The following is a 72089-nucleotide window of genomic DNA, read 5'->3' on the forward strand; positions in this document are numbered from 1 at the left end:
TTCCATCACAATTAATGTACCCGTTAGCGCTGCGCACCTCATCAACCATGTTGACTCGAGATTTTTCCAGCATGTCTGATCACCGATTTCAGTCTGAAATTCGTTGCATTGTTGATCGGGCATGCTTTTGGCAGCACCGATTTTATAATAATTACCAAATCTGATAGTCAATCAGCTGCCAAATCTACAGATGTGTGGCCATCATTAGTGAGTTTGTAAAGGATTAGTTAATAACCCCCCCCACCATGGGAAATGTACTGTATTGCGTTGTGTGCTCAGTGTGGTCTGGCAAATGTCACAGCTCCGCATTCCACAGTAATAAAACAAATAGTGCTGTTATCTTGGGCCAATAGTGACTCAGTGCGCATGTGTGGTGATTTCCTGTTGTTCTCACTCACTCAGTGTTGTCCCCTCATCATCAAGGTAATCCCCCCGGCAGCCAGTCAGTCAGAGAGTATCCTCTGAGAAGAAGGTTGAGTGAGCAGCTTTCCTCCCGCCAGTATGAGGTATGCAGTATTCTGGGCTGGAATAAATGACCTGTATATACAGCCTGTTTGTTGGTGCACCGCTGGCTCGCCAATCGCCATAGAGAAATAGGAGATGGGGGAGAGGTGCAGTGAGGGGAGCGAAGCTGTGCGATAATGGCGGGGTATGGGGGAGTTTCCCGCCCAAAGGGTGTGAAGGAGTGCTGGGCTCCATTTCTCCTGTATGTCGGCTCTCTGCTAGGGAGAGAGATGGTCCTGATTTACAGCGTTCCTTCTCATTTAACTATACTGTACCAAAAGTATAAACTTTGTCAAACTTGTACATCGATGGACCTTACCCAGCCCTGTGTGTGCCATAGAAGTATTTCTAGGTCATCTACACGTGTTCTTAAAGCTACATGCAAATGAATCTGTTGACTGAAATATCATTCTGGCTGCCAATTTTGGGAAAATCACAGTGTGGAGACATGCTTGGGTCTAATCTGAGCTATAGAGGGGGGATGGGGACAGAAAAAGTTCATGTGCAAAAGCTTCAATAGGTGTTCCCACAAGAACAATAGAGAACAGTTATTGGTGATGCCACACAAAAGGTCACAGCACAGCCTTCTCCTCAACAATGCCAGAGGACACGTTCAGGCTAGGAGCACACTAGGCAGAATTTAGCAATGTGGAAACCGCATGCGTTTCTGGACATAATGAATGTTTTGCAACGTGCTTTTTTTTAAAAATGCACAACTTGCTGCATATTTTTAGAAAACGCATGCAAAATGCATGTATTTGAATAAAGACGCCAGGGGCGGAGCAATAGCTATAGCAGCTGCTATGGGGCCCTGGAGCACAGGGGTCTCTGGTGGTACTTCATGTATTCACCATTAACTTTCTTGTGTTTCTTCACCCTCTGACTTTGTCTCAGTGCCCATGAACCTTGAACAGTTTTGATTGAATAAGAATGTAAATTGCCTATTCATTGGGCAATGCCTACATCTGAGGGCCCCATGTAAGTTTTGCTATGGGGCCCAATGACCATACCTCCCAACTTTTTGAGATGAGAAAAAGGGGCACTTAAAGGGAAGGTTCAAGCAAAATAAAAAAATGAGTTTCACTTACCTGGTGCTTCTACCAGCCCCATGCAGCCATCCTGTGCCCTCGTAGTCACTCACTGCTGCTCCAGTCCACCGCTGGCAGCTTGCCGACCTCGGAGGTCGGCAGGCCGCATTGCGTACATTTTTACGCATTCCCGCTAGTGCAGGAAAATTAACACATACATTTTTACGCGTTACTGGTTCAATGCGTAAATTTTTACGCATTGAACCAGTAATGCGTAAAATGTATTTGTTAATGTTCCTGCACTAGCGGAAATGCGTAAAAATGTACGCAATGCGGCCCGCCGACCTCCGAGGTCGGCAAGCTGCCAGCGGGGGACTGGAGCAGCAGTGAGTGACTACGAGGGCACAGGATGGCTGCATGGGGCTGGTAGAAGCACCAGGTAAGTGAAACTCATTTTTTTATTTTGCTTGGACATTCCCTTTAAGCCATGCCCCTGCCACACCTCTGGTCATGCCTTCACCACGCCTCTAGTCCCGCATACCATAAAAATTTCATAAGGAAAATGTTGTTTTATAATTCAAACCACACTGGTCCTTTCTATCCTGGTTAATTTTCCTTCATAGTAACATTTTAAAATCAGTAATATATCAATTTAAAGGATGGAAAGAAAGTTTAGAGTCAATCAAACACATTTTTAGTATAGAAATATATATATATATATATATAAAGACCTGAAGGAGGGACAAATGAGGGTGAAAGAGGGACAGGGCTCCCAAAGAGGGACTGTCCCTCCGAAAAAGGGACAGTTGGGAGCTATGCAATGACCTCTAGCTACGCCACTGGGAGATGTAGAGGACTGTGTTTTTACATGTATTTTTGATCCATGTTTTATTAATGAAATGTGATCCTGCATTTTACTACTTTTTACTGAAAAAGAGAAACTTTTGAAAAAAATTCAAAACACAAATGTATACAAAATGCACCTATAAATGTAAAAACACAAAATGCAGAATACGCATGGTTTTCTGCCCTGCCTAGTGTGCTCCTAGTCTCAAAATTTGTGGCATAGACGATCAAGAACGATCATTTTGGCTGAGGAAAATCAAAATGTCATTTTATGTTGCTTGGAGGTTAAAAGTAGTGGTCTAAAGGTGGACATACATCTGTAGATTTGTCGGCCGACCATACGATTTGATAATTTTTTATTTCCCATTTGGGGAGCGAATGCAGAAGAGGAGTGTGGACACCAGACACTTAAAGTATTCATTGGGGGGCACATAATACATTTGGGAGGGATGCAGCTGGTGGCGTCACGCGGCCATTCCCGAAAGAGTTCATTCTAAAATCGATCGGTAATCTGCCTGCGGTTTAAAGCAGCCAGCAGATCTCTCGGATCAGATTCGATCAGAGGGAGATCTGTCTATTGATCGTTAAAATTGCTAGATGTATGGCCATCTGAAGACTCCAATAGGGACTAGGAAATATAGAATACTGACTTGACTCTGTTTTACTGTGGAAGATGTCAGCATTATATAAATACGTAATTTAATAAGTGGTGACAGCTAAGTTTATTGATCCTGTTCATGAAGGAGTGGAACAGTAATCTGTAGAGGTAAAAAAAATAAAAATAAATCAAAGGGCAGATACCTATAAGGCAGTGTTCTCCCCAGAAATTATTTCCAGCCGGGTGGGGTGAGATGAGAGAATGCAGGGCCAGCTCGACTAAAAGCCTGAGGAGAACCCCTGGAAGGTAAGGCTCAGGATCCTGTATAGCCTTCCCTGTTCCCTATTGGTGTTTTTGTTCCAGTGCTGTCCCCTGGTGAGGTTACATCGCATCCAGGAGCCCTTGGAAGGATTTGGGAGAACTCATGTCCCCTTGCGCTCCGGAAGACAGACGGCTCTGTATTGCGCGAGTATATGCACAGTATGGAGTCTTTGAGAGCTCTTGGGGATCAGATACAATACACTATTGTGTATTACTAAACTTGAAGAGTAAATTACTTGTGGAGCCGACCCTACCTGCATAGAATCTCGCTTTTTGTAGGGATTAGGCCAGTAGTCGATTGACTTTAGATAAACCACACTGTAGTTGATTGTCTAATAAAGGCACTGATGAAAGATTGAGTAAAGACTGCACCTGAGCAGCCTTTAGTCCACAGACTGCTTAACTATTGTCCCCCTACCCCACCCCCTCCCATGTCCCCCTTTTTCCCCTTGCTTTGGCAATACCTGTATGAATCTTGGTCATGCCAATAAAGCTATCTTTGATTTGATTTGTCTCCAAATCACAGCACATGAACCCCTCCCCTCAATGTAAGTGGTTCCTTTGTCCCTCTCAGTCCCTTGAGCGGCCTCCTGTCCTGCAAAGGGGCAGTGACCTCATCTCACATGGCATGCAGAGTTGGCAATCTAATTTCTAATTTTTCATGAACAAAAGGCTGAATTCTGGGTGTGGTTACAATCTTTACCTTTATTTAGTTTAAATTTATGAATGCAGCAGGCTATTTTTCACCCGTCTGGCATTTTTGGCAGCCCCAGAGGCACCAAATGACAGATGCGCAACCATGGGGTTCTGAAAAACAAATGCAGCAATCCTGAGGCCTCTGGCACAATCATGTGTATTGCCCCTCAAATAAAACACACTTTGCACCCCAAAAAGCAGTTTTGTAAAATACTCCCACATATTGCATATGCTGTATATTGCAGTTATGCAGCATGTCCTCCTCTATATCGCAGTTAAGAGTAGGAACACACTGTGACTAGGCAGTGCGGGAAAGGTAGCGTTTTGCTGCAGATCCTTTTGTGCATTTTCTGTGCGTTTGCGTTTTTGTTCTGCATATGCGTTTTTCTTGCATTTTCTGTGCGTTTTAACGTGTTTGCGGTTCGCATATATAAATCGCATATGCGTTTTGTATGCTTTTTTTTAATGCGTCTTATGCAAATCACTAGGAAGTCAACAGGAAGTGGAAATGCATCATATTTTTTTTTAAAACACATTAAAAAATGAAAACTTTTTTTTTTAAAAGCGAAGACGCAATACCTCTGCGTCATCATTGACTTTTATTATGTGCATTTTAGATGCCTTTTGGAAAAATATGCAGCAAGACCAGTGTTTTTAAAAATGCGCATCGCAGAATACAAACGTGTTTTTTTCATGCTGCCCATTGACTTGCATTATATTTGCGATTTCGCTGCGTTTTCTGCAACGCTAGCTTTTCTGCCTAGTGTGTGCCCATTAGCAGTATGTTACTAAGCCTTTCTGAGCGCTTTGTGATTTGAAAACTCTTGGTAACGTAATGCTATGGATGTGATCCCACTTGATCGATGTGATTTCATAAAAATTAGGGTTGCAACGGTATGAAATTCCACGGTATGATAACCGTCAAAAAAAAAATACCACGGTATGAAGGTATTACGGTATACGGTATTGTACAATTATTTGGACCAGGCCAGCCCCCCCTCCTGTAGCCAGTAGTAGGTGGCCGCAGCATAGGTAGCCAGGGATAGGTGTAGCCAGTAATAGGTGGCTGCAGTATAGGTAGCCAGCGATAGGTGGCTGCAGTATAGGTAGTCAGTGATAGGTGTAGTCAGTAGTAGGTGCTCGCAGCATAGGTAGCCAGAGACAGGTGAAGCCAGTAGTAGGTGCTCGCAGCATAGGTAGCCAGGGACAAGTGTTGCCAGTAGTAGGTGCTCGCAGCATAGGTAGCCAGTGACAGGTGTAGCCAGTAGTAGGTGCTCGCAGCATAGGTAGCCAGGGACAAGTGTTGCCAGTAGTAGGTGCTCGCAGCATAGGTAGCCAGGGACAAGTGTTGCCAGTAGTAGGTGCTCGCAGCATAGGTAGCCAGGGACAAGTGTTGCCAGTAGTAGGTGCTCGCAGCAAAGGTAGCCAGGGACAAGTGTTGCCAGTAGTAGGTGCTCGCAGCATAGGTAGCCAGGGACAAGTGTTGCCAGTAGTAGGTGCTTGCAGCATAGGTAGCCAGGGACAGGTGTAGCCAGTAGTAGGTGCTCGCAGCATAGGCAGCCAGTGATAGGTGTAGCCAGTAGTAGGTGCTTGCAGGATAGGTGCAGCCAGTAGTAGGTGCTCGCAGCGTAGGCAGCCAGTGATAGGTGTAGCCAGTAGTAGGTGCTTGCAGGATAGGTGCAGCCAGTAGTAGGTGCTCGCAGCATAGGCAGCCAGTGATAGGTGTAGCCAGTAGTAGGTGCTTGCAGTATAGGTGCAGCCAGTAGTAGGTGCTCGCAGCATAGGTAGCCAGGGACAGGTGTAGCCAGTAGAAGATGCTCGCAGAACAGGTAGCCAGGGACAGGTGTAGTCAGCAGTAGGTGCTCGCAGGATAGGTAGCCAGGGACAGGTGTAGTCAGTAGTAGGTGCTCGCAGGATAGGTAGCCAGGGTTAGGTGTAGCCCCGCCGCTGTTCGTGCGCTCGTCGCTGCGTCGCATCCCCACCACTGTCGCCCCGCCCCCCAAAAACCAGTAAAACGAGATTGTGCACGGTATGGTTACCGTGCACAATCAAACCGCGATATATCGTAATACCGGTATATCGCGGCAACCCTAATAGAAATCCCCCATAGCATTGCATTAGCAAGAGCATTTTGAAATCACTAGCGCTCAGGCTTTGTTCACATCTAAAATCACAATCGCTGAGGCCAGAGTTTTGCGATCTTGTGAGTGATTACTTGGGGTTACCACCAGCCCCCCCATAGCCCGCGAGCTACCTCTGCGTCCTCCGGGTCCCGAAGATGCAACAGTCGGCCCGGCCGTGCTCCCGGCTGGAAAGCTGTAAGCCTCCTCTGCATGCGCTGTTCACTCTTTCGAGAACTGTGCATATGCAGGAGACTTACAGCGACGCGTGCGTGATCGAGCCGGGAGTGAGGCTGGGCCACGCATTCGCAGTTGCGGACGACTTCGGCCGAAAGTTGCCGCCAGTGGGACCACGGAGGGGACTGGGAGGATGCTGAGCGACCTTGCAGGCTACTGGGGGCTGTAGGGGGCCCCAGGTAAGTGTCGATTTTGATTTTTTTAGGACTCTGCTCGGGGTCCCTTTTTAGGGTGGCCAAACGTCTAGCGATTTGGCTGTACGAGCAACCATTCCATTTGATCATTTTATGGAATTGAGAGAGAATAGAGTATGTTCCACTATGCCCAGTCGATCAACAGTGGCTGATAACAAAGACAAACACTTATATTGTGCATTTCTCCTGGCGGACTCAAAGCACCAGAGCTGCAGCCACTAGGACACACTCTATAGGCAGTAGCAGTGTTAGGGAGACTTGCCTAATGTCTCCTGCTGAATAGGTGCTGGCTTACTGAACAGGCAGAGCCGAGATTCGCTCCCTGGTCTCCTGTGTCAGAGGCAGAGCCCTTAACCATTACAATATCCAGCCACTATCATGTCGAATCGACCAGCTTAGTCGAGAAGGATGCAAGATATCAGTTGAATGAAAGGAATCGGCTACTGTTCACAAGTCATTCGATCGACTGAAACAATTTTTGTATTCAGAGTATGGAGGCACAACATTGGTCAGATCGATTAGTGAAGGTGAATTGCATTGAATATTGCTTGTAGTGTGCAGGTCACTAGTCGATCAACCATACTGAAGCTGATCGCTGAAGTAAATAGTTTTGTGCAGTGTTCTCCCCAGAATATTTTTTTTGCAGCTGGGTGGCATGCAAAAGTAGCCAGGTGGGGCGTGACAGGGGAATCGGCACAACTCTGCTTACAGCATAGGAAGAGGATGAGTAGGTGAGCTGATGACAGCCGGGTGCTCACCAAAATTAGCTGGGTGGAGCACCTGGCTAAAAGAGCCTGGGGAGAACACTGGCTTTATGGATTGAATCAGAATCGCTAGAGTCTGGGTTTGAGTACTTTGTCTGTCAGAAACGGTAGGCCATACCGTTCCCATACTTCCACTGGTGCAATGGCATTTAGGCCTGGGAGCCACTAGGAATCGCAAATCGCTCTACAAAAAGTGATTTTGCCAAGTGTTTTCTGGGCCGATCTCTGGGAATGTGATTTTGAGCCTTGCATTCCCTGAATGTTATCACTCCGAAAATGCTGCAGGGACCACACTTGTCATGTCAGCAAATCACCGTCGTTCCTGTAGAAATAAGGCTTACTATAGAGGAATCTCCTCTGCCATGGCAGAGCTGCTAATTTTGTAAAACACAGGATGTTAACCCTATGTGTGCTTCCATGAAAGCAGGAAGTTTATTGAAGTATTTTAAAGGTTATTATGCTGTTGCAAATCTTTTAGAGCAGAAAGGAAGTTCTGAGTTCAGGTACGCTTTAAGGGTGTGCTAGACAGTTGTATTTTCACATAATATCAAAAATGTTGCCACTGACCTTGTTGTCATTACAGCTACAGAAACCGACAAGGCTATGGCTATCAGTCAGCAAGATCATCTAACCAAAGATCAGGAGGTATACGATTTATCTGATTCTCTTAAACCGGAACTACAGTCTGGCACAGCTTACAATTAGACTGGAGATGATCAATGATATGTACATTTTCTGAGTTTATGAAAATATATGCAGCTTCAAAATGGACCAATCAATTTAAACCTGGGTTTAAACTGATTGGTTCATTTTCAAGCTGAATATATTTGCATATACGTGTGTATGTGTAGAGGTAAGGTCGGCACCAAATGCAATAGCTGGCAACTCGGCTTGCTGTCCACTCCTCTGCGTGTGCACTCGCAAGTAGATTCAATGAATGGCTAGGCATCAATCCATGCAATGAGGAATTTATTGTGGTTTCAGCATACAGGGCACACCAAAGCGTAGGGTACAGAAACACCGGCCTTACAGCCGTTTCGCAGGAACTCCCGCTTCCTCAGTGACCAAAGTGTATGATCTATGTGCATATACATTTGCTTTAACTAGAATTATTTGCATCTCATTGATCATCCCTATTAAAGCTCTGTTTCCCAAATTATTGGCTATATATTTATCCTACCTGCCATTGACTTGTAACAATGTTATCTATGTAAAAATCTTAATTCTACTCTTGGTCACAGCAGCTAGTTTGGAAGCAGCCATCGTGCATAATAATAAAATATCCAGTTTAAATTGAAAGATATTTTTAAGAGTACATAATTACTTCATAGTCTTCTATCTTTGTGATTACACAAAGACTTATGTCTTTGGGGGGGATTAGCTGCTTGCTTGTTTCAGTACTTTGATTCAGACACTACTAATCAGAAAGATCAGAATTGTCATGGCTAGTTTTTGCTACCAATTGCCTAGCAATTAAGTGGTTAAGAGGAGGTAAATTTGGTAGCCTTCATATTCCTCTCCTACTACAGGGTCAACTCCCTTAGGCCTCTTTTCCACAAGCAGTTTATAGGCAGTGAAATGCCTCTCAAACTCTGAAAACTGCTCATCACTGCCTGGTAACTGCTCGCTGCTGCCTGGTAACTGCTTGCTGAGCACACAGTTCAACTGCCCGTGGAAAAGAGGCCTTAGTTGGTCATAAAGGCATGATACACAGCTTGTCTTTTCGCATGCACATGGAGTTACTGGTTCTCCTTTTCTTTCACAGGGAGGTCGGCAGACGTGTACACTGATGGCTGCTGTACTCGCAATGGAAGGGATGGAGCAAGAGGAGGAATTGGCGTTTACTGGGAACCAGACAGTGCCTTGTAAGTCTTATTGATTATAAATTAACATCTTCCAGATATGAAACTCCCAAATATAGGAAACATAACATGGGAGCAAACAGATTCCTAGAGCACATCAACTGTAGCACTAAGTTTATGTGGTGTCCTGCTAACAAAACATTCCTCCTTCCAGAATGGTGATACTGTGGTTAGTAGTTTCTATGTATATGTTACGGCCAGAACCCGAAGTCTGGCCACTTCGGGTTCTGGCCGGTCAGTATGCGAAGTGGCCGGCTCATGCGGCCAATGTGTGAAACGGGCTTCAGTTTCGGACTTTGGCCGGCCAGAACGCGTTGTGACTTCACGTGGCCGGCCAAGTCCCGAAGTCCCGCTCACCGCCGCCAAGAAGCCCCGCTCACCTCATCCCCTGCTGCGGCTGCCGCTAACGTATTCAGACCTCCGATCAGGGCGACCGCAGCAGGGAGGCAGAGAGAGGCATAGCAGCTGCCAGCCCAGCTCACGCGAGACCCGCTGGTAGTGATGGGTCGTTCACGAACGAGCCGGCTCTTTGCTGTGAACGACAAGAGCCGGCTCTCAGTTTTGAAAGAGCCGATGCCTCAGCCGCCCCACACAGCTCTGATTTGCTGTGTAATAAAGGGCGCTGAGGCATGCTGGGAGATGTAGTCCTCCTCTTGCAGCTTGTAGGAGTGTATGGGGCAGGCCAGAGCAGTAGCAGGAAGGATTGCCCCAGTCAGCGAAGCAGTCTGGAGTTGTCATGGAGACGGGGGCGGGGCTTTTCCTCCGATTCTGAGTGGTGTCCAGTGATATTTAATGAAGAGCCGATTGAGAGCCATGGGAGCCGATTCAGAAGAGCCGATTCTCCGAGAAGAGCCGGAATTCCCATCACTACCCGCTGGACCCGAACACTTCAATGCAGAAGTGACGTCATTAAACACTTCTTCTGCATTGGAAGTGTATAGGTCCGGGCAGGTAGCGTGCGCGTTGCTCTGCCTTTCTCCGCCTGGTGGTCGCCCTGATCGGAGGTCTGAGTACTTAGCGGCAGCAGGGGATGAGGTGAGCGGGGCTTCCTGGCGGCGCTTCCAGCAAAGCTCCCCCAGCCCAGTAAAGCTCCCCCCAGCCCAGCAAAGCACCCCCAGCTATGCAAAGCCGCCCCCCCCCCCCGACCATGCAAAGCATTTCCAGCCACGACCAGCCCAGCAAAGACCCCCCCCCCCCCCCAGCCATGCACAGCCCCCCAGCAAAGCACCCACCACAGCCATGCACAGCCCCCCCCAGCCATGCGCAGAACACCCACAGCCATGCACAGCCCCCTAGCAAAGACCCCCCCCCCAGCCATGCGCAGAACACCCACAGCCATGCACAGCCCCCTAGCAGAGCACCCACAGCCATACACAGCCCCCCAGCAAAGCACCCACCACAGCCATGCACAGCCCCCCAGCAAAGACCCCCCCAGCCATGCGCAGCGCAGAACACCCACAGCCATGCACAGCCCCCTAGCAGAGCACCCACAGCCATGCACAGCCCCCCAGCAAAGCACCCACCACAGCCATGCACAGCCCCCCAGCAAAGACCCCCCCAGCCATGTGCAGCGCAGAACACCCACAGCCATGCACAGCCCCCTAGCAGAGCACCCACAGCCATACACAGCCCCCAGCAGAGCACGCACAGCCCCCCACAAAGCACCCACAGCCATGCACAGCCCCCCACAAAGCACCCACAGCCCTGCACAGCCCCCCAGCAGAGCACCCACAGCCCTGCACAGCCCCCCAGCAGAGCACCCCCAGCCATGCACAGCCCCCCAGCAAAGCACCCCCAGCCATGCACAGCCCCCCAGCAAAGCACCCCCAGCCATGCATTCCCCCTCATCTGTGACTAATCACCACTGTAATTTGATCTCTCCCCTGTGTCACCTGACTTCCACAGCAGAGCAGGTAATTTAAAAGCACAGAATGTTAACAGTCTTCTCCCAAGAAAGCAGGATGTAGACATACTGCAGATTTATTGCAGGATTTGTATCAGCTGTAATTAAGAAATGCTTTTCTTAAAAAAAAAAAAAAAAAAAAAAAAAAAAAAAGATTAGTATGCTGTATCTTTCAGAGCAGAGCGGAAGTGCCATTCATGGTGCTGGACAGGACCCGGGATGTTCTGGAATTTGTGCGTTTTGGACTTTGGCCGTGTCTAGAACTGGCCGGCCAATGTCAGAAATTCCCAGCATTTTGGACTTTGGCCGACGTCAAATCGGCCAGTTCTAGAAACGGCCGGCCAATTCTAGAATTGGCCGATTTCTGGTTTTGGCCGTAACATATACAAGTTTGTAATCCCCCCCCCCCCCCCCCCCATGTTGTTTGTGCTTTGCAAATTAAAGACAATAAAGAGTATCTCTTACTACAGGGTCAACTCCCTTAGGCCTCTTTTCCACGAGCGGTTGATAGGCAGTGAAATGCCTCTCAAACTCTCACAACTGCTTACTGCTGCCTGGCAACTGCTCACTGCTGCTAGGCAACTGCTTGCTGAGCACACAGTTCAACTGCCCGTGGAAAAGAGGCCTTAAAATGACTGTGAACTGCAATGGAGACTGGATATGGACTTTAATACAAAAGCCTGCATGCAGCAAGTTAGAATAAGGGCCCTTTCACATGGGCAGTTTTATTGTGTGCTCAGCAAGCAGTTGCCAAGCAGCTTCATGCAGTTGCCAAGCAGCAGCAAGCAAATACCAGGCAGCAGCAAGCAGTTGTGAGAGTTCGACGGGATTTTTACTGCCTATCAACTGCCTGTATGAAAGCAGGCAGCAGTTGTGAGAGCTTGAGAGGCAATTCACTGCTTATCAAGTGGAAAAGAGGCCTAACCCAGTCAGATACAACACAGCACTGTGAACAGCCCCATAGAACTGTATGGGCAGTGTGTTGCCACGTAGAAGTATTCTGCAACGCAACTGAGAACTGTGAACTAGCCCTAAAAGATAATAAATATGGCAGCTACCATTTGCCTCTCACTTCCTGCATAATTTAAACAAAATAGAAATTTGGGATTCCAGGAAAGTCTTGATTAGGAGTTTGACTATGCTCTAGAGGTTAAAAAAAAATTTCTGCATGACCTATTTCACTTCAAGGTCACTTGATTTTGCCCGGATTGGTTTGCTGAGCTGTACCAACATTTAACAAGTTGTTTTGTACTCTAATTTTACAGAAATGTTTCTGAAAGACTGGAAGGAAGAGCGACCAACCAAAGAGCTGAAATACAGGTAGTGTATTGCTTCAGTCTTATTTACTTTATCTTATAGCAATGATGACTTTGCACTGAGTACACTGAATATGAACCTGTAACAACATAAGGCTGAAAGCTGCTGCTCATAGCCAAAAGTGCAACTCAATGGCATTCTAGGCCAAACAATATCAAAATATATAGGACAAAATTACTGTGCATTTGTAGGTTTCGGTCTCATTGTCAATTAAAGTGTACCCAAGGCAATCCTTTACTTAAAGCGGACCTGATCTCAGAACTTCCTCTCTGCTGTAAAAGATACGCATCTGCATAATAACCTTTAAAGCGGATCCGAGATGAAAAACTAAATATAACAAGTGACTTGTCTATATATCTTATCTAAAGTTTAGATAGTTTACACAGCAAATCTATCTTCAAACAGCTTCAACAGTATATTAATATTTTTTCCTGTGATACAATGGGAGCAGACATGTTTTCTGCTTGTCACTATTACACAATTACACACACAGGCAAGCTTATCTGTATCTAGGCATGCTAATCTGCATATTCTGTGAAAACTCCACTCTTATCTCCTCCATTACACAGGCAACTGATCTGTATCTGCACTGCAGCTCTCAGATTGTGAAAACTCTGCCTCGGAAATCTATAGCTAGTAACACCTTTTTCACCTGCCCAGACTGAAATCCCACAATCCCTTGCAAGCGCCAAGGCACTCTGGAGAAGCTGTGGGTGTGGCTTGATTAGTTTATAGGAAATTAGAGTATTAAAACAAAACAAAAACTTATTTGGCTTGAGGAATGCCCTATAAACAATAGGAAAGGAACACAATTATGCAATGAGTAAAAGTTCATCTCGGATCCACTTTAAAGAAAAACATTTCTTTGTTACAGCGGAGACAAATCCTAAAATAAATCTTCAGTGTTTCTATTTCCTGATTCATGGAAGTAGACATATTCTTAACATCCTGTGTTTTCAAATGAGCTTATCTGCCTTGGCAGTCAGGTGACATAGGGGAGAGATCAAATTACAACTTGTGTTTAGTCACAGATGAGGGGGAAATCTCTAAATACACAGATGGTGCATTTCTATAGGTTTTCCTTCTGTCCTGTGCAAGCGTTCAGGTCCCCTTTAAAGAGAACTCGAGGTGAGGTTCTGACAATGAAATCTGCATACAGAGGCTGGGTCTGCCTATACAGCCCAGCCTCTGTTGCTATCCAGATCCCCCCTAAGCCCCCCCTGCGCTCTGCGATCACCCATAAATCACAGCCGCGCTGTTTACCTTTGTATTGTCAGTCTCGGCTCTCCCCCCGCCTCCTGCATAGCTCCGGTCCCCGCCCGCGCCTTTTCCTCCAATCAGTGGGGAGGGGAGGGATGCAGGCGGGGACCGGAGCTATGCAGGAGGCTGGGGGAGCAGCAGACTGAAAGTACAGAGGTAAACACAGCCCGCTGTGACACGCTGCATGTCGGCAGCGCGGCTGTGATTTATGGGTGATCGCAGAGCACAGGGGGGGCTTGGGGGGATCTGGATAGCAACAGAGGCTAGGCTGTATAGGCAGACCCAGCCTCTGTATGCGGATTTCATTGTTGGAACCCCACCTTGGGTTCTCTTTAAGAGTGAAGCCTCTTGGTCCTAGAGGCTTCCTGCGCCGTTCTCCAGGCAACCGTTGCCAAATGTGGACCCCCGAATGATTCTGACATGGGTTCCTCTTCTTCAGGCACAAGCATGGCTGTACTGTGCCCACACAAGTACAGGTGTGCCTGCACAGTGAGCCATATTGGCTCATTCATGCAGTCGTGCTAAGTTAGCGCTTTATAAATAAAGTTTAATAATAATAAAGTTTTATACACCATAGAATTGCATACAGCACAATTACGGGTTTTCATATTTTTCCTCATTTTGATCAAAATTGATTTATTAAATAATTCAAAGAAAAAGTGATCCACCTCGTGAATTCTTCATTTTGTTGAATAAAGACATTCAATAAAAAATTGTCCATGCATGTTTGCCTTTGGAATGCGCGTATATTCACTTTGAGTTGTTTTGTGAATTATTGTTTTGTTTTTCTCGCCAGGCTGCCTGCAAGGCACTGGAACAGGCCCAGCGTCAGAATATTACCAGGCTCAACATCCATACAGACAGCGAGTTCACTATAAAAGGTAGGTTACTGCGTTGTGTACTAAAATCACACACAAAGGCCTCAGTTCACTAAGGGCAGTTCGGTAAAATAATTTAGGCCGACAAAATACCGCATTCAGTATATTACTTTTTTTTCCCTAATTCACTAACATTTCCTGCACATTGTAGAAGTTCAATAATATACAGAAAAAAACATGCTCCAATTCTTTAGGCCCTGCTCAGTGAGGCCTCTTTTCCATGGACTGTTGAACTGTGTGCTCAGCAAGCAGTTACCGGGCAGCAGTGAGCAGTTGTGAGAGTTTGGCCTCTTTTCTACGGACTGTTGAGCTGTGTGCTCAGCAACCAGTTGCAAGGCAGCAGTGAGCAGTAACCAGGCAGCAACAAGCAGTTACCAGGCAGCAGTGAGCAGTTGTAAGAGTTTGAGAGGCATTTCACTGGCTATCAACAGTTCATGGAAAAGAGGCCTTTGAGAGGCATTTCACTGCCTATCAACAGTCGGTGGAAAAGAGGCCCAAGTCTCACTAGCTGTGGAACAGGACAGTCAGGAAGCTGTAAGTCTTCCTACAAGTGGTGTGCATGAGACGTGAGTTTTTCTGTCCAGTGCATCCCTGGCAACCCTTTAGATTTGCTGCAGCCATTAGAGGGAGCTCTTCTGTATATCAATAGTTAGATATGCATATCTAAAGGGATACAGAAAAGCATTTTAAAATGTCTCCTGCTCTGCCATTCTTAAGTCATGCCCTCCAGAGTATCTGATCAAATGGGGTAAGAAGCAGGGCTGTGTGGCTCAGGGGCGTAGCAATAGGCCCTGCAGCGCCTGCGCCCGCGGGGGGGCCCGGCCCCCCCCTGGGGCCCGCTCGGGGCCGTTTTTTGGGGGCTGGAGGGGTGGCAGCATGAGGGGAAAGCCTTGCCCACAGTCGGCGGGGAGAGGGGAAGTTCCCCCCTCTCCCTCACCTCGGGGCTCTCCCCTCTGCGCTCCCCTCCAGCTAATCAATGTGTGTGGGCAGCGGGATACATACCTTCTTCCTTGCGTTCCATCGCCGCCTTCTCGCTCTAGCGGCTGACGTCACTTCCGGAAGCGGAAGTGACGTCAGCCGCTAGAGCGAGAAGGCGGCGATGGAACGCAAGGAAGAAGGTATGTATCCCGCTGCTGCCCGCTGCCCACATACATTGACTAGCTGGAGGGGGATTTTCAGGTGTCTGCTGCCCACATTATGATTTTCAGGTGTCTGCTGCCCACATTACGATTTTCAGGTGTCTGCTGCCCACATTACGATTTTCAGGTGTCTGCTGCCCACATTGTGATTTTCAGGTGCCTGCTGCCCACATTACGATTTTCAGGTGCCTGCTGCCCACATTACGATTTTCAGGTGTCTGCTGCCCACATTACGATTTTCAGGTGTCTGCTGCCCACATTACGATTTTCAGGTGTCTGCTGCCCACATTACGATTTTCAGGTGTCTGCTGCCCACATTACGATTTTCAGGTGTCTGCTGCCCACATTACGATTTTCAGGTGTCTGCTGCCCACATTACGATTTTCAGGTGTCTGCTGCCCACATTACGATTTTCAGGTGTCTGCTGCCCACATTACGATTTTCTGGTCACTGCTGCCCACATTGCGATTTTCTGGTCACTGCTGCCCACATTACGATTTTCAGGTGTCTGCTGCCCACATTGCGATTTTCAGGTGCCTGCTGCCCACATTACGATTTTCAGGTGTCTGCTGCCCACATTACGATTTTCTGGTGACTGCTGCCCACATTACGATTTTCTGGTGACTGCTGCCCACATTACGATTTTCAGGTGCCTGCTGCCCACATTACGATTTTCAGGTGTCTGCTGCCCACATTACGATTTTCAGGTGTCTGCTGCCCACATTACGATTTTCAGGTGTCTGCTGCCCACATTGCGATTTTCAGGTGCCTGCTGCCCACATTGCGATTTTCAGGTGCCTGCTGCCCACATTACGATTTTCAGGTGTCTGCTGCCCACATTACGATTTTCTGGTGACTGCTGCCCACATTACGATTTTCTGGTGACTGCTGCCCACATTACGATTTTCTGGTGACTGCTGCCCACATTACGATTTTCAGGTGCCTGCTGCCCACATTACGATTTTCTGGTCACTGCTGCCCACATTACGATTTTCTGGTCACTGCTGCCCACATTGCGATTTTCTGGTCACTGCTGCCCACATTGCGATTTTCTGGTCACTGCTGCCCACATTGCGATTTTCAGGTGTCTGCTGCCCACATTACGATTTTCAGGTGTCTGTTGCCCACATTGCGATTTTCAGGTGTCTGCTGCCCACATTACGATTTTCAGGTGTCTGCTGCCCACATTACGATTTTCAGGTGTCTGCTGCCCACATTACGATTTTCAGGTGTCTGCTGCCCACATTACGATTTTCAGGTGTCTGCTGCCCACATTGCGATTTTCAGGTGTCTGCTGCCCACATTGCGATTTTCAGGTGTCTGCTGCCCACATTACGATTTTCAGGTGTCTGCTGCCCACATTACGATTTTCAGGTGTCTGCTGCCCACATTACGATTTTCAGGTGTCTGCTGCCCACATTACGATTTTCAGGTGTCTGCTGCCCACATTACGATTTTCAGGTGTCTGCTGCCCACATTGGGAATTTCTGGTGTCTGCTGCCCACATTACGATTTTCAGGTGTCTGCTGCCCACATTGCGATTTTCTGGTGTCTGCTGCCCACATTACGATTTTCTGGTGTCTGCTGCCCACATTGGGATTTTCTGGTGACTGCTGCCCACATTAGGATTTTCTGGTGACTGATGCCCACATTGCGATTTTCTGGTGACTGCTGCCCACATGGCGATTTTCTGGTGACTGCTGCCCACATTAGGATTTTCTGGTGACTGCTGCCCACATGGCGATTTTCTGGTGACTGCTGCCCACATTGCGATTTTCTGGTGAACTCTGCCCACATTACGATTTTCTGTCCCACATTACGACATTCTGGTGAACGCTGCCCACATTACGATTGTCTGGTGAATGCTGTCCACGTTACAATTTTCTGGTGACTGCTGCTCACGTTACGATTTTCTGGTGAACTCTGCCCACATTATGATTTTCTGGTGAACTCTGCCCACATTATGATTTTCTGGTGAACGCTGCCCACATTACGATTGTCTGGTGAATGCTGTCCACGTTACAATTTTCTGGTGACTGGTGCCCACATTACGATTTTCTGGTGAACTCTGCCCACATTATGATTTTCTAAAGGCCCACATTACGATTTTCTGGTGAACTCTGCCCACATTACGATTTTCTGGCCCACATTACGATTGTCTGGTAAAATGCTGCCCACTTTACAATTAATTTACAGTGAAACGCTGCCCCATTACGATTATTTGGCACCTATGGGGGGGGGCCCCATCCAAATATTCGCAGGGGGGCCCAGTGATTTCTAGTTACGCCCCTGGTGTGGCTCTCCCTATTGGCTGTCTGCTACATCTGTCAACGTTACTGCATGGAGAGTGTGAGTTACCGGCTGGTCAGAGCTGGAGGTAAGTACTGAAACCTTTTATTTAATTTACTGAATGCTTTAATCTTTGTGAATTGCAATTTCTTGACATCTCTTTAGGTATTTACCACACAAGTTGGTAATTTACCTCATGAGTCAGTCATTTTAACTTTTCAGTGTGGTAATAGATTTAGCGAATTGGCATTTGGCAAGGTGATGGGTAAAGCCAGATTTTTTTCTGGTTGCATTACCGAATGTGGTAATGCTTAGTAAATTGAGGCCAAACTCTGAAGGGCATACTTTAGGCTAGGAGCACACGCCCCGCCGCACTGGCCATTGATTTGAATGGCCTGGTTGGAAATCATACGTAGTTGGCATTTTGCATGTGCATTTTTTGCTATGATTAAAATCACACTTTGAAATGTATTTTGCCACAATCTGAAAAATCGGGAGTGATTGCAGAAATCACGTGTAAGAGTGTCACAAACCCTGTAAACACCTGCAAAACCACTGACACAATTGTGCTTCCAGTCTAAAGGGGCATTATGACGTACCTGGAAAATATCTTCACCAGGTACAAGATGGTTCAGTGAGGACTGAACAATATGTACGGTAAATATTTATAGCTCCAGTTTATGCATTTTTAAAGTGAGTCTGTAGCGAGTAATAAGAACCCCCCCCTCCCCTGATACTTAAGGACAGGGTCCTATAGACCCTTCCTGTTCCTCTCCTCACCACCTCGTTCCACTGCAGGGGACCTAAACCCAGCAGAAGCATGGGGCACCTCATGGGTTTGCAAGAAACCATTGGGCTCCTCCTGCAACAGGAAAATTCTAATTGGTTTGTGGTGGACCAAGTATAGGGTATGCTCTTGAGCTGGGAGTAAATTCAGGTGACTTTATTATTCAGCACTTGGTGAATAACTGAAGGTTTTACAAAGTCTTATTCATTTTAGGTGCGACTGAATGGATGCCCAGATGGAAAGAAAATGGCTGGAAGACCTACAGTGGCCATGATGTGGTCAACAAACAAGATTTCCAGAGGTTGGACAACTTGAGTAAAAACATGGATGTCACATGGGTAAGTGCAATCACAACAGGCAAACCAAGCTGTACAGGAATCGAGCGGCAGCAGAGCGCTGTTATTGTCAGTTCTATCAAACCAATGACTGTTTGCAGTCCTGCCATTATTTATAATGTAGCTGCATGGAGAGAGCATGTCTAGGAGACAAGTGACTCCTAGTCGCATGACTTCTTTTAAAGAGACACTGAAGCGGAAAAAAAAATTATGATATAATCATTTGTATGTGTAGTACAGCTAAGAAATAAAACATTAGGAGCAGAGACATAAGTCTAATATTGTTTCCAGTACAGGAAGAGTTAAGAAACTCCAGTTATCTATGCAAAAGAGCCATTTAGCTCCACGACTTTCAAAGTCGCAGAGAGCCCTGTCTTCTGAAGCTAATTATTTCAACTGTCAGTCGTATTTTTTTTTTTTTCTCTCCAGAGGACAGGTCAAAAGTTCGCTAGCCTGCTCTGTATAATCATTTAGCATGCTGAGTAGTTTGTAAACTGCAAATATTAGAGAATGCTATGTTATACAAAAACACTATATAACTGAAAATAAAAATACGAGAATATATTTTATGCTACTAATGTTCTAGTAATTATCCATATTACACATACAATTCATTATATCAATGTTTTTTTTTCGCTTCAGTGTCTCTTTAAATTCAGTTACGTTGATCAAGATAAAGGAACTATATTAGTACGCTGCTGATCTGTCCAGGCGTTGTGAGGGGAGATCAGATGCAGTATTCCAATACAGCTACACTTTTGAAATATTAGTTAGTATTAGTACTTAGTTATTATTATTTTGTATTTATATAGCGCCGACATCATCTCCAGTTCTGTAGAGATTTTATAGTCTTGTCACTAACTGTCCCTCAGAGGAGCTCACAATCTAATCCACATCACAGTCCTATGTCCATCGTAGTCTAGTGCCAATTAACCTATCTCTGTTTTTGGGATGTCGGAGGAAACCGAAGTGCCCAGAGGAAACCCACGCAAACACTTGGAGAACATACCAGTGCTGCAAGGTCACTGTAAAGTATTTTAGAATCACCACGAGTCTCCTTTTACATATTATTCCCAAAACAAAACAAAAAAAACAATAAAATGCATTTTTTTTTCTTTAGGTTATATTTTACTACATTTTTTTAAAATATCAGTATTAACCTCCTTAGCGGTATGCCCGACACTGTGTCGGGCATACCGCTCTGTGGCCCCAGGAGTCCCCATAATTAATTGTGCAAATTGACTGTAAATGCTCTAGCTAGCACTAGGCTAGCTAGTAAAAGTGTTGGGCACCCGTCGCTCCCCTGCGATCCCCCATTTATACGTTACCCCCCTGGATCCAGCGATTGCGCAGCCTCCCGACGCAGCTCCGGTCTCTCTATGGGGAGGATCGGATTTGCGCATGACGTCATGTGTGATCCCATAGTGAAGACTGGAACTGTCCGGGGAGGCTGCGCCGATCGCTGGATCCAGGCTGGGTAATGTATAAACGGGGGAGTGGCAGGGATCGGGAGGGGGGGGGGGGTGCCGGAGACTTCTTCGAGCTAGCCTAGTGCTAGCTAGAGGGTTTGAAGTCAATTTGCACAATTGTTTGCTAATCGGGCAAAAAGTGACAACCTCCTGAGCGGCGTAATGCTCAGGAGGTTAATACACGGCATCAAAATAAAGACTGTCCACCCAAAAAAACCTGAAATATGCGTTTTTCTAGGTTGTCCAGAAATCAAGATGCATCTGTTTATACAGCACACCTCCAAAAGCCTGAAAAAATGCTCTAGTGATATATTGCAAAAGTTTTAAATGCCTTGAGTCATCATGCAGCTTTTATCACTGTGTTTAACCACCCTGGCGTTCTATTAAGATCGCCAGGGCGGCTGCATGAGTGTTTTTTTTAAATAAAAAAAAAACTATTTCATGCAGCCAACTTAAGCCCACTAGATGGCGCTCCGGAGGCGTTCTTCTGATCGCCTCCGGCGGCCAAAAGTAACACGGAAGGCCGCAATGAGCAGCCTTCCGTGTTTGGCTTCTCCTGTCGCCATGGCGACGAGCGGAGTGACGTCATGGACGTCAGCCGCCTCCGATCCAGCCCTTAGCGCTGGCCGGAACTATTTGTTCCGGCTGCGCAGGGCTCAGGCGGCTGGGGGGACCCTCTTTCGCCGCTGCTCGCGGCGGATCGCCGCAGAGCGGCGGCGATCGGGCAGCACACGCGGCTGGCAAAGTGCCGGCTGCGTGTGCTGTTCTTTATTTCATGAAAATCGGCCCAGCAGGGCCTGAGCGGCACCCTCTGGCGGTAATGGAGGAGCTGAGCTCGTCCATACCGCTAAGGTGGTTAATGTGCATTTTAAGATTATTATTATTTAGTATTTTTATAGCGCCGACCTCTTCCGCAGGGCTGTACATTGTACTTTGCATTTTGTCACTTAACCATAGTCATAAGTCTATGTATGTATTGTGTAGATGCGTATGCTAAGTAAGATAGAGTATGCGTTCTTATGACAATCAGTGAGGCCTCCTTCACATCTAAGCAGTTTGTTTTTGTGTGCTGTGTTTTTTTTTTTCCCCTCCTGGGGCTCCACTGCGGCCTGGGTTTTTGTAAAAAGCGCTTTTCTGAGCGCTTTGCCAGAGAGCGGTTTTGAGTCTCACTCCCTGGCGCAAGTCAGGAAGTGAACTCTTTGACCCGGAAAATAATACAAACAATGGTATTTATTCTTAAAAACGCGAACGAAATCGATGCACAAAACGACAAACCGATTTTGTAGGCGTTTTGCGTTTTTCCTATACCTTCCATTATAGCAAAAACGCCTCAAAAATGGTACAGGCACCACTTTGCTGAGCGGATCGGAAACAAACTGCTCATCTGTGAACTCTCACAGCGTTTTGTGGGCGATTTTTCAAAATAGCCTGCGCTGGAAAAAAGGTGGAAAACGCCCCTTCACATATTACACATCACAAGACCTCAAACAGAGACAAGAAATTCACTTTTCATCTTGTGCCTGCTTTGAAGTGATGTGCAGTGATGCTCCAAGCTATGGCTCTCTGAAGATGAAGGTGGCTGGAAGAAGAAATTCTCCACTGTGTTAATTTACCCAGCATCAAGTGAGGTCTGTTTACATCACGCTATGCAGAGTGATCAGCAGTGATTGGATATGTATCTGTGCAGAGGATGTATCAGCAGGATCGCCAGATAAATGATACTCCCGTCACTAATAAAACAATATAATCCCCCATAAATCAGCACTCACTGCTTATCTAAATATATGATGCGGCTTATCCCTGCAAACTACGCTATATTTGAGACTATAGCTCCCTAAAGTCTCTACAACTAAGCAGATGGTCTGGGGAGGGAAAAACTTACATCATAGTTTCTCTGTAAATTTAATCAGCAGTTCACCAAATTATCAATGCTTCGCAAGAAGAATAGATCCTTCCCAGGGATCTAGAACTTACATAGGAAGAGTAATAATAGACATTACATTAGGCAAAACTCATTTAAAGGATACTTGTAACCCAGGGCTGTCCAGAATGTTTATACTAAAGGCCACAACAGTTCTTGAGATTGCTAGGGGGGGGGGAGGGGGGGGGGGCGGTGAACTAGTGAAATGAAACCCAATTTTTGCAGATTGCCCCATGTATACTATGCCTATTATACAGGTAGTTCCTGGGACTATAGGTTTGTTTGACAACTGAAGTGAGAGGATATTGAGGCTACCATATTAATTTCCTTTTAACACTATACATTGCCTGGCCATCCAGCTAATCCTTTACCTCTAATACATTTTAGCCATAGAACCCGAACAAGCATGCAGATCAAGTGTTTGACTGAAGTTTTACTGCATTTGCCACATGCTTGATTCAGACACTACTGATGCGTGAAAGATCAGCAGAACTGCCAGGCAACTGGTATTGTTTAAAAGGAAATACAGTAGATATGGCGGCCTCCATATCCCTCTCACTGCAGGTTCCATGTAAGTTTAATTTGTGTGTAGGTCAGAGTACTGTGGCCTCCAGTGTTTTCCTCTGTGTCTCCCTGTGACAACAGTGTCTCACTGTGTCCACTTCTGTGGCACCAGTATCCCCTCATCTGCCTGACCCCCCCCTTCTTCCTCTGTGACTCCTTCTTTGCCATTTCCTGTCCTTCTATGCCACCAGTGCAAGTTCAAGTGTGGACAATAGTCCCTGCTATGCACCCTTAGTGCCTCCTCCTGTCACCCTGTGCTCAGTCTGTGCCCTCTACTTTTTAAGTCTCATCCTCTCCCTGTTTGCCTTAGCTTCTCCCTCGTATTGCCTCCTGTGCATCTGTGCCCCCCTCTTAGTCTCCTCCACATCTGTGTTCCATATGTGCCTCCTCCTGTCTCCGTCGGTGCCCCCTCCTCTCCATATGTGCCCCCTCTTTTCCTCAAGCAGCCATTTTTTCATAGTTCTATAGTAGACAAAACAAATAACATTTGTATCGCGCTTTTCTCCTGGCAGACTCAAAGCGCCAGAGCTGCAGCCACTAGGGCGTGCTCTATAGGCAGTAGCAGTGTTAGGGAGGCTGGCCCACGGTCTCCTACTGAATAGGTGCTAGCTTACTGAACAGGCAGAGCTGAGATTTGAACCATGGTCTCCTGTGTCAGAGGCGGTGCCCTTAAAGGGGTTCTGTGGGGGGTTGCGGAGGAGAAAACCAGACACTTACCTTGGGCTTCTATCAGCCCCGTGCAGCGGTAATGTCCCACGCCGTCCTCCTCCCATCTGCCGTTCTCCGCCGCCGGCCCCGGTCTAAGTGGCATGGGATCCAACTGTGGCTGCGCTAGAGTGGCCGCGCACCCGCTCGCTTCCGCCTGCGTCATCGGAAGCTTACTGCGCAAGCGCAGTACAAGAACCCGTTGTACTGCGCCTGCGCAGTAAGCCTCAGATGACGCAAGCGGAGGCGCGGCAACGCGCATTATTCGTCTGTGTGACAGCCGAATAATAGCCCGGTGCCGGCTGCGGGGAACAGCGGATGGGAGCAGGACGGCGTGGGACATTACCGCTGCAGGGGGCTGATAAAAGCCCCAGGTAAGTGGCAGTTTTTCGCCTCAGAAACCCCCACAGAACCCCTTTAACCATTACACCATTACTATGGGACTGCAAAAGAGCAGAGGAAGCAGAGCTGCGATGCTGGTTAGGCTCTTAAAATGGCCACACACGATACAGTACAATAAAATTATTACATTTTACAGCAATTCCATAAAAATTCAATTATAACTCAAGAAAACTTCAGGGGCAACTAAAAAAGGCTGTGCGGACCGCATTCCCCTTGACCTCAGTTGCTTTACAGCACCTAAAGGGAGACACAATCCAGGGAGGAAATTGCTTTTATTACATAAAGTTGTTTGCTTTTGTTTAGTTTTTTTTCTTGTAGGCTGTGGCTTACTGGAAAGCATCATGCGTATGCCCAGTAGAACAACGCGCTCATGCATATGGGGGGCGGGGGGGGGGAAGAAACTCATTTGACTTAGGCAAGTAGAATAAGTTAAAGTGAACCAAGTACCATTTTAGCAGCCAGGATGCTACCTTCACACCTTCCCCTGGATAATTAATGGGCAGCTAGAAGGGTAGGGGGAACGTGGCAGCTCCTATAGCTATTAGACACCAGGACAAAAAGGTGGCGCTTGGTTCCCTTTAGGAGGGACCCTGTGCTGGATCAGTGGGCTGTAAATAGATCTGGGAGGACTCTGGGCCATCCACAAGCTTCCCACTACAGTGTTAGGTATCTTTTTTTTTTTTTTAAAGTGTACTTAAACTATTTCTTCTTGTTTGTGCAGACCCATATCCCTGGCCACAGCGGCAATACGGGAAATGAGATTGCTGACCGGCTGGCAAGGGATGGATCCAGAAAATAGGATGAGCTGCTTCTGCGTGTTGAAGAACGATCGTTCCCACCCATGGTTGCATGTTCCAGCAACACTACTGTTTCCAGTGTTATAATTATCCGCTTATAAGTTAGAACGCGCACTTGTGTTTTCTAGGGCGTGTATTAGCAAAGCTGCTGTTACAAAAGTTCCTATAAAATATTTCTGGAATATCTTTGTTTTTTAGGTATTTCAAGAACTAGCTGACAATGCAGTAACATATACACATACGCTTTACCAGTCTCAGCTACTACTAGCATTTTGTACCTAGCTACTGTCCAAATGTAACTACCGATTATTCTCAGGTTCACAAAATGCTCCTGAGTCAGTCACTGGTGACTGACTCATGCTCTGTGGTAGCCAGACCCTTCCTTCCTCTTATGCAAGTATCAAACCTGAATTTACTCACCTCAGGCTGGCTTTCAATAAATGGAGACTGACTTTGTCATTGCAAGCGCTAGGAATTGCCACAGAATTTGTGTTCATGTGCCTTAACCATAGGTCCCTAACTTAATAGTTGCAACAAGACAGCACCTTACTGTATGTACTATTCCAAAGGTATTTCATTATAATCTAGACTAGAGAATTATCATTTTAGACAAATGCTTGTTTTTTCACGTGTCATTGATAGCAAAATGTATTGCCAATAAAAAAATAAATATTCTGAAAGCCTAGATAGTGCCAGATGCTAAAGTGAAACATTCTTGTGCTTATGGGTGTGCATTTAGTTTATATGTTAGTCTAAATGTTCCATATGGTATATTTACATTAAAAATAAGTTCACTCTAAACTGACATGTACGTCCATCTTTGTTTTTCCTTGTACAGCTGCTTAATGAAGGTATATAGATCTGTGACAGATCAGGTAAACTAAAGGCAGGGAACACACTTGCAGGGGTGTTTTCCCTGTGATTCTCAATTCCCATCGTAGTACATTCATGTTGGCAATTACATTTCCCACATGCAATTTTTCACGTTCTTCCACGATTTTTGTGATACGGTAGAATACATTGTAATTGTTATACCCACGTGACGTTGTGTGGGAAAAAGCAGAAAGCTGTGCAATTTACAATTGTGGGGGGGGAAACTGTGAAAGCAAAATGTGTTTCCCGAGCCATTGACTTCAATGGGCAGTGCAGCCATGCACGTTTTGCCTTTTACAGCAAGATGCATGATTCCAGCCAGTGTGTTCCCTGCCTTTCAGGTATTGTTTACCTGTTACACCACTTTTCACTTTTATATATTAGACAGAATCTCAACAGATGTGACTGTGGTCTTGACTTAAAGAGAATCTGTATTGTTAAAATCGCACAAAAGTAAACATACCAGTGCGTTAGGGGACATCTCCTATTACCCTCTGACACAATTTCGCCGCTCCTCGCCGCATTAAAATTGGTTAAAAACCGTTTTAAAAAGTTTGTTTATAAACAAACAAAATGGCCACCAAAACAGGAAGTAGGTTGATGTACAGTATGTCCACACATAGAAAATATATCCATACACAAGCAGGCTGTATACAGCCTTCCTTTTGAATCTCAAGAGATTATTTGTGTGTTTCTTTCCCCCTGCAGTTCTCATGCACTGAAGTTTCAGGCTGCTCTTTTCTTCCTGCAAACAGCTTTGCCCTTGTCTGTAATTCTTCAGTATGTAAAAGCCCAGCCAGCTCAGAGGACGATTTATCCAGCTTGTAAAAGATAAGAGAAGAGAGAAGCTGCCCTAATCTAAATAATACACAGGCAATGTGCATACAGGGGCCTGGAAGGGGGAGTTCATAGCAGAACCACAGCACTGAAGAACTTGGCAGCCTTCCAGACACAGGCCGACAAGTCTGACAGGGGAAAGATACATTGATTTATTACAGAGACAGTGATAGTATAAAGTGCTGCAGTAAGCCAGAACACATTAGAATAGCTTTTTGAACTTGTAGGATGATAAAAAACAGGATGCAATTTTTGTTACGGAGTCTCTTTAACACTATGCCCACCCCTTGGATTTGTACAGAGGTTGGGCAGAAGGTATTGTATGTAGCCTGGCAGCATTGTAGTGTGCCACAAGCATTAACATCTACACTCATGCACATGGGGCATGAGCAAGAACAGGAGTGACACACAGAGGTATGAAGGGTGGAGCGATTGCATGACTGCTCACATGCAGCCTTATTGCCTGGTGTTATATTAAAGTGACACTGAAGCGAAAAAAAACCTCATGATATAATGAATTTGTTGTGTAGTACGGATAATTAATAGAACATTAGTAGCAAAGAAAATTGTGTCATATTTTTATTTTCAGGTATATAGTCTTTTTTTATAACATTGCATCATTCTCTAATAAGTGTAGTTTCCACAATACACTCAGCATTTTAAATGATTTCACAAAGCAGGCTAGTGACCCTTTCAACTTTTCTCCACAGAAAAAACACAAAAACAACAACAACAAAAAAAAAAATAAACAATGAGAGACAGTTGAGATATGTGCTTCAAAAGACAGAGCTGTCCACGACTTCATAAAGTTGCAGAGCTCACAGAAGCTCTTTTGCATAGATAACTGAAGTTTTTCAACGCTTCCTGTACTGGAAACTAATATGAGACTCATATCTGTGCTAATAATGTTTTATTTCTTATCAGTAGTACACATACAAAATATTATATCATAAAGTTTATTTCCACTTCAGATTCCTTTTAAAACATTATTTCATCAGTGGCTGCCAGTGAAGGCTAATTGGAGTTTTAGTGCCAGTTTTTGATTACTTGGTGCCCAGTGGCAATAGTGGATGCAGAGGTAGCAACTGCACCAGGGCCCCTGGACTAGAGGGGCCCACTAAGTGCCCTGCTTCAACCGCTTTATTAGCTCTTTGTTGGTACTCAGCTGGTTATGATCACCAGCTTTTATTAGTTGTAACCATTAATAGACTGTTCTCCCCAGCCTACACCTCTCTGACACTGCAGCTGTCCTTGGCAGATTTGGTGCTCTATATCAATTTTTATGCATAGAGCACTTAAAGGAATACTGTAGGGGTGTCAGGGGGGTGGGGGGGAATGAGTTGAACTTACCTGGGGCTTCTAATGGTCCCCTGCAGGCATCCTGCGCCCGCGCAGCCACTCGCTGGTGCTCCGGCCCCGCCTCCGGTTCATTTCTGGAATTTCAGACTTTAAAGTCTGAAAACCACTGCGCCTGCGTTGCCATGTCCTCGCACCCTCTGATGTCACCAGGAGCGTACTGCACAGTCACAGACCATACTGGGGCTGCGCGGTACGCTCCTGGTGACATCAGCGGGATCAAGGACACGGCAACCCAGGCGCAGTGGTTTTCAGACTTTAAAGTCTGAAATTTCAGAAGTGAACCGGAGGCGGGGTCGGAGCATCGGTGAGTGGCTGTGTGGGTACAGGATGTCTGCGGGGGACCATTAGAAGCCCCGGGTAAGTTCAACTCATTTTCCCCTGACCCCCCCTACAGTATTCCTTTAACCACTTGAGGACCTAGGGCTTTCTACCCCTTAAGGACCGGCCACTTTTTTTCCATTCAGACCACTGCAGCTTTCACGGTTTATTGCTCGCTCATACAACCTACCACCTAAATGAATTTTGGCTCCTTTTCTTGTCACTAATAAAGCTTTCTTTTGGTGCTATTTGATTGCTCCTGCGATTTTTACTTTTTATTATATTCATCAAAAAAGACATGAATTTTGGCAAAAAAATGATTTTTTTTTTAACTTTCTGTGCTGACATTTTTCAAATAAAGTAAAATTTCTGTATACATGCAGCGCGAAAAATGTGGACAAACATGTTTTTGATAAAAAAAACCCATTCAGTGTATATTTATTGGTTTGGGTAAAAGTTATAGCGCTTACAAACTATGGTGCAAAAAGTGAATTTTCCCATTTTCAAGCATCTGACTTTTCTGACCCCCTGTCATGTTTCATGAGGGGCTAGAATTCCAGGATAGTATAAATACCCCCCAAATGACCCCATTTTGGAAAGAAGACATCCCAAAGTATTCACTGAGAGGCATAGTGAGTTCATAGAAGATATTATTTTTTGTCACAAGTAAGCGGAAAATGACACTTTGTGAGAGAAAAAAAAAAAAGTTTCCATTTCTTCTAACTTGCGACAAAAAAAAAATGAAATCTGCCACGGACTCACCATGCCCCTCTCTGAATACCTTGAAGGGTCTACTTTCCAAAATGGGATCATTTGTGGGGTGTGTTTACTGTCCTGACATTTTGGGGGGTGCTAAATTGTAAGCACCCCTGTAAAGCCTAAAGATGCTCATTGGACTTTGGACCCCTTAGCGCAGTTAGGCTGCAAAAAAGTGCCACACATGTGGTATTGCCGTACTCAGGAGAAGTAGTATAATGTGTTTTGGGGTGTATTTTTACACATACCCATGCTGGGTGGGAGAAATATCTCTGTAAATGACAATTTGTTAATTTTTTTTACACACAATTGTCCATTTACAGAGCTATTTCTCCCACTCAGCATGGGTATGTGTAAAAATACACCACAAAACACATTATACTACTTTTCCTGAGTACGGCGATACCACATGTGTGGCACTTTTTTGCACCCTAACTGCGCTAAAGGGCCCAAAGTCCAATGAGTACCTTTAGGATTTCACAGGTCATTTTGAGAAATTTCGTTTCAAGACTACTCCTCACGGTTTAGGGCCCGTAAAATGCCAGGGCAGTATAGGAACCCCACAAATGACCCCATTTTAGAAAGAAGACACCCCAAGGTATTCCGTTAGTAGTATGGCGAGTTCATAGAAGATTTTATTTTTTGTCACAAGTTAGCGGAAAATGACACTTTGTGAAAAAACACAATTAAAATCAATTTCCGCTAACTTTTGACAAAAAATAAAATCTTCTATGAACTCACCATACTCCTAACGGAATACCTTGGGGTGTCTTCTTTCTAAAATGGGGTCATTTGTGGGGTTCCTATACTGCCCTGGCATTTTAGGGGCCCTAAACCGTGAGGAGTAGTCTTGAAACGAAATTTCTCAATGACCTGTGAAATCCTAAAGGTACTCATTGGACTTTGGGCCCTTTAGCGCAGTTAGGGTGCAAAAAAGTGCCACACATGTGGTATCGCCATACTCGGGAGAAGTAGTACAATGTGTTTTGGGGTGTATTTTTACACATACCCATGCTGGGTGGGAGAAATACCTCTGTAAATGGACAATTGTGTGTAAAAAAATCAAAAGATTGTCATTTACAGAGGTATTTCTCCCACCCAGCATGGGTATGTGTAAAAATACACCCCAAAACACATTGTACTACTTCTCCCGAGTACGGCGATACCACATGTGTGGCACTTTTTTGCACCCTAACTGCACTAAGGAGGCCAAAGTCCAATGAGTACCTTTAGGATTTCACAGGTCATTTTTGTTTCAAGACTACTCCTCACGGTTTAGGGCCCCTAAAATGCCAGGGCAGTATAGGAACCCCACTAATGACCCCATTTTAGAAAGAAGACACCCCAAGGTATTCCGTTAGGAGTATGGTGAGTTCATAGAAGTTTTTATTTTTTTGTCACAAGTTAGCGGAAATTGATTTTAATAGTTTTTTTTTTCACAAAGTGTCATTTTCCGCTAACTTGTGACAAAAAATAAAATCTTCTATGAACTCACCATACTCCGTACGGAATACCTTTGGGTGTCTTCTTTCTAGAATGGGGTCATTTGTGGGGTTCCTATACTGCCCTGGCATTTTAGGGGCCCTAAACCGTGAGGAGTAGTCTTGAAACCAAATGTCGCAAAATGACCTGTGAAATCCTAAAGGTACTCATTGGACTTTGGGCCCCTTAGCGTACTTAGGGTGTAAAAAAGTGCCACACATGTGGTACCGCTGTACTCAGGAGAAGTAGTATAATGCGTTTTGGGGTGTATTTTTACACATACCCATGCTAAGTGTGAGAAATATCTCTGTAAATGACAATTGTTTGATTTTTTTACACACAATTGTCCATTTACATAGAAATTTCTCCCACCCAGCATGGGTATGTGTAAAAATACACCCCAAAACACATTATACTACTTTTCCTGAGTACGGCGGTACCACATGTGTGACACTTTTTTGCAGCCTAGGTGCGCTAAGGGGCCCAACGTCCTATTCACAAGTCATTTTGAAGCATTTGTTTTCTAGACTACTCCTCGCGGTTTAGGGCCCCTAAAATGCCAGGGCAGTATAGGAACCCCACAAGTGACCCCATTTTAGAAAGAAGACACCCCAAGGTATTCCGTTAGGTGTATGGCGAGTTCATAGAAGATTTTATTTTTTGTCACAAGTTAGTGAAAAATGACACTTTGTGGAAAAAAACCAATAAAAATTAATTTCCGCTAACTTTTAACAAAAAATAAAATCTTCTATGAACTCGTCATACACCTAACAAAATACCTTGGGGTGTCTTTTTTTCTAAAATGGGGTCACTTGTGGGGTTCCTATACCGCCCTGGCATTTTACAGGCCCAAAACCGTGAGTAGTCTGGAAACCAAATGTCTCAAAATGACTGTTCAGGGGTATAAGCATCTGCAAATTTTGATGACAGGTGGTCTATGAGGGGGCGAATTTTGTGGAACCGGTCATAAGCAGGGTGGCCTTTTAGATGACAGGTTGTATTGGGCCTGATCTGATGGATAGGAGTGCTAGGGGGGTGACAGGAGGTGATTGATGGGTGTCTCGGGGTGGTTAGAGGGGAAAATAGATGCAATCAATGCACTGGGGAGGTGATCGGAAGGGGGTCTGAGGGTTTGGCCGAGTGATCAGGAGCCCACACGGGGCAAATTGGGGCCTGATCTGATGGGTAGGTGTGCTAGGGGGTGACAGGAGGTGATTGATGGGTGTCTCAAGGTGTGATTAGAGGGGGGAATAGATGCAAGCAATGCACTGGCGAGGTGATCAGGGCTGGGGTCTGAGGGCATTCTGAGGGTGTGGGCGGGTGATTGAGTGCCCTAGGGGCAGATAGGGGTCTAATCTGATAGGTAGCAGTGACAGGGGGTGATTGATGGGTAATTAGTGGGTGTTTAGGGTAGAGAATAGATGGAAACACTGCGCTTGGGTGGTGATCTGATGTCGGATCTGCGGGCGATCTATTGGTGTGGGTGGGTGATCAGTTTGCCCGCAAGGGGCAGGTTAGGGGCTGATTGTTGGGTGGCAGTGACAGGGGGTGATTGATGGGTGATAGGTGATTGGCAGGTGATTGACAGGTGATCAGTGGGTTATTACAGGGAAGGACAGATGTAAATATTGCACTGGCGAATTGATAAGGGGGGGTCTGAGGGCAATCTGAGCGTGTAGGCGGGTGATTGGGTGCCCGCAAGGGGCAGATTAGGGTCTGATCTGATAGGTAACAGTGACAGGTGGTGATAGGGAGTGATTGATGGGTGATTGATGGGTAATTAGTGGGTGTTTAGAGGAGAGAATAGATGTAAACGTTGCGCTTGGGTGGTGATCTGATGTCGGATCTGCGGGCGATCTATTGGTGTGGGTGGGTGATCAGATTGCCCGCAAGGGGCAGGTTAGGGGCTGATTGTTGGGTGGCAGTGACAGGGGGTGATTGATGGGTGATAGGTGATTGGCAGGTGATTGACAGGTGATCAGTGGGTTATTACAGGGAAGGACAGATGTAATTAATGCACTGGCGAATTGATAAGGGGGGGGGGGTCTGAGGGCAATCTGAGCGTGTGGGCGGGTGATTGGGTGCCCGCAAGGGGCAGATTAGGGTCTGATCTGATAGGTAACAGTGACAGGTGGTGATAGGGGGTGATTGATGGGTAATTAGTGGGTGTTTAGAGAAGATAACAGATGTAAACGATACATTTGGGAGGAAATCTGACGGCGGGTTTGCGGGCGATCTAATGGTGTGGGTGGGTGATCAGATTGCCCGCAAGGGGCAGGTTAGGGGCTGATTGATGGGTGGCAGTGACAGGGGGTGATTGATGGGTGATAGGTGATTGGCAGGTGATTGACAGGTGATCAGTGGGTTATTACAGGGAAGAACAGATGTAATTAATGCACTGGTGAATTGATAAGGGGGGGTCAGAGGGCAATCTGAGCGTGTGGGCGGGTGATTGGGTGCCCGCAAGGGGCAGATTAGGGTCTGATCTGATAGGTAAAAGTGACAGGTGGTGATAGGGGGTGATTGATGGGTAATTAGTGGGTGTTTAGAGGAGAGAATAGATGTAAACAATGGATTTGGGAGGTGATCTGATGTCGGATCTGTGGGCGATCTATTGGTGTGGGGGGGTGATCAGATTGCCCGCAAGGGGCAGGTTAGGGGCTGATTGATGGGTGGCAGTGACAGGGGGTGATTGACGGGTGATTGACGGGTGATTGACATGTGATTGACAGGTGATCAGGGGGATAGATGCATACAGTAAACAGGGGGGGGGTTGGTCTGGGGGGGGGGGTCTGGGGAGAATCTGAGGGGTGGGGGGTGATCAGGAGGGGGCAGGGAGCAGGGGGGGGGGGATAAAAAAAAAATAGCGTTGACAGATAGTGACAGGGAGTGATTGATGGGTGATTAGGGGGGTGATTGGGTGCAAACAGGGGTCTGGGGGGTGGGCAGGGGGGGGTCTGATGGGTGCTGTGGGCGATCTGGGGCAGGGGGGGGAGAAATCAGTGTGCTTGGGTGCAGACTAGGGTGGCTGCAGCCTGCCCTGGTGGTCCCTCGGACACTGGGACCACCAGGGCAGGAGGCAGCCTGTATAATACACTTTGTAAACATTACAAAGTGTATTATACACTTTGTATGCGACGATCGCGGGGTTAACATCCCGCCGGCGCTTCCGTATAGCCGGCGGGATGTTGCGGCGAGCGAGCGGTGACAGGCGCCGGCGGAGGATCGCGTCACGGATGACGCGATCGCTCCGCCCATGCCCTTAAATGGACCGCCGCCTCTGTGGGTGAGCCGGTCCTTAAGGGCTCCACTTCCCGGCCGCCTCTGTGCGTTAGGCGGTCGGGAAGTGGTTAAAGAGAGCCTGCAGCCTCCCAAAACACTGTTTTTACTGCACAGTCCTTTTTAGCATTAATGCCCTAGATGAAACGCTGCATCCCCGTGGCTAAACTCTCAAGTAATCCCCCCCCCAAAAAAAAAATTCCCCGGGTGAAGACTCGGGGCTCCTTCTGTGTAGAGGCAGAGCTTTGGGCAGTAGCTCTGCCTCTACTCACATCCATCTGCGCTGATCGCCGCCTCTCCCGGCGCCTTTGCCTTCTTTCACTGAGAGGGGCGGGGTGAGGCGGTGGTCAGCGCAGATGGATTGGACTGGAGGCAGAGCTACAGCCCAAAGCTCTGCCTCCCCCGGGCAGCAAAATCCATGACTTAGTGGATTTTTGCCCCGGGATTTTGGGGCTTTTAATTGAGTGTTCAGCTGTGGGGATGCAGCGTTTCATCTAGTGCATTCATTCTAAAAAGGGCTGTGTAGTAAAAACAGGGTTTTTGGGATGCTTCAGTGTCTCTTTAAGGGGCCCAATGTAAAACTCTGACTGGGGCCCAGTGCTCCTAAGCTATGCTACTGTTTGTGCCTACAGTTAGAACCTGGCATTGAGCAATTCAAGTCCCTAAGATAAAAAAGATCTTGCACTAAATGGCAGAATATGATAGAAGGCCATAGCACACAAAATGCTGCCAAAGGTTCTGTCACAAAGAGAATAGAGAATCACAAAGCCTTTAAAAACAGAAAAATGTGGGTCCCTGAGGACACTTGATAAACAAAACCAGTCAGGCAGCATTGACACTGGGGCATTTATGATTTAGAGTCGCGTATAAATGGCCCTATATAAAGATGTTTACCCTCACTTTTTTTCAGTTATAAAGTGTGCCCGGTGTGGCATGATGAAATAGATGTGTATATATGTACTGCAGCCATTAAACTCTTTCCTGTCAGAGAACAGCTTCTGAGTGCAGGAGGTAGATAAAAAAAGGTCAATAGTTCATACATTTTAGCCCTGGGACACGGAAAGACTGAGTCATTGAGCAGAAACAATAATTTGCTTTTTAACCACTTGAGGACCCACCCTTTACCCCCCCTTAAGGACCAGCGCTGTTTTAGCTGATCTGTGCTGGGTGGGCTCTGCAGCCCCCAGGACAGATCAGGGTGCAGGCAGAGCGACCAGATCGCCCCCCCTTTTTTCCCCACTAGGGGGATGATGTGCTGGGGGGGTCTGATCGCTCCTGCCTGCCGGGTGTTGCGGGGGGGGGGCACCTCAAAGCCCCCCTCCGTGGCGAAATCCCCCCCCCCTCCCTCTCCTACCTGGCCCCCCTGGTGATCCGGGCTGCACAGGACGCTATCCGTCCTGTGCAGCCAGTGACAGGCTGTCACATGGCGATCCCCGGCCCCTGATTGGCCGGGGATTGCCGATCTGCCTTACGGCGCTGCTGCGCAGCAGCGCCGTACAATGTAAACAAAGCGGATTATTTCCGCGATTGGCGGCCCGCAGGCTATTCACGGAGCCCCCCGCCGTGAATTGACAGGAAGCAGCCGCTCGCGCGAGCGGCTGCTTCCTGATTAATTAGCCTGCAACCGGCGACGCAGAACTGCGTCGCTGGTCCTGCAGCTGCCACTTTGCCGACGCACGGTATAAGCGTGCGGTCGGCAAGTGGTTAAGTTTCTAAACATAAAATAAAACTGGGAAATTTGAAAATAAAAAAGTAATTTTTAGGAGTAGAAGGATAGTGGGGCTAAGGGGCCCAGTCCTGAAATGAGAGCAGCGACACTTGCTTATGTGCACTTCGTCTCCTGAAATCTCCTACCCCACGCACCCCCCAGATTTTGCAGAGCAGCTACAGCCGCAGTGAAGCGTAATGATTTGCCTCAATCCGGCAGGACGGGTCCTTTTAACTCCCTTGTGTAGCCACGCCGAGCAGCCTGTTAGCTTGCAGCTTCCTGTTACATGACATACTGCATGTCGGGAGCTGCAAGTTAATAGGCTGCTACCCGGAGGAGTGAGGAAGACCTGTTCTGCTGGATTTGGGGGTCTAGACGGGTGGGGTTTTTTGTAATCTTACTACACACAGGCTTCTGGGGGGGGGGGTCACCTTAAAGTGGATCCGAGATAAACTGTTACTCATTACATAATTGTGTTCCTTTCATATAGTTGTTCCCCAACCCTGTCCTCAAGGCCCACCGGCCAACAGTGCATGTTTTGTGGAATTCCACAGAGGTAGGTAATCAACTCTGCTGAGACACTAATTACCTCACCTGTGCATGTTTGTGGTTTTCTGCAAACCATGCACTGTTGTTGGGCCTTGAGGACAGGGTTGGGGAGCTCTGGTTATAGGGCATTCCTCAAGCCAAATCCTTTTTGTAGTTTTGTTTTAATACTCCTAATTCCCTATAAACTAAACAAGCCTCACCCACAGCTTTCTCAGAGCCTTGGCACTGTAGCAAGGGCTTATGTGAGATCAGTCTGGGCAGGAGGAGGAGGTTACTAGCCAGAGATTTCAGAGGGGAGGGGGAGGACTGAATTTGTCACAGGCTGAGGGCTGGAGATGTCATCAGCTTTGCCTGTGTGTAATGTTTACAAACAACATGGCTGCCCTCATTGTATCACAGGAAGAAATAATCATTCCGTTGAAGCTGTTTGCAGCTAGATTTGCTGTGTAAACTATCTAAACTTTAGATAAGATATGTAGACAAGTTACTAGTTACCTGCAAGTTTAGAGAAGAAAAAGGATACCCAGAGGCTTCCCATGTCCTCCTTGACCACACTGCCGCTGGCCAGAACCCTCTTCTTGTTTGCAGCCATGTTTTCCCTCCATGCATTAACGCAGCATGTGCAAGTACGGCTGCACCTGTGTTGTAAGCTGAAGCACCTTGTTTGCACGTGCGCAGTTCAGCCACATGTACACTGAGGGGAGTGTGACCCCAATAACATATCTTACAAGCTCTTGTTGGGGTGGTCTCTAAGACAGATTAGGAGAAAGCCTTTGGACCAGAGGCTTCCCTCTATGGCTATCATTCATAAAGCGTTCCCACATGCGGAAATGCTAAAAACAGCCGACTTTACCGACCACCAAGCAAAATGTGTGTTCATAAAGGCTGTTCCCGCATGCGAAGCGAACTTTTCCGAGCAGAGCGATAAATCACCGCATTCGGCGGTGATTCCATGCGGAAATGTAACAAAATATCAATTCATAAAAACTAACGCAGGCGGTATGTGGACGGGGATTACCGCTCCCCTGGATGTAGCGATAGGCATGCGGAGTATATGTAAGTGAATGGGACAGACCTCCGAAGCAGCAGCAGAGAGAACACCGCATGGAGGGACTCGGCCAGCTTCTCCTGTTTCCGCATGCCTACCGACAGCCTACAGCGGGATATCTCCGCACTCCTACTGCAACAGGCAACATTTTTATGAATTACCACCCAGAAGGCTGAAATACCGACAGCGGTGATTCCCCGCATGGATTTCATTTACCGACAGCACTTCTATGAATAATAGCTTATGTGGGTACCACTTTTATTTTTTTTATTATGGCTACGTTGCCTGCAAAAAATTGTATATTCTGATTGGTGAAAATTTGCAAGTACATTTTTACGTGTTTTTATGCATATTTTCGTATGTGAAAATTTGCATTAGTTAAATATAACATAATCTGCCTAGTAACAGCTTAGTCTTGACTGCTGACAACTTCCTGTAACCATGGATCTAATGCGAATTTTCGGGCAAATAACGCAAAAATTTGCATTGCCTATACAAAGCATTGTACGCAAATTGTATGCAATGTCCGAAAAAATTATACAGGACCTCAGATTTTTTCACGCGTACGAAAATTCGCATTGAATGGAAATGGCCCCATTCACTACCATTAGTTGCAAAATCAATACAAATTTTCTGAGAGAAAAATCTGACACCAAACGCACAAATGGAAACCAGGCCTTAGAGATTTCAAACCGAAATAAACAATTTATAAATAGCAGAGAAGGCTGCACTTAGAACACGTTTCCCTTACTTTTATCCCTGTACCCTGTTACTGAGGATGGAAGAGGGGACAGAGGAATGGAGAATCTGTAAATGTGACCACACGAAACGTTCTGGAGATTCTGCTTCATATGCTCCTGGCAGCCTTAAAGGATACCAGATGTGAATTACGCTATAGAAACGTGGGGAGCAGGCATATACTTTTACCTGTCCTGATGCCTACCGCTCCGCTCATTCTCCTCTCTGTCCCTGCATTCTACCTAAATGCCCAGCCGGCAGCCTTCTCGGGTGGCCAGAGTCTGGCACTATTGTGCAGGTCCAAGATGCGCGCGTCCTTGGCCGTGTACTACGGTTGCCTCGGTATACCAGTATAACCATACCATGCACAATCTAATTTTAACGGTTTTTCGGGGGCAAGGCTACCAGGGGGCGGGGCATCGTAGGGGGCAGGGATGCAACGTATCGGTGGGGCGCACGAACTGTGGCGGGGATAAGTAAATACTCACTTGCTGGGTCCTGCACGCTGTACTAGCTTCATTCTTCTTCCTGTTCTTGCGTCACAAGATAGGACATCAGTTCATATCAGCGCGTTTCTTCTGCTTTCCGTTCACAAAAGCGCTGCATGTAACATTTTCGGGGTGATTTTGCTACAATGGAAGAAGGTATTGGAAAAATGCAAAATGCTTACAAATCTCTTTTTTTTTTTTTAAATCCGGCGATTGCGTTTTTAAGAATAAATACATTGTATTTATTATTTTCCAGGACAAAGAGTTCACTTCCTGACTAATGTCAGTTCAAAGAGTTCACTTCCTGACTAATTCGCTCTGCAAAAGCGCTTTACAAACCCTTAGTCACACATACAGATTTTATAAGAAAAATATGATGCACTGGTCCTTTCTCTGGTTCATTTCTTTTCATATTAACATGTAAAAATAAGAAATATATCAATTTAAAGGCTGGGAATAAAGTTTAGAGTCAATCAAATTTTTCTGTAGTAAAATACATATTTTTACCCAGATCTGTACATCACTCCTGAAAGAGGGACAAATGAGAAAGAGGGACAAATGAGAAAGAGGGGCAGGGTTCCCAAAGAGGTACCGTCCACCCAAAAGAGGGATAGTTGGGAGCTATGCTCATAGATTTTCCTGTCTGATTCGATTTATCCACAGGCCAGGGAACCAACTGTTATTATACAACTTTATTCTAACATATTATGCAGAGCTATACAATAGGTATGAGAGGCATTACATTAAAAATGTTACACAGGGGACATCATAGCTCCCAATTGTCCCTCTTTTGGAGGGACAGTCCCTTTTTGGGAGCCCTGTCCCTCTTTTCCTCCTCATTTGTCCCTCTTTCAGAGCATTGTCCCACTTTCTCCACTCTCCATACTCCGCAGCGATGTCGTCACGCCCATCCTCCGCAGAGCACACGTCCCGCTGGCTCCTCCAGTCACGTGACCTGGCTTTCCCGCTTCGCACCGCATGTATATATGGGCAGGAGTGGGCGGAGCGAACGAAGTGCTGCTGCTCCAGCAAAGAGTCCTCCGTAGTCCGTACAGAAGACAGTCTCTCCTCTTCGGTAGATCCGTCTGCTGGCAGCATGCCGTACGCCGTGCGCAGAGGCCGCCGTGTCGGGGTCTATGACACCTGGTAATGCCCGTAGTGACGTGTTGGCCGGACTTCTCGCAGCAATGTGCAGTGATGGGGGACGGGGTGCGAGGAGAGGCGCTGCCAACTTGTTACTGATTGTCCCTGCACCCTGCTGCTGCGCGGGCTGGGGCGATATGGGGTAGTGTTGTCCGGATCATGAACGATTCGGATCTTTGATCCGAATCTATTTTATGAGTCGATCATCCGAATCATCAAAATGAACGATTCGGATCGCAAAAGGGGCGGGGCCAGGAGCGACACGCCCCCTCTCAGCGGGCAGCGGGGTCCTGGAAGCAGAGCAGAGATGGATCGCTCTGTTAGAAGGGAGGCAGCCTTGCAGGGAGACAGGTAGATGGGAGAGAGGGGACATGGGTGCCACTGCCAGATATGTGTAGAGCACACATACTGGCTATAATGTGCTGCTCATTATAGGCTGGCTGTTCCGTAGTTGTACACAGTGAACACATGGGAAGCTTTTGGCTCAGCACAGCTCAGTAACTTTGCAGGCACTGTGATTGCTGTGCAATATAATCCTCCTGCACTCGGCACTAAACAGCTGCACTTATCTTCTGGGAATGCTTTCTTTCACTGTGCGACCTTTTATTTCAAAGTGTACAGATGAACATATAGGTGAAATATATGTAAAGCATATGACTGCAGCATGTGGGTATTGTGTGCAAGCAAACATTTCTGCTCTCTGCTCATCCCTCCTCCCTTCTCTGTCCACTCCCTGCCCTCTGTCCATCTTCTCCCCTTCTCTGTGTGTCCACTCCCTCCCCTTCTCCTGCCCACAGACCTGTCCTGCTGTTCATTTCACCCCCGAATGCTTCCTGTAGTAAAATGATCCGAGATTCGGATCAAAGATCCGGATCTCTTCAATGATCCGATTCGAATCATCCGGATCATTGAAAAGATCCGAACTTCCCATCTCTAATATGGGGGTGTTTCCTACCATTAAGTGGCACTTTAAATTAGCCCCCCCCCAAAAAAAAGGGAAACGAATATTAGACGATTAATAGTAGAAATGGTTAATGAGATGCACTTTAATATTGCATATGGGGCTCATGCAAATTGTATGCATTTTGAGATTAAGCTAATCCAAAGGCCACAGTTAAATTAAAAGTATGGCCTTCTTATGTAGACACATACATGGGTTTTAGTGTAATGCTGGGGTATGCGATCAGGCATCTACTCTTTCTAATGTGGGTGTTGTGTGATTACATCTGACTGACTTGGGAGTCAGGGCTGGTTCTAGCGCCAATGGGGCCCCGGGGCAAAATTAACTTGCCCCCCCCCCCCCAACACCTTCCACCCTGACTGCTTCCACTACTACACCGATGTAGGTAGTTTACCCCCCCCCCCCCCCCAGTATGGATAACCTAATGTGCAGGGGTGGGACAAGGTCCTCCAGCAACAGAGGCAGCAATTCAAAAGTGCGCCCCCCACAAACACACACATGTGATCCGGGCCAAGAAATTGGGCGACGCATAGATATCCTCCGTGTTAAATGATAAAGTCACCAGCCATCACACTGACGTACTCCAGGCTGTTGCAGTGCAGTCCGGATGACGTCAGCGCGACTCTAAGACATGTTGGGATAAAAGGATTTATATTTCCCTGAGCTTCTTCCAGCCCCTGTAGTCAATCCAGTCCCCTCTGCCTTTGTCAGCCCCAGTAGTCGCGGATGACTGCAAATGGGTGGCTGTGGCCATGTTGGAGTATTCCTCACTGTGCAGTTAGTTATTAGTTAAGGCTCATAACTCTGCAGGCGCAGTATGCTCCCAGCTATGGGAACATGATCGAGGAGGTGTTTGCAGTGGTCCTGACTGAGCCGAGATGTGGATATTACCGAGCCTGACAGCGGGGCTGACAGTGGTAGAATGAAGGATTGGACCGACATTGAGACAATGAGGGAGCTGAAGGATTACAGGTGGCTGGAAGAGGCCCCAGGTAAGTATGATTCCACATCTCCCCTTTATGGCAGATACTGTACACTTTAAATGCACGACCCACACACCATGTATGCCTGAGAGGTGCACACACTATGAATGCCTGAAGAGAGGTGGGGGGGGGGAGGGACAGTGTGTATATATATATATATATACCGGAGGGGAGGAACAGTACACTACACACACACACACACTCTCTCTTTCTTTCTCTCTCCGGGGGGGAGGGAGGATAAGGGGGGAGCAGTACATAAACACACACATCCTCACTGCCTTCCTCTACCTCCCCCCACTCCAAGTCCATACCTTCATCTTGCAGCTGGGTGGGGGCCGTATAGACATAAAATCCAGTCCACTGTCCTCCAGAATTGATAAAGATCACCGCTGTCAAGGGACCCCTAAATCATGTGACTGACTGTCCTGCCGAAGATAACTAGGCACACGCTCTCTATTGCCTTGCTTGGGCAGTAGGCAGGGCCAGGCTTCCAGGAGTTCCATCATCCCACAATGTTTCCTTAGGTCACTCGGAGCAGCTACTCCTAGACCCGGGCACTGCTTCTTGCTGTTGCCTAGCAACAGTAACAACCACCGCTTAGCCTGTCATCTCTGTGCGCGGCTTGATAGAGGGGGAATTAAATTCAGGCGGGACAAGCGCTCAGCGGGAGCCGAAGTCGCAGGTGACTTCACCGCTGACACTATTCTGAGCGAGTGTAACCGAAAGGAGGAATATCATTGTAAAAGGAAAGGCATGATGTGAGAGCTGAATGCGCCCTCAGGGCGATGCGCTCAGAGGCCGGTGCCTGCCCAGCCTCGGCCCGGCCCTGCTAATGTGCAACCCAGTGTTAGGTAGCCTCTCCCAGTATAGATAGCAGGATGTTCCTACAGAGATAGGTAGCTCCCCCCCAGTAAAGATAACCAGATGTGTACCCCAGGATTAGCCTTCCCCCCCACCCCTGTAAAACAAGCCAGATGTTCCCCCAAGGTTTATGTAGCCCCCAGTATATATAGCCCCCCCCCCATTGTATATAGCTAGATGTGCCCCCCAAGGATTAAGTAGCCCCCCCCCCCCCAGTATATATAACCAGATGTGTTCCCAGGCATTAGGTAGCCTCTCCAGTACAGACAGCCAGAGGTGCCCCCCAGGATTGGGTAGCCCCCCCCCAGCATAAATTATCAGCTGTACCCTGCAGTATTAGGTAGTTTGCCCCTAGTATAGATAGCCAGATGTCCCCGTTTTTAGACAGTCTCCCTCCACTTGATATGCAGAGTCATGCAACCGGAAACGACATTACAACTCACCTGTGAGCGCCGTATGGAACTTCTGCAAGTCTTCTCTCCATCACACAGTTCCGTGTCTCTTCTCTGACTCCTCTAGTGGCACAGTGATGAGAAGCACCACTAGGGGGCTGCAGAGAGGAGACACGGAATTGCGTGATGAGGAGAAGACTTGCAGAAGTTCCAGACGGCGCTGACAGGTGAGTTGTAATGGTGTGCTTCCACTCGTATCACTCTGCATATGGGCAGGCGAGGGGACACACTGGGGGGGGGATAGGAGGGCCTTCCTCCCGCTGCCTTTTGCTGCTGCTTCCCCCAATGGCCACGGTACCCGGCAGCCTGGCCAGCTGAGTAACATTTTTAAATGGAAAAGATGGGACAGGCTTGGGGGGGGCCCTGGAGGCAATTGCCCCCCTTGCCTTAATGGTAGCGCCGGCCCTGTTGGGAGTCTAGAGCAGCGTTTCTCAACATTTCATAGGTATGTACCCCTTTTTTAAAGCCTGTGCTGGCTAAGTACCCCCTGGTATGGTAAAGACTCTCAAGTACGCTATGATACAGATATATTTAATAGTAATACATAATAATCATTCCTAAGCTGTTTCCATACATTTACTCTTGCTTTCAGTTAGCTAAGATACTAGTTTGGTTGTTGTTTTATATATGACTAGCTGATGACCCGGCGGTGCCCGGGTATGTATTTGGCTGGTGTTGGCTCCTCCCACTTTTTCTAACCCTAACACACAATTGCTCAATGACCAGGTTTGTGAGTTTTGGCATCAGTAATTTGGTATATTCCCATAGAAATTAAACAAATCAGATTGGCTATTTGTGACTCCACTCCTCTCTAGCATTTGAACCGCAGTCACCCAATGACCAACATAGCAGGTTTGAGGCATCTGCTATTAACAGTGTAAAAATGGCAGCAATTGAAATATTCCTCTTGAAAACCAACAGGTGAATTTTGATTTGCTATTGTAGGCTCCACCCACTCCCCTGAATATTAATCTCAGTCACCCAGCGATAGAGTGACCAGACTTTAGTAGGCTCAACCTGGAACGGGGGGGGGTTTGCGAAGCGCGCCGCGCCGAAAAATGGGGGGCTGCGTGCCGGAATATGTGGCTGCGCGACGCGCTGAAAAATAGGCGTGGCCATGACATTGTATGGGCGGAGCTAACGTAATGATGTAACAGCGAGGCATAAGAAAGCAGTGTTTACGCCATGATGTGGTCAAACGAGGATTCGCATCATGGGTGTGCAGAAACTGTGTGATGCTATTTAATAGTATACCGTAACCCCAAAGCAGCAAACATAGCCTACTATGACCATTAAATAATAAATGCAGCAACATTTACCCCAGACACCACAAAATAAACGCATTGTGGGCAACATGCCAGCACAAAATAAACGCAATGGGCACAAAATAAACGCATTGCAGGCAACATTTCAGCACAAAATAAATGCAATAGGGGCAACCAAGTCAGCACAAAATAAATGCAATGGGGGCAATCATGGCAGCACAAAATAAATGCAATGGGAGCAAACATGTCAGCACAAAATAAACGCATTGCGGGCAACATTTCAGCACAAAATAAATGCATTGCGGGCAACATGTCAGCACAAAATAAATGCATTGCGGGCAATATGTCAGCACAAAATAAGCGCAATGGGGGCAAACATAGCACAAAATAAACGCAATGTGGGCACAGTTCATCTGGGGGGAAAAAAAGCATTTACTCACCTGACAGAAGTCCCCTCACGCAGCCGGCCTCTGGTGTGTGCACAGCTCCCCCGGACGACCCTCCTCCAATCTCACAGGCAGAGCAGGGCTACGGGAAGATGGCGCCCGAAGCCCTGTACTGCAGCAGGGCTGTGGAGTCGGTACAAAAATCCACCGACTCCTCAGTTTAGGATTCCTCCGACTCCTCTAATTTGCATATTACAATCTTGTTTATTAAAAGTATGTAACATGAAATTCGTCTCTTAACTGCCAACGCTTAGGAATTTTAAAAGACAACTGAAGTGAGAAGGATATGGAGACTGCCATATTTATTCCCTTTAGTCATAGACTAAAACTAGTTCTTGGTAAGAGTACTTGTAAAAGGTACAGACCAGAACAAAGAACATCTATCAGGCCCTAGGAAATGTAACTGTGGGTACATGTAAGAGTGATGTGCAGGTACTCTGCAGGGGAATAAGGGGATTCTGTGTAACAAAGTAAACCTGAGACAGATGAAATTAAAGTTTTATACATACCTAGGGCTTCCTTTAGCCCCCTTCAGGCTAATCAGTCCCTCGCTGTCCTCCTCCACCACCTGGATCTTCTGCTATGAGTCCAGGTACATGAGCCAGTCGGGCGTAGTGCGCATGCACACACTCTGCCGGGAGCGTACTACACCTGTGCAGCACTATTACGCAGGTGCAGAACGCTCCTGGCTATGGAAGCAGCATGCGGCCGGACTGCGCTGACTGGCTGAATTACCAGGACTCATAGCAGAAGATCCAGGTGGTGGAGGTGGACAGCGAGGGACTGATTAGCCTGCTGGAAGAAGCCCCAGGTATGTATAAAACTTTTCTTTTCATCCTTCTCAGGTACCATTTATTTCGTAGTCACCAAACCAAATTTTAACAACGTATCAAATTATTTAATTTCATGAGCAAAGAGAGTGCGTACATTTGCATAAATCAGAATCAACGCAGAATTATTTCCATCTCATTGACCATCTCTATTAGTGACACGGCTACACATCAGGCTTTATACTTACAGCATAGATTTTATTTAGTATAGATAAGAGATTCCTGAGTACACATCATATATACTGTACTGTCACAATCAGATATGTATATCTGACTTTAAAAATACGGGGACTGCTTTATTGAAGCATCACAAGTAACTAATTTTGATTGGTTTATTTCATTTTTGTGGACTAAGCACAGCTATTACTGTATATATAAATTTATGATGACTATTATCTGAGAAATAGAACATTTTATCATATTTTCTATTTTAATTACAGTTTAAATTCATTAGGAGTCGGTGCATTTTTTTCCAACTCCGACTCCAGGCACCCAAAATTGCCCCGACTCCGACTCCACAGCCCTGTACTGCAGACACAAATAGTCTCCAGTACAGGGCTCCACCTCCAGATGCCATCTTCCCGTAGCCCTGCTCAGCCTGTGCCTGCCGGAGGACAATGTAGGCTGCTGAAGCTGGGCTGCGGGGATTGATCTATAAGACGCTGCGTCTAGTTCATTCAGTACGGTGGCCAGAGTCCCGAGGCCGGGACGTCCCGCTGCTAAAAGCGGGACGTTTCCCAGGACCTCATGCAGCCTGGGACAGCGCCCCCGAAGGCGCGACGCGTCCCGGGTAAAGCGGGACGTATGGTCAGCGTACCCAGTGACCATCTGGGCAAAGTTTGAGAACCCTGCCATTAACAGTGTAAGAAGGCCTGCAGTTTATATTTTCCCAGTGAAATTTGTTTTTGGCCCTGCCCACTTTTTGTAACCTGAACACACAGTCACTCAATGACCAAGTTTTGTGAGCTTTGCGGTACTTGGCATCAATAATTTGTATTTTCGCAGTAAAAAACAACAAATCTGATTTTTGGCTCTGTCCCATTTTCTGAATTTGAACCACAGTGACCCAATGACCAACTGTACCAAGTTTGAGGCTTGTGCCATTAACAGTGCAAGAATGGCATCAAATTAAATATTCCCCTTGAAACTCAATAGGTGAATTTTTGATTGACTTTTTTAGGCTACATCCACTTTTCTGAATATTAATCCCAGTCACCCAGTGACCAACTGTAGTTTGAGAACCCTACTATTAACAGTGAAGAAGGGCTGCAGTTAACATTTTCCCAGGGAAATCTGTTTTTGTAACCTTAACACACAGTAACTCAATGACCAAGTTTGTAAGCTTTCGGGTTCCTGGCATCAACATAGTGTGAATGGAAGCAGTTTATTCAGCAAAGAAATGTCATTGGTTGTTTGTGGCTCCACCCCTTTCGTGAATTTGAACCTCAGTCACTTAATGACTGACTGTAGCAGGTTTGAGGCCTCTGCCATTAACAGTGTAAGAATGGCAGCAGTTTCAATATTCCCCTTAAAAATCAATAGGTGAATTTTGATTGGCTGTTGTAGGCTCCACCTGCTTTTGTGAATATTAATCCCAGGCAGTCACACAGTGACCAACTGTGTCAAGTTTGGGAACCCTGCCATTAACAGTGTAAGAATGGCTGCAGTTTATATTTTCCCATGTAAAAAGTTGTTTTTGGCTCCGCCCACTGTTAGTAAACTTGATATACAGTCATTCAATGACCAAGTTTATGAGCTCTGGGGTCCTTGGCATCAATAAGTTGCATTTTTCCATTGAAATTAAACAAATCTGACTGTTTGTGGCCCACACCCTTTACAGAATGTAAACCCCAGTCTCCCCAGTCTCCCAGTGACTGACTACCAGAATTGAGACATCTGCCATTAAGAGTGTAAGAATGGAGGCAATGTAAATATTCCCCTTCAAAATCAATAGGTGAATTTTGATTGGCTGTTGTAGGCTCCACCCAGTTTACCGAATATTAATCCCAATCATCCAGTGACGAACTGTGTCAAGTTTGAGAACCCTGCCAATGACAGAATGGCTGAAATCAATCTAATAAATCTGATTGGCTGTTTGTGGCTCCACCCCCTTTCGTGAATTTGGACCCCATTACCCAATGAATGACTGTATCAGGTTTGAGGCCTCTGCCGTTAACAGTGTAAGAATGGTAGCAATGTAAATCAATAGGTGAATTTTGATTGGCTGTTGTAGGCTCCTCCCACTTTCTAAATATTATTCCCAATGGCCAACTGTGTCAAGTTTGGGAACCCTGCCATTAACAGTGTAAGAATGGTTGCAGTTTATATTTTCCCATGTAAAAAATTTATTTGTTGGCATACGGTCACTCAATTACCAAGTTCATGAGCTTTGGGGTCCTTGGTATCGATAATTTGTATAGTCCCATTGAAATTAAGCAAATTTAATTGGCTGTTTCTGGCTCCACCCCCCTTTCTGCATTCTGACCAACTGTAGCAGGTTTGAGGCATTTGCTATTAACAGTGTAAGAAAGGCAGACATTTAAATATTCCCCATGAAAATCAACAGGTGAATATTTTGATTGGCTGTTGTAGGCTCCACCCATTTTCCTGAATATTAATCCCAGTCACCCAGTAACCAACTGTGCAAAGTTTGAGAACCCTGCCATTAACAGTGTAAGAATGGCTGCAGTTTATATTTGACCAGTGACATTTGGTTTTGGCTGCGCCCACTTTTTGTAACCTTGACACAGTCACTCAATGACCAAGTTTGTGAGCTTTCAGGTTCCTGGCATCAAAAATGTGTGAATAGAAGCTGTTTATCAAGCAAGGAAATCTGATTGGCTGTTTGTGGCTCCGCCCCTTTTTGGTGAATTTGAACCCCAGTCACCCAATGACTGACTGGTGCAAGTTTGAAGCCTCTGCCATAAACAGTGTAAGAATGGCAGCAGTTTCAACATTCCCCTTGAAAATCAATAGGTGAATTTTGATTGGCTGTTGTAGGCTCCTCCCACTTTTCTGATCTCATTCACCCGGTGACCAAGTGTGCCAAGTTTGAAAACCCTGCGATTAACAGTGTAAGAATGTCTGCAGTTTACATTTCCCATTTAAAATGAATGACTGAAATTTGATTGGCTGTTTTATGCTTCGCCCACTTTTCCTGGATTTGTAACCTCGGTCACCAAGTGACCAACTGTGCCAAGTGTGGGGACTCTGGCTTGATTACTGTGACAATGGCAGCCTTTTACATTATTTCCATTGACATGAATGGTTGAAATCTGATTTGCTGTTTGTAGCTCCGGCCAGGTGTGCAGGGGGGACGCGAGACCCCCAGAATGTATCATCCCAGGTAGTAAGGGATCCGTATACCAAGTTTCGTTGAAATCGGTCAAGGGGTTTTCGAGTGCTCGCAAAACACCCCCAACCGCCGCTTCCCCCCCCCCCCCCCCCCCAAGTACTAAGAATGAATGTCACTTGGGGGTTGAATAAAACTGATAATGATGTGAGCACAGAAATGACATTTGTGGTTATTTCATTATAAATGTTATGTTATATTTGTCTGACTTACAAGTGCCTCTTTGATTTAAAGGGATACTGTAGGGGGGTCGGGGGAAAATGAGTTGAACTTACCCGGGGCTTCTAATGGTCCCCCGCAGACATCCTGTGCCTGCGCAGCCACTCCCCAATGCTCCGGCCCCGCCAACACAGGATGTCTGCGGGGGACCATTAGAAGCCCCGGGTAAGTTCAACTCATTTTCCCCCGACCCCCCCCCCCCCTACAGTATCCCTTTAATTGTAAACAAGATGACTTAAATTATTAAAATCAATGTCAAACTGGACAAAACACTTAATTTCAGTGGGGGTTGAATAATTTTGAACACAACTGTAGTCAGCACGTACCTGGCAGCCTGAGACGGGCACAGGAAAGAAAAAAAAAAAAACATTGCTTACAGGTTCAGGAAGTAGCAGCCGGGGAGGGGTCCTCCTACTCCCAAGCCAACTGCTGGAGGGGATGGACAGACGAGCAGCCCTCATTTGCTGCCTTTGAACTGCCGTGAGTGGCCACGGAGACTGACATTGCGCCCTTGCTCTGTGACTGGCCGGCACAACGTGCTGACGGTGCATCATCGGCCAATCACAGCGCGAGAGCGCAGTGTCAGTCTCCATGGCTTCACTTCTTAAAGCTACGGATCACGATCTACCCAGCAGTCCTTCACGATCTACTGGTAGATTGCGATCGATGCATTGGGCACCCCTGGTCTAGAGACTCCAGGAAGCAGAGGAATAACTGAACAGGTCAGATATAATAAAGTTCATTTAACTGCAGTTTCACTTACCCCTTTGGAACCAGACGGTTCTTGATTACTGTGATTGGCTCACAGTAATCGCACAGTCAGGAACCCCTGCTTCAAAAAATGGCTTCTGATCAACATGCAGAAGATCTGCTGTTGCTGTGACAGGGGGCGAGCGGGCTTCAGTGTTGCCAGATTGGTGAGAGCAACTGCTTGAGTGAGCAGTGGTGAAGTTGAACAGACACAAACGGCATAGATTTCATCTGCTGTCCAGAAGAAGTGTTCTGCATATTTAGTGTATGTCTTCCATTGCCAGCGTTGTTTTTTCAGGGAAGAATGCAGAGAGCAGGTGAATCGCTATCCGTCTGCAAGATACAAGAAGTTTCCAACGTACCAACAAGCACAAGATTTTGTGAATGGGAGGGACTACCCACCACAGAGAGGTACTTTCTTCCCACTATGGAATTATTGTGTTTTCTAGGTTTGTAAAAATGCCGGACACTGTTCTTTGGATTATTGTGAGAAACTGCATCTTTTTAGCAGGCTCACAATTGTGGAATTTGTCAACTCTCCACATCCATTATTTAACAGTGCACAGTGTTCACCATAGGAAATAGTGGTGAATAGTGATGCATCAAACTGATCTCCACCTTAGAAACCGTCAGCATGAGGCTGCAATCAGTAGGATGCGTAGTGCTACTTCACAAGTAATGGATGCGACTTACAACTAATGGTCGTGTGAGTGCAGTCGGTTTGACACTTCTTCCCATGCAAATCTTTGATCTCTAAATGCCAGTATAGGGTAGTTACGATAGCTTTGTTCACTTCTTGTAGTTTTATTTCGGGGATGAAACCTGCTCCCATATTTATGAATATAGCTTTTTTTGAAAAGTGGTGACCTGGTGTCTGAAAATGGTTACCCATACTCAGACTGCCACTGTATAATCTGCCCTGTTATGTTCAGCCACACAGCAGTGCAGAGGAACCCAAAGAGAGAGACGGTGATAGAGGCTGCCATATTCACTTCCTGTTAAAGTGTACCTGAGATGGGGATTTATACGTACCATACTTGGAGCTTCCACTGGCCCTCTCCAGGCTTACCACTCCCTCACCTTTGTCTTTCGCCTTCTGGGTCTTCTGAAACTAGCCCTGATTCAATTCGCTTTTTCTCCTAGATTAATATTATCATTTTATTAATAAAATGCCTTTTAACTTAGAGACCCAGAAATAAAGAATACTAAAGCTCTGATACTTACCTGAGTCTTCCTCCCACCCCATAAACACATCTAAGTACCATGCTGTCCTCTCACGGTCTGCCATTCAGCCGCAATCAGCCCCGGTAACAGGCTCAGCGATGTCCTGCACAGTAGACCCTGACTGGCATCGACTGAGCCTGGTAACGGAGCTCGCCGCGGCTGAACGGCAGACCGCGGGAGGACGGTGTTTGACTTAGACGTGTTTATGTGGCGGGAGGAAGTCCTGGGTAAGTATCGGAGCTTTAGTATTCTTTGTCCCTGAGTCTCTTTAAAGGGAACCTGAAGTGAGTAAAATTATTTAAAAGAAACACATGATATAGCTGCAAATTAATATTACATACTTGCCTCACCATCAGTTCCTCTCAGAGGCTCACCATTTTCTTCCTACAGTGATCCCTTCCAATTCTGACAATACTGTGTCAGAACTGAAATATACCAGTTGCTGTCAGTTATACAGGGAGTGCAGAATTATTAGGCAAATTAGTATTTTGACCACATCATCCTCTTTATGCATGTTGTCTTACTCCAAGCTGTATAGGCTCGAAAGCTTACTACCAATTAAGCATATAAGGTGATGTGCATCTCTGTAATGAGAAGGGGTGTGGTCTAATGACATCAACACCCTATATCAGGTGTGCATAATTATTAGGCAACTTCCTTTCCTTTGGCAAAATGGGTCAAAAGAAGGACTTGACAGGCTCAGAAAACTCAAAAATAGTGAGATATCTTGCAGAGGGATGGAGCACTCTTAAAATTGCAAGGCTTCTGAAGCGTGATCATCGAACAATCAAGCGTTTCATATAAAATAGTCAACAGGGTCGCAAGAAGTGTGTGGAAAAACCAAGGCGCAAAATAACTGCCCATGAACTGAGAAAAGTCAAGCGTGCAGCTGCCAAGATGCCACTTGCCACCAGTTTGGCCATATTTCAGAGCTGCAACATCACTGGAGTGCCCAAAAGCACAAGGTGTGCAATACTCAGAGACATGGCCAAGGTAAGAAAGGCTGAAAGACAACCACCACTGAACAAGACACACAAGCTGAAACGTCAAGACTGGGCCAAGAAATATCTCAAGACTGATTTTTCTAAGGTTTTATGGACTGATGAAATGAGTGAGTCTTGATGGGCCAGATGGATGGGCCCGTGGCTGGATTGGTAAAGGGCAGAGAGCTCCAGTCCGACTCAGACGCCAGCAAGGTGGAGGTGGAGTACTGGTTTGGGCTGGTATCATCAAAGATGAGCTTGTAGGGCCTTTTCGAGTTGAGGATGGAGTCAAGCTCAACTCCCAGTCCTACTGCCAGTTTCTGGAAGACACCTTCTTCAAGCAGTGGTACAGGAAGAAGTCTGCATCCTTCAAGAAAAAATGATTTTCATGCAGGACAATGCTCCATCACACGCGTCCAAGTACTCCACAGCGTGGCTGGCAAGAAAGGGTATAAAAGAAGAAAAACTAATGATGGCCTCCTTGTTCACCAGATCTGAACCCCATTGAGAACCTGTGGTCCATCATAAAATGTGAGATTTACAAGGAGGGAAAACAGTACACCTCTCTGAACAGTGTCTGGGAGGCTGTGGTTGCTGCTGCATGCAATGTTGATGGAGAACAGATCAAAACACTGACATAATCCATGGATTACAGGCTTTTGAGTGTCCTTGCAAAGAAAGGTGGCTATATTGGTCACTGATTTGTTTTTGTTTTGTTTTTGAATGTCAGAAATGTATATTTGTGAATGTTGAGATGTTCTATTGGTTTCACTGGTAAAAATAAATAATTGAAATGGGTATATATTTGTTTTTTGTTAAGTTGCCTAATAATTTTATGCACAGTAATAGTCACCTGCACACACAGATATCCCCCTAAAATAGCTAAAACTAAAAACTACTTTCAAAAATATTCAGCTTTTATATTAATGAGTTTTTTTGGGTTCATTGAGAACATGGTTGTTCAATAATAAAATTATTCCTCAAAAATACCACTTGCCTAATAATTCTGCACTCCCTGTACAGGGAGTGCAGAATTATTAGGCAAGTGGTATTTTTGAGGAATAATTTTATTATTGAACAACAACCATGTTCTCAATGAACCCAAAAAAACTAATATCAAAGCTGAATATTTTTGAAAGTAGTTTTAGCTATTTTAGGGGGGTATCTGTGTGTGCAGGTGACTATTACTGTGCATAATTATTAGGCAACTTAACAAAAAACAAATATATACCCATTTCAATTATTTATTGTTACCAGTGAAACCAATAGAACATCTCAACATTCACAAATATACATTTCTGACATTCAAAAACAAATCAGTGACCAATATAGCCACCTTTCTTTGCAAGGGCACTCAAAAGCCTGTCATCCATGGATTCTGTCAGTGTTTTGATCTGTTCACCATCAACATTGCGTGCAGCAGCAACCACAGCCTCCCAGACACTGTTCAGAGAGGTGTACTGTTTTCCCTCCTTGTAAATCTCACATTTTATGATGGACCACAGGTTCTCAATGGGGTTCCGATCAGGTGAACAAGGAGGCCATGTCATTAGTTTTTCTTCTTTTTATACCCTTTCTTGCCAGCCACGCTGTGGAGTACTTGGACGCATGTGATGGAGCATTGTCCTGCATTAAAATTATTTTTTACTTGAAGGATGCAGACTTCTTCCTGTACCACTGCTTGAAGAAGGTGTCTTCCAGAAACTGGCAGTAGGACTGGGAGTTGAGCTTGACTCCATCCTCAACCCGAAAAGGCCCCACAAGCTCGTCTTTGATGATACCAGCCCAAACCAGTATTCCACCTCCACCTTGCTGGCGTCTGAGTCGGACTGGAGCTCTCTGCCCTTTACCAATCCAGCAACGGGCCCATCCATCTGGCCCATCAAGACTCACTCTCATTTCATCAGTCCATAAAACCTTAGAAAAATCAGTCTTGAGATATTTCTTGGCCCAGTCTTGACGTTTCAGCTTGTGTGTCTTGTTCAGTGGTGGTCGTCTTTCAGCCTTTCTTACCTTGGCCATGTCTCTGAGTATTGCACACCTTGTGCTTTTGTACACTCCAGTGATGTTGCAGCTCTGAAATATGGCCAAACTGGTGGCAAGTGGCATCTTGGCAGCTGCACGCTTGACTTTTCTCAGTTCATGGGCAGTTATTTTGCGCCTTGGTTTTTCCACACGCTTCTTGCGACCCTGTTGACTATTTTGAATGAAACGATTGATAGTTCGATGTTCACGCTTCAGAAGCTTTGTAATTTTAGGAGTGCTGCATTCCTTTGCAAGATATCTCACTATTTTTGACTTTTCTGAGCCTGTCAAGTCCTTCTTTTGACCCATTTTGGCAAAGGAAAGGAAGTTGCCTAATAATTATGCACACCTGATATAGGGTGTTGCTGTCATTAGACCACACCCCTTCTCATTACAGAGATGCACATCACCTAATATGCTTAATTGGTAGTAGGCTTTCGAGCCTATACAGCTTGGAGTAAGACAACATGCATAAAGAGGATGATGTGTTCAAAATACTCATTTGCCTAATAATTTTGAACTCCCTGTATATCAGCAGCTGTCAGTTACAACTGAATGTGCCAGGTAATGTCCATGTTTCCCTATGGCTCAAGTGGGTGACATTACAGTTTAACAGTGTGCTGACCAGGAAGCTGCTATAGGGTAATGGCCATTTTTAAAATGGAGGACAGATAATTCCATTGATCACAGTGGACAAACAGGATGCAGGAGAGGAGAAAGAGATTGATAAGTAGACTACACAGGAGGTAAGTATGACCTGTGTATGGTTATTTTGACTTTTTATTTTCAGTTCAGGTTCTCTTTAACCAGCCGGGCGGTATGGACGAGCTCAGCTCGTCCATCACTGCTGGAGGCTGCCGCTCAGGCCCTGCTGGGCCGATTTTCATGAAATAAAAAGGAGCACACGCAGCCGGCACTTTGCCAGCCGCGTGTGCTACCTGATCGCCGCCGCAGCGCGGCGATGTGCCGCGGCGAAAGAGGGTCCTCCCAGCCGCCCGAGCCCAGCGTAGCCGGAACAAACAGTTCCGGCCAGCGCTAAGGGCTGGATCGGAGGCGGCTGACGTCAATGACGTCACTCCGCTCGTCGCAATGGGGACGAGGTAAACAAAACAAGGAAGGCCGCTCATTGCGGTCTTCCTTGTTAATTCTGATCGCCGGAGGCGATCAGAATGACGCGTCCGGAGCACCCTCTAGTGGGCTGGAATAGTTTTTTTTTTAATAAAAAAAAAAACCCCTCCCGCAGCCGCCCTGGCGATCGCCAGGGTGGTTAAAGGAAACCTAAACAGAAAAAAAAGAGTTTCACTTACCTGGGGCTTCTACCAGCCCCATGCAGCCATCCTGTGCCCTCGCAGTCACTCATGGCTCCTCTGGTCCCTTGCTGCCAGCTAGTTTTGTTTTTGCCGACTGGGAGTCGGCCGGCCACCATGCATACCTTTTTACGCATTCCTGCTGATGCAGGAAGCTATTGCGGACATTAACACGTACATTTTTAAGCGTTACGGTTGCAACGCGTAACATTTTACGTATTTCACCAGTAACGCGTAAAATGTTTTTGTTACGCGATGGCTACCTGCACCAGCGGGAATGTGTAAAAAGGTACACATGGCGGCCGGCTGACTCCCAGTCGGCAAAAACGAAACCAGCTGGCAGCGGGGGGACTAGAGCAGCAGTGAGTGACTGCGAGGGCACAGGATGGCTGCATGGGGCTGGTAGAAGCACCAGGTAAGTGAAACTCTTTCTTTTTTTTGTTTGTTTGTTTGTTTAGGTTTCCTTTAAGTAACCAGAAAATAAGAAAATACTCAAAACAATTTTGACAGTGTTTTTACCTACTGTCTGGTACTTTTTTAATTGCCGAGTGCTAAAGTTATTGAAACAGAAGATAAAAATGTATCTCCTAGGAGAAAACTTGGAGGGTGGTTGGAGTAAATTGAATAAGGACCCACGTGTGGTTGTCATAGTGGTCACGTCCATTGAAACTAATGGCATTTATTTCAAAACGGCAACTGCTACTTGGTGATTATTTATATACATACATACATGCATACATACCATGCAGAAAATCAACGACAAAAGAGAAAATCATTTTCTTAACACTAAGACATAAAATGATATCACCATATTTTCTATCAGTCAGCTAAGGACAAAGTTACTGCTCTTGACTGAGTCTGCAATAAACTTTCTTGCCCTTGCAGAAAGGTCAGCAGTGGTGTACACAGACGGATGCTGTTCCCGGAATGGCCGATATGGAGCTAGAGGGGGAATTGGTGTGTACTGGGGACCTTATAGTTCTTAGTAAGTATTGAGTTCAAAATGCATGTACTATCTACCTGCAAAAATCAATAAGGTGCACAGCAGCAGGGCAAAACTGCATTATTTAGACTGTCCAGATTATTTCTTGGCTTGAATAAAAACAAAAAACTGGCATCAGCTTTGAGAAAACCTACTGCTGGTTGCATCCCCTGACAGTTTGCTCGAGCATTTTAAAGGGCTTTTGTCTTAAAGTTTATGTAAAGGCAAGAAAAATGCAAAAGCTATGCATAATTGCTCATTTTTATGTCCTCAGACATTTGCTTGGCCTTTTATTGCGCCCAGCCTCCCCTCTGTGCTGCCGCTGTAGAATGTTCAGTGTATGCACTGTCCACTCCTTGCGCTCCCAAACCGCTGAGCAGAGCAATACCTGGTTTTGGAAACAAGCATTCCTAGTGTGCCCTCATCTGATACACACAGGTGTGCAGGAACGCGCGTAAAGAGCCTTTTGAAGTGGACAGCATAGAGGGGAGACTGTCAACTATGGGGGAGCTACCAAGTGTGACACAATAGAATAAGCAGGTATCAACCTTTATTACATTTTTCCTTGCCGCAGGTTTACATTAAAGTGGCAAACTCCTAAAACTTAAAGAGAAACTCCGACCAAGAATTGATCTTTATCCCAATCAGTAGCTGATAGCCCCTTTTACATGAGAAATCCATTCCTTTTCGCAAACAGACCATCAGGAGGCGCTGTATGACTGATATTGTGGTGAAACCCCTCCCACAAAGAAATTTTGAGTACGTACTCTTGGCAGTTTCCTGTCTGTGAACATTGCTGCATTGTGGGAAATAGCTGTTTACAGCTGTTTCCAACTGCCCAAATAAAAACATGCAGCAGCTGCATCACCTGCCAACAGTAAAAAGGTCACCATGTAATAAATGTCAGAATGTAAATCAGGGATTTAAAAGATTTTACAATGGGCAAACACTGACTAAATCATTTATACATAATTATTGTAAAAATGAAGCACTTTTTTATTACATTATTTTCACTGGAGCTCTTCTTTAATTACTTATGGTACATAAAAGAAGATAATTTAAAAGCACACCCATCCCCCCAAATATATTGTAAAACGTTTAATTTGTGGGAGAGCAGTGCAAGCTTGTACAATTGGCAAATATAACTCTCTTGCTGGCCAGGAGACTCTTTGCTAGGCCTCCTCCCCTCCAGGTGCTCCTCTGCTGAAGAGACACATCGCCGAGGTAATTGCTGACATGTCACTGCTACAGTGTTCTCCCCAGAATATTTTTCCAGCCGGGTAGCATGAAAAAGTAGCCGGGTGGGGAGGGTCACACTGGGTGCGGAATCACACTGGGTGTGTGTGTGTGTGTGGGGGGGGGGGGCGCTAGGTACTACTGAATGGGTGGGGGTAGCCCAGGATAAAAACACACGCACAATGTATGTATGCACACACGCACAAAATATATGCACACACACGCAATATATATACACACACACACCATACACAATATATGCACACACACGCAATATATACACACACACCATACACAATATATGCACACACACACTATACACTACACACCACACTATACACTGTACACACCACACACACACACCATACACAATATATGCACACACACACACGCTATATACACACACACACACACACACACACACACACACACACACACACACACACCATACACAATATATGCGCACACACTATACACTACACACCACACACACACACAAAATACACATACACACACGTTTTAAGAGGACCAATCATCTGTCATGAAGATACTCTGCAATGGATATCAGAAGGAGGCTGCTGAATAAAGAGCGCTGAACTTTAGACTGCAATAACCACAAGTATTTTCCAAATTTAGATAAAATTACATCTAAACTGCTTTTTTATTTTCTAGAAATAAGGTCAGTACTGCAACCTTTTTTATAATCTATCAGCAGAAATCTGCTGCAACATTACAGCTCTCCTCTCCACATCTGTTTAATCACTAGTGTGCATTATTGAGGACAGTACAAGTGTGTGAAGCTAACTCTGCATGTAAAAGACATTTACCACAGCCCCCCTCCCCCGTAACGACAGGAGACTTGCCGGTCAGAATGAATAGAGCCAGACTTCCTGTGGTAGTTTATCTGTCCTGCCTGTAACTTCACAGGACCTTTCCCCGCCCCTCTACACTACGAAGGGAGCTGGGGAAGAGGGCAGAGATAGCATCCCTGATAACAGCGAGCTGGCTGCACAGACACAGCAGCTGCTGCTGTAATGATTCAAGAGGAAGTAATTCTGCCACAGACCAGGGCAAACGGCATCCGGGCGGGAGGGCAGGGTCAGGTGGGCGCTCCGCCCAGCTGAAAGGCTCTGGGGAGAACACTGCTGCTATCTAGACTGCAGCTTTTATGTACCTGGTATTCCTACTTTAAAGCAAACCTGTGAGATCTGTAGGTGTTAAAGGGAAGATCCAAGCAAAATAAAAAAATGAGTTTCACTTACCTGGGGCTTCTATCAGCCCCATGCAGCCATCCTGTGCCCTCGTAGTCACTCACTGCTGCTCCAGTCCCCCGCTGGCAGCTTGCCGACTTTGGAGGTCGGCAGGTCGCATTGCGTACGTTTTTACGCATTCCCGCTAGTGCAGGAACATTAACACATACATTTTTACGCGTTAGTGGTGCCATGCGTAAATTTTTACGCATTGAACCACTAATGCGTAAAAATGTATGTGTTAATGTTCCTGCACTAGCGGGAATGCGTAAAAATGTACGCAATGCGACCCGCCGACCTCCCAGGTCGGCAAGCTGCCATCGGGGGACTGGAGCAGCAGTGAGTGACTACGAGGGCACAGGATGGCTGCATGGGGCTGGTAGAAGCCCCAGGTAAGTGAAACTCATTTTTTTATTTTGCTTGGACCTTCCCTTTAAAGGTAGAAGGATTTTCGAGAGGCTTTCCACGTCTTCCTCCCGACCTCCAATCCAGTGCTGCGACCCTTAAAAGTACGTAGCTGTGCTCCTGTATGCGAACAAGTGCAGGCGCAGGACACTTCACGCCTGCACAGTAGCAAGGATCTGTTTGGCTCACAGGCGTCTCACCCACCAGGCAGCTATAAATTCTTGCCTAGAGCGGCAGGAGGAGCCAGGAGCGCTGCTGAGTAGTGAGAGAAGAAATGCCTGTCAGCCCACTCAGGTATAAGTTTACACAGCAGCAGCTAACAGCAGCGCCTGACTGGACTCATAACTGATTCACTGACTGATTAATTCAGTTCCTTCAGCTCAATGATTCAAAGAACCACAGTAATGAGTCCGTGAGAGAAGGCTCCGAGTACAGCATCAGCTCCTGAGTCCTGACTCTTCACTTTGATTCACTGATTCATTCAGTTCCTCTCTCTCTGCTACTGATCACTGCATGGATGTAGAGACTGAGCGTAGCAGGATTAGCAGCCTGGCATGGACTGCCCCCCTGGCCGCCTTTTATTCAGTGATTTAGGGCTGGTCTGGTGTATTCAGGTTTGTTGTTGTACAGCAATGTGAAACACTAGGCTAGCTGATAAAAGTGCAGTTAGAGGACAGGCAAGCTGGTAAATATACACAGCATGATGCAGAGCTTGCCTGGAGGGTCCATGGGAAAACATCTGTCTTGTCTCTCCCCATTTTTATAATGACTGCATGTGCAGATAAGGTGTTAAACAGGTTGAAAAGTTTTGACAGTCCCTAGACTCCAGGAGGGCTGCTTTCTGACTTGTGTGGGAGACTGGCAGGGAAAGCAGTCCTATTACTGGAAACTAGTCTTTGTGTAATGTGGGACTGCAATACAAATTAGCTCTCTGCTCCATCTCCTGCTATTCTCAGTCTCAGGATTTCTCGCCTGGAGTGACAAAATGGCATGCTACTGTGCAGATGCAAGCCAAGGGGCATTGGGGCGGTCACTTTTTCCCTTCAGGTACACATTAAATAAAGATTGGTGCTGCACAGTTGCTTTCACAATTTAATCTTTTTTTAATGTTCTTACAAATCATTTATTTCAATCGGCTAAGAATTTCCAAACCAGCTCTCAAAGTGTTCTTGTGACTGGCAATAGTAATGTATATTGTTTGGAATATGGTTGCCATGACACTCCAGAAGAATCTTTTGTCGCAGGGTTATGGTCTGCCTACACTGAGAAGTACATAAAAATGCATAGTGCAGTAGTTAAGGGGCCCATACACTGGTCGATTTCAGCAATCGATTACTTCAATAGCATAGATCGGAAATCGATTCTATCAAATCGATCAGTCGATTTACGGCTGCTTTCGATTTATCTATCTAACAGGATGTAAAATCTAGGTCGATCTGCTGCTGGCAGCAGATCGATGGTCCATAGAGTTGCATTGGATCAAATGGTGCAATCATTCGTTTAGATAGATTTCATTCTGTGTGGCACACATCAGATAGATTCCTGTCATAATCGACTTGACAGGCATCTGACAGAAATCTATCTGATGGCCGAATCTGCTGCAAATCTAAGTGTATGGCCACCTTTACTCTTTACGTGTCCAACTTTTTATTGTGAAGGAGAGCAAAACAAAGAGGATAACTAAACTACTCAAAGTTGCTGAAGATAATTTCCTCATTTGACTAATACATGATTCTCATATGGTAAAGGGGACCATACACTGGTCGATTTTAGCCATAGATTTGCGGCCGATTTCGATTGATTTGATCTGACAGGATGTAAAATCTAGGTCGATCTGCTACTAGCAGCTGTTCGATGGCCCAGAGAGTTGCATTGGATTGAATGGTCCAATAATGTATTTAGAAATATTTCCAATAGATTTAATTCTGAAATCTATTGGAAATCTGTTCCTAGTGTGTGGCGCACATCAGATTCCTGTCAGATTCAACTTAACAGGCATCTGACAGAAATCTTTCTGATGGTCGAATCTGCTGCAAATCTATAACCTTAAAGGTAGCCATACACTAGTCGATTTGCCATTAGATCGACCAGCTGACATATCCCTATCTGATTGAATCTGATCAGAGAGGGATCGTATGGCTGCCTTTACTGCAAACAGATTGTGAATTGGTTTCAGCCTGAAACCGATCACAATCTGTGGAGCTGCTCCTGCCGCCTGTCCCCCCCCCCCCCCCCGTATACATTACCTAAAGCTGGCTCCAGGTCCTCTTCTCCGCGCTGTACCCCGCACTGCATCCCAGCGTACACTGTGTCACTCCGTGACCAGGAAGTTCAAATAGAGCGCCCTCTATTTGAACTTCCTGGTCACTGCAGTGACACAGGAAGTTAATGTACGCTGGGATGGAAGCAGGAACAGAGCGGAGAAGATGCCCGGGAGCCAGCGTCAGGTAATGTATACCTGATCGGCCGCCGCTAGCGACGCGCTCCCTACCCGCAGGCGATGGACGGTATTTTTCCGCAAGGCGTGATCGACGGACCGATCCGATTTCGGGAGGAAATCGGATCGGCGGGTGCGTTTAGCGCGAACGATTGGCAGCAGATTCGATCCCAGTGATCGAATCTGCTGTCGAAACGGCCGCAAATCGGGCCAGTGTATGGCCAGCTTAACAGACCCTGATTGGCAGTGGGGAGCCCTGATAGTATACAGCAAAGGGGTTTTTTGTTTGTTTTTTTTATAGTCCTGATTTCAAGACAAACTTATTTACCACTAACCAATAAGAAACCAGTTAATCCACTCTATGCTGAGATATCAAAAACATCCTTTATTATTAATAGGTGGTAAAAAGCATTTGAATTGCAGTGGAGGGTTAGGCTGCACAGGCGGAATAAAGTGCTCCATCAAGTGACAAGATATGGTAATTGTATCATGTCTGGCTTCCATTTTCCAGGGTAGCAATACCACCTGAATCCTTTGAAATAAAGAATGAAATACCACATGTATTAGAATAAACAATAAAGGACATCTGAGGTAAAGTCTATATGCAGCTTTGCTTACCTGAGGCTTTGTCCAGCCCCTAGAAGTCTGTGTGTATCTTGCTGTAGCTCTGGTCTTTTGGGTGCTGCTGACAGTCCTGTAGTCTGGGTTGGTGGCTTCTGCGCATGTGAGCCATAGCCGGAAGCGACCTTTGCGCAGAGCGCAGTACTGCACATGCGCAGGACACTAGGGTAGAGCAGTTGTGAGTGGCCTGCACATTCATAGATACTGGCGACCCGCTGGTTGGCTATCCACTATAAGTCAGACAGCGGGACCCACGTGAAGACCGAAGTTGCAGTGAGGGGCACAGAGTTCTAGGGGCTGGAAGAAGCCCCAGGTAAGTAAATAAAGCAGAAGGTAAAAAACAAGTTTGTGAATTGACAATGTTATTTGGATGTCTGTGAAACCGCATCAGGGAGGAAAGAACACATAACAAGGGATGGTCAATGAGATGCAAATCTAAGTTGATGCAGGTTTATTTACGTTTTGAATGCAATTGATGTGCAGTTTTTGCCACCCGATGGCAGTCCATTTTCATAAAATGCAGCCAGCGTAACAAAAATTGCATCCTGTTTTTTATCATCCTACATGTTCCAAAAGCTATTCTAATGTGTTCTGGCTAACTGCAGCACTTTCTACTATGACAGTCTCTGTAATAAATCAATGTATCTTTCCCCTGTCAGACTTGTCGGCCTGTGTCTGGAAGGCTGCCAAGTTCTTCAGTGTTGTGGTTCTGCTATGAACTCACCCTTTCTGGCCCCTCTATACACACTGCCTGTGTGTTATTTAGATAAGAGAGAAGAGAGAAGCTGCTCTAATCAGCTGGATAAATCATCCTCTGAGCTGGCTGGGCTTTCACTTAGGGCTGGTGCACACCAAAACCCGCTAGCAGATCCGCAAAATGCTAGCAGATTTTTAAACGCTTTTTTTTATTTTTATGAGGCGTTTTGCTAGCGTTTTGCGGATTGCTGCTGCGGTTTTCAGTATAGTAGATTTCATATATTATTACAGTAAAGCTGTTACTGAACAGCTTCTGTAACAAAAACGCCTGCAAAACCGCTCTGAAGTGCCGTTTTTCAGAGCGGTTTGCGTTTTTCCTATACTTAACATTGAGGCAGAAACGCATCCGAAATCCAAAAAATGCCTCACCCAGGCATTTTTCGTTTCTGCAAAACGCCTGCCGCTCTGGTGTGCACCACCCCATTGAGATACATTGACCAAGCAGATCCGCAGCCGCAAGCGGATCTGAAAACGCCCAAAAAGCCGCTCGGTGTGCACCAGCCCATACTGAGGAATTACAAACAAGGGCAAAGCTGTTTGCAAGAAGAAAAGAGCAGCCTGAAACTTCAGTGCATGGGGGAAAGAAACACACAAATGATCTCTTGAGATTCAAAAGGAATGCTGTATACAGCCTGCTTGTGTATGGATGTATTTTCTATGTGTGGACATACTGTACATCAACCTACTTCCTGTTTTGGTGGCCATTTTGTTTGTTTACAAACAAACTTTTTAAAACTGTTTTTAACCACTTTTAATGCGGCGAGGAGCGGCGAAATTGTGACAGAGGGTAATAGGAGATGTCCCCTAATGCACTGGTATATTTACTTTTGAGCGATTTTAACAATACAGATTCTCTTTAAAGGAATACTGTAGGGGGGTCGGGGGAAAATGAGTTGAACTTACCCGGGGCTTCTAATGATCTCCCGCAGACATCCTGTGCCCGCGCAGCCACTCACCGATGCTCTGGCCCCGCCTCTGGTTCACTTCCAGAATTTTAGACTTTAAAGTCTGAAAACCACTGCGCCTGTGCGGCTGTGTCCTTGCTCCCGCTGATGTCACCAGGAGCGTACTGCACAGGCACAGACCATACTGGGCATGCGCAGTACCCTTCTGGTGACATCAGCGGGAGCGAGGACACTGCAACGCAGGCACAGTGGTTTTCGGACTTTAAAGTCTGACATTCCAGAAGTGAACCGGAGGCGGGGCCCGAGCATCGTTGAGTGGCTGCGGGGGACCATTAGAAGCCCCAGGTAAGTTCAACTCATTTTCCCCCGACCCAGCCCACCCCCCCCTACAGTATTCCTGTAAATAGAGCTCTCTTGTAATCAGTGATGTGGTTTGGCGTTTGAGTATTCCATCTGTACTTTGATAATCTATTTGCATCTCCTTTTATAGCAATACTTCTGAAAGACTGGAGGGACGACAGACTAATCAGAGGGCAGAAATACAGGTAATGTACCTTTTTGCTCCTTTACTAAAGGCAGTTATAACAGACCTGTGCTGGACTTGACACAGTACACACTAAGCATGTTCTTTGCAGCATTGGCACCTTTTCTGCCTTGCCTATAGTATCACAGCAGACCTAAACCCCCTGGTTCCCGAGATACGTTTGTAGCCTTGGGGTTCCCCTCCCTACCTTCAAAATGTGGTCAGGGAGAGGATATGGTTGCAGAGGTACTAGGGCTCACGTTTAAAGGAACACTGTCACAAAAATCTTAAAATGTAAAATATATGTAAACATATACAGATAAGTAAGTTTCTTCCAGAGTAAAATGAGCCATATATTACTTTTCTCCTATGTTGCTGTCACTTACATTTTGGTAGTAGAAATCTGACAGAACCGACAGGTTCTGTACTAGCCCATCTTCTCATGGGGGGTTCACAGGTTTTTCTTTATTTTCAAAAGCACTTAGTGAATTGCAGTTGCTCTGTCCAATCGCCAAAAAAGCTGTATGGTTATCATTCAGGCTGGCTAGCATCTTTGTATAAATCTTTTTTTCCGGGCGTCTTTATAAAGAATAAAGGCCATGGAGAGATGGACTAGCCCAAAAGCTGTCAGTAATGTCAGATTTCTACTTACCGTAAGTGACAGCAACATAGGAGAAGTAATTTATGGCTTATTTTGAAGGAAATGTACTACTTATCTATGAGATTACATATATTTTAAGATTTCCGTGACAGTGGTCTTCTAAGGAATCCAGCTCCAGTAAGGGGGGGCTTGGCAACATAAATGATTACACAATGGCTATCATTCATGAACAGGCTGTCGGTAAACAGAATCAGTGCGGGAAAACACCGCTGGCGGATTTTTAGACTTCTGGGTGGGCATTCATGAAGATGTATCCATGTGCGATAGCAGTGCGGAGATTCCCCGAACTAGGCAGGCGGTAGGCTTGCGGAGACAAGGAAGCTGCCGAGTTGATACATTTCTCCGTGTTCCGCTCTGCTGCAGCTGCCTGGGAGGTCTGTGTGTCTCCATTCACTTACATTGGTATCGCCACATCAGAGTGAGCGGTACTTCCCAACCTCACACCGCTTGCGGTAATCTTCATGAATGAACATTTTGCTACATTTGTACCGATAATCACCGCACAAGGCGGTGATTTATCACTCTGCTCGGTAGTGTCATTTTTCCATGCGGAAAGAGGCTTTATGAATGCTGACTTTGCCGAGTGGTCGGTAAAGTCAGCTGTTTTAAGCATTTCCGCATGCGGAAATGCTTAATGAATGATAGCCAATGTTGCAAAACTTTGAGTCCCTAGGGCTCTTCAGGGATTCCTGGAACCCCCCCCCCCCCCCTCCCTCCAAGAAGTCCCACTATGCTAGTTGCAGTATGAGGAGGTCCTTCATGTAATATAGCATTTTTAATTATCAATATGCACACCCACCACTGATTGCTTTCTTGATTTGGAAAAATGGCTTTTACAGAAGCTGCAATTCTAAATACATCTTTGCTCCTCACTTAAAAACAAAGGGCATTTAGAAATTCTCACTCTGAAGTTACACTTATAAAATGGCATGAGGCATCGGTAAGGTAAATGTGGGAATATTCAGTCTGTTTTGAAACGTGGCTTTCCGCAGTGAGACATCTGTGGTAAGCTTGTGTTCAGAAGGAAACCAATAATTCCCCATTCTCTCTTCTTCCAGGCTGCCTGCACAGCAATAGAACAGGCTGAGAGGCAGAATTATACCAGGCTTAATATTCGTACAGACAGTGAGTTCACTATAAAAGGTGAGTTGCTGTAAGTTTGTTTAAACACAAAGTATGAACTGCCTGCCATACAACTCATTTAGTCTTTAGTGGTTCAACCAAACAGTATTTGGTAGCACTGAAACATGCTGATTATACCACTGAGCATTAGTGTCCAGTTAGTAACGTGCTGCTTCACATGACATTGCTTCCCTACATAGTGCATATTACACAAGTAATCAGTGCAGGCATGAATTTCTTGCCTATTGGAATGTTCTGTAACTTCGGAAATCCAGTGGATACAGGCAGTCCATCACAATGCCTTTAAAGAATCTGTAATTTAAAAAAAACCCTCTAGGGGATACTTGTCTCAGGAGTTGGAAGCCTCTGGATCCTAACAAGGCTCTTCCCGGCCTCCGGTGTCCCGGCAATCCAGCTCTGCAGCCCCCCGAACAGCAGCGAGGTAAATAATTACATGCCGCGGTCCTGCACAGGCGCACTAGCGGCTCTCCGTTCGGATTAAGGTGTAAATACCCAAACCCGATTAGATCCGCTCTACTGCGCAGGCGTGAGTCCTTTGTGCTTGTGCAGTAGAGCGGATACGATCGGGTTCGGCTATTTCCGCCTTACCCGAATGGAGCGCCACTAGTGCGCCTGTGCAGGACCGCGGCAGGTAAAAAAATCAGTGCTTGTCGGGGGAGGTTTCAGGGGAGCAAGCGCTGGATTCCTCGAAGCTACAGGGGAGGGGAAACCTCATTGGGACGTTGAGGCCTCTTTTCCACGGACTGTTGAACGGTGTGCTCAGCAAGCAGTTGCCAGGCAGCAGTGAGCAGTTGGCAGTGAGAGTTTGAGAAGCATTTCGCTGCCTAGTACAAGTTCTCTTTAACATGTAAGAGTAGCTTTAAAGCACACCTGAACTGAGGGATACGGAAGCTGACATATTTATTCTCTTTTAGGCCTCTTTTCCACAAACTGTTGAACTGTGTGCTCAGCAAGCAGTTACCAGGCAGCAGTTAGCAGTTACCAGGCAGCAACAAGCAGTCACCAGGCAGCAGTGAGCAGTTGTGAGAGTTAGAGAGGCATTTCACTGCCTGTCAACAGTTCATGGAAAAGAGGCCTTAAGCAATGCAAATTGCCTGGCAGTCCTGCTGATAATCTGCTTTGAATACTTTCAGAGCATGCAGGTCATGTTTCAGGTGTGTGGTCCAGACACAACCAATCTAAGGCCTCCTTTCCACGGACTGCTGATAGGCAGTGAAATGCCTCTCAAACTCTCTCAACTGCTCACTGCTGCCTAGTAACTGTTTGTTGCTGCATGATAACTGTTTACTTCTGCCTGGTAACTGCTTGCTGAGCACACAGCTCAACAGTTTGTGGAAAGGAGGCCTAACAGCAACAGGACTGCCAGGCAACTGGTATTGTTCAAAAGGAAATAAATATGGCAGCCTCCATATTCCTTTATCCTTAAAGAGAACCTGAGATGGCTCACTAGCGCTAATTTATACTTGCCCGGGGCTTCCCCCAGCCCCATAAGCACCATGGCTTCCCTCACTGTCCTCTTCAGCCGCTCAGTTCTGGTGCTACTATTCCCGGTATTCCGGTCAGTCACCACCAGTCAAGGGCCTCTGCACGACTGTCTGGATTACCGGCAGAGCCGGATTAAGGCCAAATGGGGCCCTAAGCAGAGTTGCAGCTTTGGGCCCTCCTCCCTCAACTACCCTTTAAAAATTTACTTTATTTAAAAAAGATGTCTTATGTGTGTATGGGGAGTTGCACAGAGAGCCCCGGTGTGTGGCCAGAGAGCCCCGGTATACATCCAGAGCTCGCATAGCTAGAAGGGGGCACAGAGACCGGCTGCACACTTACTTATTTTTCTTTTAAACAATACCAGTTGCCTGGCGGCCAAGGTGGTCTATCTGGCTGCAGTAATGTCTGAATAACACCAGAAACAAGCATGCAGCTAACGTCAAATGCCTGATCTGCTGTACGCTTGTTCAGGGTTTATGGCTAAAAGTATTAGAGGCAGAGGGTCAGCAGGATAGCCAGGCAACTGGTATTGTTTAAAAGGAAATGAATATGGCAGCCTCCATATACCTCTTGTTACAGTTGTCCTAAGTGTAAAAATGAACATTTATTGGAGGCCTTCATCAGTGATGTTGGCTGTGACAGTTGTTGCCGTAGTGGTAAAGCTATATGCTCACCTGGAGACTTATCTGTGACAGTCTGCTAGACCTATTGGCCAAGGGATTGGGTACTGATCGCTGCAGGGCAACAGAGCACTACAGACTCTGTACATAACCACCCTCAGCCTCTGGCTCAGCTCAGCGTATGTTGCTATGCAGGGGATGGAGGAACAACAAGACCATGTGATGGGGCAGTGGACGAGGGAGTGGCAAGAACAATGCAATTGCGTAACCTGTTGATGTCGGGCATTGCTAAAGATCCAACAAGCCGGATCATTAGCCATCATTGCTGCGCCGCTGTACCCACACTGGTTTGACACCTGATACTCGCCCATGGTTATCGCCACTGATTGCAGACCAGTTTGGGTATGGGCCTTAACCACAATGCTGATTAAATACTGCACATGTGAACGTTACTCAAGCTGATGGTTAATGGTTTGGGAATAATAAGACTATGGGAATGGGTCACTAAGCTTTTTCACATGTTTTCATCTTATTGGTGTTACATTTTTAAGCTCCCAAAGAGCAAAAATATAATTAAGGTAAGAAAAGTAAAATTGAAATAAAGTTCATCAGCTAGGGCCCTTTTCCACTAGCAATCGCTCACGTTTGCTCTAAACGCTAGTGATTGCGATTCAGCAAAGTCCTTTTTTTCCAGGCGATTGCAATTTTGCATAGCATAGCAAAATCGCAGCAGTAATCGCTCCGTGGCGCGATCGCGCTTTTGTAAAAATTGAATCGCGGTGGTGGAAATTACTTATCGCAATTCCTATGTTATTTAGCAAACCCTAGCGATCGATAGCGATCTGCGATTTTGCAATTCAGCAATCGCTCTAGTGGAAAAGGGCCCGAACAGCTTATTTCGAGTGATTATTTTGCTTGTAAATGTTCTGAAAGGTTATTTTTATCAATCAGGTGATACAAAAAAAAGTCATTTTATAAGTTTTGTGAATAGAGCCCATTGTGAACAGATCTTAGGCTAGGTACACACGATGAGATTTTCTGGCAGATATCCTGCCAGATCGATTATTTCCAACATGTCTGATCTGCTTTACGGTCAATTTTCCATTCACTTCTATGGCAAAAACAGATTGGACGTGTTGGAAATGGATCTGGCAGGAAATCTGCCTGAAAATCTCTGTACTAGGCATCAGCCTCTCAGTGTGTACTATTTCACTAAAACACTTGCTATGTGAAACTTCTCTGTACAGGTAGTCCCCGGTTAACGAACGAGATAGGGACTGTAGGTTCGTTCTTAACCTGAATCTGTTCTTAAGTCAGAACATTACGCCATCTCTGTCCCCTGTACCTCCTCTGTGCCTCCAGTGTCCCCCCGTGTCACCTCTGCCTTCTGTAACTGCTTATACACCTTTAAAAGCCATTTTTTAAAATATATTTTCTAAAATAAAAAGTCCAATTTGCGGAAATTTTTTTTTTTTACTTGCTCCCATGGAAACACAGAATCCATGCCGTTTGTATCGGTGAGCCATTCGTAAGTCGGGGACTACCTGTACATTGATCTATTTGAAGCAAAAGTGTTTTTTTTTTTTTTGTTTTTTTTGGTTTGTTTTTTAATTTTATTTTAGGTGCGACTGAATGGCTACCTAGATGGAAGCAAAATGGCTGGAAAACCTACCATGGCGATGATGTAGTGAACAAGGAGGACTTCCAGAAATTGGACAAGCTGTGCAAAAAGGTCTCGGTCACATGGGTATGTAACACTTCTCATAGCTGGTGTTCCAAGTGAGTGGCAGCGATTTTTATATTTATCATACAAGACAATCATGCCAGCTAAAAGGCAGATTTGGCTAGGTGCTTGTGTAGGCCTGTGTTTTTACTGTGTGTATAAAGTGCCTGTGCTCTTCCCAGATAGGTTGTAATGTGGTTTGAGCAGACTCAGAGGAGAAACTTAGAGGCTGAGAACACACTAGGCGTTTTGCTGCATATGCGTTTGTGCGTGTTTTCTTGTCAAAATAAAGTACGTTTGCGTTTTGCTTGACTTGCTCTATTTGACTTCCGCTATTTTTTTTTATTTTTAAAAAAACCTGTTTTGCAATCAAGATGGCCGTGACCTCGCAATTACTTGCGGGGCATTGCGGCATGCACTGCTGGTGCGCCTGTCTTTTTTTTGGCCTTGATTGCCTGTTCCATGCGTGTTTCTTGGATCGCAGAATAGCATGCACCATGTCTTCCAGCAACACGCATGGAGGGGCGGGGATGGGCAACAAAGGGGGAATAACAGACAGAAGAGCACAGCCTCTTCCTGTCTTGTAACCATTGACTTCTAAGTCGATTATTCTAGCAAATGGGTTCGAGGACTGGCAGAGGCTGAAAAAAAAATAGGCACTACACAAATGTATGTCAGACTTTCACACCAGGACGTTGCGTTAGAGGGGGCGTTAAGGTCGCATAACGTCCCCCTAACGGAACGCCTGGTGGTGCTAGATCTGGACGTCAGAGTGAGCCGCGTTGTGCAGCTCACTCTGGCGTCCGTGATGCCGTGATGCGCACTCTTGGACGCATGCGGCATCACGTGGTCCCGCCGGCCAATCGCCGCACAGAGCGGCTGCTCCAGGAAGTAAACACTGCACGTCATAACGTGCAGTGCATATTAATTAGCCATGTGCCTGGCCGCTCTCCGCTCCTCCCCAACATTACTGAGCATGTGCAAGCAGTCTAACGCGGCTCAGCCGCGTCCAAAGTACTGCATGCAGTACGTTGTCTTGTGACGCAGCGTTACAATGTAACGCAACGTCCGCACTGTGAACAGCCCCATTGATTTTTCATTACTGTGCGGTGGGCTGCGTTACAGGCTGCTCTAACGTGCGCCTGTAACGTCCCACTGTGAAACCAGCCTAAAGTGAACCTGTACTGAGTAAAAATATTTAAAATAAACACATGAGGTAACTTCATATGAACATTACATAGTTACCTTGTCACCAGTTCCTCTCAGAAGCTCACCATTTTCTTCTGACAATAATCCCTTCCAGTTCTGACAATATTTTATCAAATCTGAAATATCAGTTGCTGTCAATAAAATATCAGTTGCTGTCAGTTATAGCTGAGAGGAAAACTGATGTACCAGGTAATGTCCATGTTTCCCTATGGCTCAAGTGGGCGATGTTACAGTTTAACTGTGTGCTGACCAGAAAGCTGTTATAGGTAATGGCCATTTTCAAAATGGAGGACGGAAAATTCCCTTGATCACAGTGAACAAACAGGACGCGGGAAAGAAGAGGTTGAGGAGTAGACTACATGGAAGGTAAGTATGACTTGTGTATGCTTATTTTGACTTTTAATTTTCAGTTCAGGTTTTCTTTAAAGTGAACTCGAGGTGAGAGTTATGTGGAGGCTGCCTTTATTTCTATTTAACCTTTTCGGGACCGGCCGCCTACCCCCCCCCCCCCTTAAGGACCAAGGCGTTTTGCGTGGGAGGGGGGTGCGCGCGTTTGGGGGGGGTCAGGCGGCCGGATCCTGTGTGTGGCTAGCTGGATTGGTGTCCCCCTATGGTGGCCTGTGCCCTCCCCCCCCCCCCCCTTCTGCCAGCAGCCTTCACTTACCTTCCAGGCTCCAGCGATGAGCCGCACGGGACCCTCTTTTCCGGCCGGCATCTCCGTTCTGTCTGACGATCAGTTCCGGGTCGCGGCTTGATGACGTCATCAAGCCGGGACCCGGTGCTGACGTCAGATGGAGCGGAGATGCCGGCCAGAGCGGAGGGGGGTGCCGATCGTCGCGAGAACGGGAGGGAGGAAAGTGGATCCTCTTCTTTTCCCCCCTGCCGCCGCAGCTGTCAAACTGATCACTACGATCCGACGGCGATCGTAGTGATCACGTGATCAGCAGCCATACGCGATGGC

The 72089-nt window shown here is 46.2% G+C and overlaps 2 protein-coding genes across 2 annotated transcripts in view; both read left to right on the forward strand.

Annotated features, from left to right (window-relative positions):
• The first annotated feature begins 392 nt into the window (after nucleotides 1–392).
• On the forward strand, nucleotides 393–25737 carry LOC137571367 (ribonuclease H1-like). Its single transcript, XM_068280345.1, has 7 exons — nucleotides 393–506; nucleotides 7892–7953; nucleotides 9074–9173; nucleotides 12339–12393; nucleotides 14447–14531; nucleotides 18957–19081; nucleotides 24861–25737. The coding sequence occupies exons 1-7, from the start codon at nucleotides 502–504 to the stop codon at nucleotides 24936–24938; spliced, it is 510 nt and encodes a 169-aa protein (XP_068136446.1). The 5' UTR covers nucleotides 393–501; the 3' UTR covers nucleotides 24939–25737.
• Nucleotides 25738–39359: 13622 nt separating this feature from the next.
• LOC137570432 (ribonuclease H1-like) overlaps nucleotides 39360–72089 on the forward strand; it is a 33912-nt gene continuing 1182 nt past the window's right edge. Inside the window, exons 1-6 of the mRNA XM_068279104.1 lie at nucleotides 39360–39517; nucleotides 49932–50044; nucleotides 56058–56157; nucleotides 64255–64309; nucleotides 66007–66091; nucleotides 69819–69943. Of these exons, the coding sequence (XP_068135205.1) occupies nucleotides 39468–39517; nucleotides 49932–50044; nucleotides 56058–56157; nucleotides 64255–64309; nucleotides 66007–66091; nucleotides 69819–69943 (528 nt within the window). The 5' untranslated portion in view covers nucleotides 39360–39467. The remainder of the gene's footprint in view (nucleotides 39518–49931; nucleotides 50045–56057; nucleotides 56158–64254; nucleotides 64310–66006; nucleotides 66092–69818; nucleotides 69944–72089) is intronic.

This window comes from Hyperolius riggenbachi, chromosome 4, assembly GCF_040937935.1.
Source record: "Hyperolius riggenbachi isolate aHypRig1 chromosome 4, aHypRig1.pri, whole genome shotgun sequence".
Classification (NCBI taxonomy): Eukaryota; Metazoa; Chordata; class Amphibia; order Anura; family Hyperoliidae; genus Hyperolius; species Hyperolius riggenbachi.

Bases quoted from the DNA above. Each gene is read 5' to 3' on its own strand.
- LOC137571367 (XM_068280345.1), top strand. The intron at 12,394-14,446 runs GTAGTGTATTGC...TTTTCTCGCCAG, and splicing joins ACCAAAGAGCTGAAATACAG to GCTGCCTGCAAGGCACTGGA. The intron at 19,082-24,860 runs GTAAGTGCAATC...TTGTTTGTGCAG, and splicing joins AAAACATGGATGTCACATGG to ACCCATATCCCTGGCCACAG.